Genomic DNA, 72,089 nt, shown 5'->3' on the forward strand with positions numbered 1-72,089 from the left:
TTATAAACTCATAACTTGCATACTTAGTTTTAGCAATTTTCCAAGTGTTTTAGAATAAGTTAACCTGTTGAACGTGGTTGATGATGGGTTAAAGTTTCGCTTCCTCCTTCGTGATTGTGCGGGTAGAACCGTCACTTGCACTTGGTAGGATGGCTAAATTTTAACTGTCATCTGACCTGCGTGTAGGTTTTCCTCATTTTTCCTCGAAATTTCTAAGTATTTAGGATAAGTTAACCTTTGAACGTGGTTGATAGTGGGTTAAAGTTTTGCTTCCTCTTTCGTGATTGTGCGGGTTGAACCGTCACTTGCACTTGGTAGGATGGCTAAACTTTACCCATACCTGACCTGCGTGTAGGTTTTCCTTATCCTTATTTCTAAGTATTATATATATATATATATATATATATATATATATTTTTTTTTAGGATAACCTTTGAACGTGGTAGATGATAGTTTGAAGTTTTGCTTCCTTATTTGTGATTGTGCGGATAAGACCGTCACTTGCACTTACAAAGATGGCTAAACTTTACTTACATCATACCTGCGTGTAGGTTTCCCCTATTTTTAACGTTGTGTTTATGCGGGTTTTGCCGCCTTCCACACGCAATGACTTACTTCTCATTTATGCGGTAAATACCGGCACCAGTGGGGAGTTCATAAGGATAAAGGTAAACACATTATGAAAGGAGAATCATTTCCATTAGAAGTGGCTCTTGGCCTTTTCTTTACAAGTTTTGGAATTGATCTACATATAACATTTGCGTAATTGAGCTCCATTCCATGTTCTTGGGATGGGAGTGCCATCGAGCCTTTCGAGCCGGTATGCGCCCTTTCCCAGAACCTGTTTGATAACGTATGGCCCTTCCCAGATCGGGGCCAACTTTCCTGGGCGTTCTTGGTTCGAAGCCTCGTTGTTACGCAGTATGTAGTCTCCTTCCTTGAAGTTGCAGAGTTTTACCCGCGTGTTGTAGTACTTTTGCATTTGTCGTTTGTAGTTCTCTTCACGCACTGCGGCTAAGTCTCTGCGTTCCTCGGTTAGCATAAGATCCAACCGTCTTTCCGCATCATTGTCTTCTGGCTGACTCAAGACCCTTGGTGAGGGTAGACCAATTTCGACCGGGACCATGGCTTCAGTGCCATAAGTGAGGCTGAACGGGGTTTCTCCCGTACTGGCCTTCTTCAACGTTCTGTTTGCCCAAAGGACGTGCGGAAGCTCGTCCACCCAGCCGGATCTGTGTTTCAAGAGTCTTTTCTTTATGCCTTCAACGATGCTTTTATTTGCTCTTTCCACCTCACCATTTCCTTGCGGGTGTGCCACTGAGGTAAAGGTGTGGGTGATTTGAAGTTCTTTTAGCCATTGTTGTAGCTTTTTGTCAGCAAAGTTGGTGCCGTTATCGCTCACCAAATTCTGTGGAAGTCCAAAACGACAAATTATAAATTCCCAAATAAATTTTTTGATATGCTTTGCGGTTGTTTGGGCTAAAGGTTTTGCTTCTATCCACTTGGTGAAGTAGTCGATGGCTACCACTAGGAACTGAACATTTCCTGCTGCTGTAGGAAATGGGCCTGTCACATCGATGGCCCACTTCTGAAATGGCCATGAAGAAGTGACTGGAACCAGTTCGTTTTTCGGGCGATGCGTGTTAGGTGCGTAAAGCTGGCAAGACCTGCATTTTCTGATGTATGCCAGTGCATCCGTATGCATCCCCGGCCAAAAGTATCCCGCGTTGTTTAGCTTGGCTACAACAGCGCGGGGACCTGCGTGTACCCCACAGATGCCTTCGTGTACTTCCCTTAGGAGGTAGTTGGCATCTTGGTTGTCCACGCATCTCAAGAGTGGGCCAAGAAAGTTACGTCTGTAAAGGATGTCATTGACGAGTTGATAATTCAGTGCTTTACAGCGTAGTTTTCTTGCCTGTGTTTTTGACTCTGGTAGTATTCCAGCTGCAAGGTAATTTATTATTGGTGTCATCCACGTTTCTGTACTGGTTTGGATGACACAAATTTCCTTGTGCGGGACTGATGGCGCTTCGAGGAGTTCAATGCGGATGTCCTTTCCCAGGTGGGTGAAGGCTAGTGATGCAAGCTTGCTTAACGCATCCGCAGATTTGTTTTCGCTGCGCTTGACATGTATGACTTTACAATCACTAAAATCACGCATAAGGGTTTTTGCCTGGGCGAGGTACAGGGCCATGGTGTCGTTCACAGCCGTGTATGTTCCATTTATTTGGTTGGCCACCAGCATGGAATCCACATGGGCTTCCAAGTTTTTCACTCCCATCTTACGCGCAATTCTCAAACCGGCCAAGAATGCTTCATATTCGGCTTCGTTATTCGTACTTGGAAAGTCCAGCCGAATAGCGTAAGTATATTCTTGGCCCGCTGGGTTGGTTAATTTTAACCCTGCGCCTGAACCCTCGTTACTGGCTGCTCCATCAGTATAGAGTCGCCAGACATCATTGACGTCCTGTGCTGGGGAGGGTTGAGCCTCCTCCTGGCACTCTTTCTCCCGCGAAGCGGGGACTTCTGCAATAAAATCGGCCAGGACCTGGCCTTTTATGGCTGGTCTTGGCTTGTACTTAATTGCATATTCTCCCAATTCAATTGCCCATTTGGCTAGACGTCCCGATAATTCGGGTTTGCCTAGAACGTTTGAGAGTTTGAAGTTGGTGAGAATGGTGATTGGGTGGCCCTGGAAATATCGTCTTAACCTACGTGAAGCATGTATAAGTGCTAAGACTAATTTTTCGAGGGTAGAGTACCGGGTTTCTACGTCTGTTAGTACACGGCTAACATAATAGATTGGCATCTGGACGCCCTTTCGTTCTACTAGCAGGACTGCCCCGGTTGCTCTATCTGTTGCGGAAAAGTATAGGATTAACTCCTCTCCCGCTTGTGGTGCTGTAAGTGTTGGGAGTTCGATCAGGCGTGACCGAATCTCCTGAAAAGCTGCTTCCGCTTCTGGTGTCCAGCGGAAGTGCGTTTTCTTCAAGCAGTTTCTCAATGTTGACACGAAAGGAAACGACTTATCTGCATGGTTTGCCAAGAAGCGATTAAGTGCGACTAGTCGTCCATTCAGTGTCTGAGCCTGTTTGATGGTGGTAGGTGATTCCATTTTAACAATGGCTTCAACCTTTTCAGGGTTCGCTCTAAAGCCATCTTTAGTAACAATGACTCCCAAGAACTTCCCTTCTTCCATCCCAAATGAACACTTGCTCGGGTTGAGCTTCATGTTTATCTTTCGAAGCGTGTTGAAAGTTTCTTCAATGTCTTTCAACATCGCCTCAGGCTCGAGGCTTTTGATGACCAAATCATCCATATAGACTTCCAAGTTTCTCCCGATTTGGGCATGAAACTCTTTGTCCATTAGTCGTTGGTACGTGGACCCTGCATTCTTAAGTCCGAATGGCATCATTTTATAACAAAATGTACCATCGGGCGTCCGAAATGCGGTTTTGTCCTGGTCATCAATGGCCATGTGGATTTGGTGGTACCCCTTATACGCATCCAAGAAGCATTTAAGGCGGAATGGTGCCAACGAATCCACTTTGAGATCAATTTCTGGTAACGGATAACAATCTTTGGGGCATGCTTTGTTCAAATCTTTGAAATCTATGCACATGCGCCATTGTTTGTCATTCTTCGGTACCATTACGGGATTTGCAACCCATGTTTGATATCTACTAACGCGTACGATGCCTGCGTCAAGGAGTTCCTTGACTTGGGTTCTACACGCGTTAGTTTGCTCAGGCCCCATCACTCTGCGCTTTTGTACGATCGGCGTAACAGCCGGATCGCATTTGAGTTTATGCTCTGCCTTACTTCGGGGTACACCAGTCATGTCAGCTGGTGCCCACGCAAAGATGTCAGCGTTTTTCTGCAGTAAGCGTTTGAGTAAGGTGCGGGTGGGATCAACGATTGTTGGTCCGATGGTAACGGCCTGGTCGGGGTATTTGCCATTGAAGGCCCATTTTTCTGGTTCAGTGATGGTTGGTTTAGCCTTTTTCGGTTTGGGTTTAGATGAAACAGATGCAATGCATACCTGGGGAATGCCAGAGATCATTGCTACGCCCTCAGCTGTTGGCCATCCCATCATGCCATGGACTGAAGATACCACGGCGTTGAATCTTGCCATCCCGTCTCTTCCGAATAGGATGTCGTACGTATGATGTGGCTTTTTCATTACGACAAAATCCACGTCTTCTGTGCGTGAATGATTCCCATCAGTAAGAGTAACGGGGAAAGATAGGATACCCAGGGGTGTTTCTGTACTTCCGTCAAACCCTTCCATTGAAGCGTAGACCGTTTCCAAGCGTTCTTTGTCTTCATCATCCAGCTTATCAAAGAACTGTCTGTACATCACTGTCGACGAAGCGCCGTTGTCAGCAAGAGTGCGTGAAGTGATGTAGTGCCCCAGCTGGCTTCTGATGACGATGGGGCCTTCTTTGCTGGGGCCTCCTGGCACTCTCGGGAAGCGCACCTCAGCTTCTTTCCACGCGCATGGTTCTGCCACCCGTCTTTTTCTTCCTCTGACCTTGCCATGAACCATGTTGATGCTGATATCGACGGGCTTTCGTCCGTTACCTCTGTACCGGTTGTCATTCCTTCCTCCCTTCCTGATCGATGCCACAAGATGTGCAAGCCTTCCGTCCTTGACAAATGTCTCAATAATATCCTTCAAGGATGTGCACTCTTCAGTACCATGACCCTTTGTCCCGTGGAAATCACAGGATTTGCTTTGATCCGCATTAGGTTTCTGCCGGATCAATGGGGCTTTAGGCCATGGTAATTTTTCCGTGGCAAATATCTCCGTGACGCTCTTCGTGAGTGGCGTCCACCGGTGTTTTCGGTTTGAAGGGTGTGTGTTGTCCCTTCCGCCAACAAGAGGGCGAGAGCTGGATGAGGTGTCAAAGTTTACCCTTGACTGCCAAATACCTAGCCTCCTCTTTTTGTTTTGCCGGGCGATCCGGACATTGTTCTCTCTGGTCCTCTGCGTGTAGAGGTGTGTACTCTGGGGAAGATCTCTTCCCAGTTGCTTTTCCGTCTCGGCAAAGCGCTTTGCCGCCGTCATGATGGCATCCCAAGTTGATGGCATGCCATCCTTACCCGTCAATGTGAGGATAAGTTCTGGGTATTCGGCGCCTTGGATGAAGGCGGCGCGAACCAGATCTTCACTTATGTTGCCGAGACTAAGCTTTTGGAGTTGAAGCGAGTGATGAAGTCTAGTAGAGATTCATCCTCCTCTCTCACGCAGTTAAGGATCGTCTACTGCTCTTCAGTGTACTTCCTCTGTTGGCTGAAATGCTGGCTGAACTTGTTCTGAAAGTCCGCCCAGTCATATATGTGGTGGATCGGTAAACGATCGAACCATGCCCTGGCCGCTCCGACCAGAGTCATCTGGAACATGTAGCACCACGTGGGTTCCGTCCAGTTGCTGACGGTAGCCCCCGCAATGAACCTGTTCAAATGGTCGTCTGGGTCGGATAGACCATCGTAAGTGCCAATGTTGGACATTTGTTTGGCACTTCTCGGGGCGATTGCTTCCGCAATGTCCCTTGCGAACTTTGACTTCCCTGCATTTGTAGCAGTTGGTCTAAAGGTTTTGGAAAAGTCACGCGGGTTTCTCTCCACGATTGGTTTAAAGGCTTCCCCAAAATTCCTTTTTGGTTGGACGTCCGTTTCCTTACGCTTCCCTTTCGCCTTATGGCGAGGGTTCGCGTCGGTGTCGGACTCCAACTCGTCGTCTGAGTACTCGCAGTCACTGCTCATATTGAGGTGTTGGCGAGTACTGGCGAATTCGTCAGCCTGTTGAACTGAACGCAAGCGTTCGTCCAATTCGGCTTGGAATTCTCTTTGCCGTGCTTCGGCCCATGCCTTCACTTGATCTAGTGTTTGGCAAGGAACCTTCGTTCGTTTTTCCAGTTGGGTATCGGAGAACCCCAATGGAATATTTACTCCACTTGCCCCGGCTTGGGTAGTCGGGGTAGTGTTCGTAAGGATTGTATAACCGCCGGTGTTTCCCCCAGTTGCTGGGGTTGTTACCGGGGTTTCTTGGTCGGTTACTGGCCTTTGAACCGGAGTAACGTTAACCATTTCTTCAGAAATTGTGAAAAAACTAAAGTAGTTCTAGCTTTTATACACGGATGGCGCCAATGAAGAAACACTAAGTGACCCGGTACAGATTATAGATAATCTGGGGGTTAAGTAATGTTTCCCACGGATGAGGTCTAACTGAGAAGGCTGTTCTTCAGGAGACCTGCAAAACAAACACCGTAAGCTCGTCACTGAGAAGGGGGGAGTTCCTCCTTGTGACCACCCTCCGGCGTGAGAATCAGACTAGGTTGCTCTGAATATAAGTGTATATTAAGAGATTGCTAGATAACTGGATATCAGATGATCTTACCATTCCAAGATATTGGAGTATTTATAGCCGAAGGTAGGTTTCCTAGAAGGTACAGCCGGCTGAATAGTATTCCTGTTCAACCAACAGTGGACTATGCATAGGCCATACTGGTTGGTGGATAGGTTACGGCCAACAGTAACAAAGTCGGCTGCACTATTCCACCAACTGTAGATTATGCACGTCCTACTTACTGTGGATTGTACGCAGGCCATGCTGGTTGGTGAATAGGTTACGGCCAACAGTAACACTATTCCACCAACTGTAGGCCGCGCATGCTCCTCAGTAAGGGTTGGTGAGTAGGCAGCGGCTAATAGTGACAAACAGTACTAGAGGGTGCTCCTCCTCGCCCTGTTGTCGATGAGCTGTCACCCTGTGATTGGCTCATGGGCTGTTCTGGTCAGATCGTCTGTCCTTTCCATACCTTGGTAGGTATGGTACAAAAGATCTTTCAGAATCAGACTGGCTCATTTAGGCGGGATTGTTCCCGCCTTGCTCATTCCTTCATGTGACTACTGAAGTAGCTAGTGTCTTGTGCGTGTAGCCCTGCTGTCTGCGGGTAGCCTTCCCTGATGGCTTGTATCCGCAACTGCGGGAACAGGCGGGGTACTTCACCATTGGGAGGCTTTCCCTGCGTGTTCAGCTTGTGTACTGCGCGTAAGATCCTATGAGCATGGTGGGTCCTGCGGGAGCAGATGGCCTTTGCGCAGACGTCCCTGTTCAAGGTGAGTCTTGCGGGACCAACTGATCTCTGCTGGGACCTACCTCTTCAATAATATTGGTGACCAATATTTGCCAGGTGGAACTACAACATATTATACTTTTGTTGATGTACTAGTCTAATTCACAGAAGGTATAATAAGAATTCTAACTACAATCCTGAAAGCTAACAAATTGTTGTACCACATTATTAGTACATGCTGAATCTTCTAATTTCCTAAGAATCATCGGCTTTCTGGTCTCGGCCGCCCTCGGCTGTATTTTGGTGGTTTTGTTTTCGCAACATCAACGACGATCATCCAACCATTTATGATCTGTGCTTGCACACAAAAAAGGAATACATAAATGACTAATGTATTAGTTATGATTCAAAAATAATATTATTCTTATCTGACTTATGACATTACCTTGCCATTCATTTCTTTTAGGGCTGCAGCTGCAGCTTCTTCAGTAGTGTACTCAATAAATGCAAAACCTTTTGACCTTTTGGAAATCTTGTCCATTATAATTTTAACTGCAAAATAGCTTCACCAATAAGATAAGCATATACATGAACAATGAATATAACTATGTTTTCATGTTAAGAAAAAAAAATGACATATATACCCTCAAACAATTAACCGACAAACAATTACACCTATGCTAACCATGTAAATCCAACAAGAAATTAAAGATGTAGAACCCATTGCAAGGCCTCCCTGAACATCCAATTTGGATGAAGCGCAGCACTAATCAACATTAGTTCATAAACACTGCCAATGAACAGTAGCTTTTAAAATGAAATGGCAACAATAAACTGAAATCTTTTGTATTTAAAGTTTCTATCTAAAAATTAAGGATGCCAGGTATCTTTGGTACCGCCATGATGCTGCTTTAAAACTAATCAATAAAATTTATATATATTATATCTATCTATCTATAATATAATATATATAAACGAAACATTTAAAAGATCTCTGGTTGGTCCTTAAATTCTCTCAAGCCACCAGATTGTTTTATTTGTAAATGGAGGCTCTTCATGCATTTTGCGCGAATTCACAGTATGAGTCTCACGAACCTGACGGAAACCGATCGAATTCGTGTAGACTCACCACATTTTGTTTTAGTTCCAGTACCGTAATAAACGTAACGAAAACTGACCGAATGCCGATTTTGTTTTTTTAGTTCCAATACTATGACAAAAATGACAGAATTTACGTAGACTTACTGCCTCAACGCTCGAGATCCTAACACTCGAGTTTTTACCAGCTGGCGCCACCCCATTGGTCCAACTCAATTTTTTATAATTTGTTTGTTTTATTTTTGTTTTTAGTTCTGGTATAATAATACACGTAATTGAAACCGACTGAATTCGTGTCGACTTACTGCCTCAACGCGTGATTTTTATCATCGACAGGTAAAAGTAAAACACTAATTATTAGTATATAACAAATAAGAAGTTTGGTGCCACAAGTGCCCTATTGGGCCACTTGGCGGCACTGAATTGGTTCGTAAATTTTGTTTTTGCTTTTTAGTTCAGTCACCGTAATGAATGTAGCGTAAGTCGACCGAACGCTAAATTTTTTTGGTATCATAACAAAATGATGGAAACCGGTCGAATTCCCGTAGACTCACCGCCTCAACGCCCAGGATCGACAACGATTAGGTTTTACCAGCGCTCGAGTTTTACGACCATGCCACCACATTGGTCCACCCCAATTTTAATAATTTTTCTATTTTAATCCTGTACAATAACACACGTCACCAAAATCGACCGACTTCGCGTCGACTTACCGGCTCAACGCTTGGGCTTCACCACCGTCTGAGTTTTACCGACCCGCCCGGTGCAACGCGCTGGGTAAAAAACTAGTTACTATATATAGTAAATGAGAAGTTTGGTGCCGCTAATCCCTTATTGGGCCAAGTGGCGGCACCAAACTTGTCCAGACCATTTTGATTTTCTTTTTAGTATTGGTAGCATAACGAACGTAACGAAAGCTGATCGAATGTCAAATTTTTTTACGTGATGGAAACCGACTGAGTTCGCTTAAACTCATCGCATCAACGTTCATGACTGACAAGGCTCGGGTTTTGACGCCATTTGGTTTTCTTTTTTTTTAGTTCCGGTACTATAACGAATGTAACGAAAACCGATCAGATGCCGATTTTATTTTAGTTCCGGTACCGTAACGTACGTGAAGGAAACCGACCAAATTCGCGTAGAGTCACTGCGTTTTTTTTAGTTCTGGTACCATAACGAAACCGACCAAATTCGCATCCACTAACAGTTTCAACGTCCGAAACGACACCGCTTGAGTTTTACCACCATCCGGATTTTACCGATCTACCCCGACGCAACGCGCCGAGTAAGATCCTAGTTACAAACCAAAAATCCACCTGCGCCACGAAGCGCGTGTGAAAGTACTTGTTCATTTTTATTTTACGGACTTTTAGACAAAAGGTTCCTAAGAATTTAAGGTGTGATAACTACGTACTGTATTGATATATTAAAAAATATCACTATAATGTTATTAGTTACAATAAAACTCCTTTATAGTTTGAATATATGAAAAAAGTTGCTTGTGACCCCAAAAAAAAAAAAGTCACGGGGACTTACCTTTTTCTTTTGCCTTTCATTATTTTAGGTTCGACAATGGCTGTGAGATTAAATTAAATACATTTTTGGTGTGAAAAAGCAAAAGCTCAGTGCCTAACTTTTTAATTGATTCTTCTAGTTGCTTTGTTAAGCTTTTGGATAATAAATAGTAAAGCATGCCTTAAAAGAGATAATAAAGAGTTACCAACCAATGATTGTTGTGTAAGTTTCCAAAAAAAGGTTTATCAAATATAATTGTGGTTTATTTATTTTTAAAACAACGTTTGATACTACTTCTAATACCTTACTGCATTCTTAAGTATTTTATTTAAGTATAATACATGATTGTTTATTGGATTACATCGAAACAGAAGGCAAGCGGGCAACAAGCTGCGCCGCTACCCCTTTTTGAATCGCAAAACCCAATATTTTAAAAACTATATTTGCTGATCTTGGAGTCATAACATTACTATACATGACCCGCTGAACACGGGTAAGTAGCTCCACAGCTTCAGACGCCAGGAAACCAAAAGTGTCAAAAGCAAAAGGAATAAATACATGTTGGTTGTCAAGACACGCCTTTTCATGTTTTGTCACCTTACTTGAAGCAGCTTTTAATGCGGCTTGACCGACCGCGAAACCACTACTCCCTAAGCCCACCAAAGGAGAAACCCCTGTTAAATCCACACACACGTGTTTCCCTCCTATCCATCCAAACACCAAAATGTCAGCCGGTCGAAGAGATGATCTTCCCACCGACGGGTCAGTCAGGAAATTCACAGGTGCTTCTTTCTTAACAGAAATTCCAGCTCGCCTGAATATATCAAAGAGCACATCCCTAACCAGATCGTGTCGGGAGCTCTTTACAGTGCACCGCGTGCTCCCCATATGAGTCTAAACACGCTTTACGACAAACAGGTTATATCTCATCAACCGGAAATAGAGGAATCATAAGGCGATACTTAAGGATACTACGATACTCCACTGGAGACATATGCTGGCCTAACCCATCTATAGGGATAGCAAGAAGAAAATCTTGAGCATGTGGTGCTTGTAGACACTCAAAAATGGTTTTTTGTCTGCTTATCATGTTAAAGTGTGACTCCATGTCATGAACAATTTTACTAAAAAGAGTGCTCGCCAATGCATGCTGGGCTTTAGAGGGGGCGGTCTCTTTGTTAGAGAAACTGCTAAAATCGAAGCTTGGAATCATATCACGAAGACAAGCCAGAGCACAAGAATAATCAGAATCCTTTTTTAAGTATTTGGAAAATAAAAGATAAGAAAACTTTTTTTGTTTCATTCTTGAGTTTTTTTTTAAATAAAAGAAAGAGAATGGAAAGAAAAATTAGGCCTTTTTTTCCTTCAAAACTTTCTAGCCAAATATGGCCTGATTGTGAAAAAAAAGTTTATATGTTACTAATTTACCCATATTTCCTTCTTATCTAACTCAAGAATGAGCACATAATTGTAAAGTTACAATTTTTTTTCTATCTTTTCTTATCCTATCTAACTCAATAATGCAATTGACACTTTCTTTTCTTTTTCTTTTAACTCGAGAATGTCTTTTAAGTATATAATTTATTTTCCTTTCTTCCCTTATCCAATCTTATCATTTCTTTTCCTTGTATTTTAAACCCGAGAATGTAGATTGTCATTGTCTAAATTGATTTTGAAGCTCCAAACCTACTCACTTAGAAACATAATCAAGGTAAAAACCCACGTTTATGGAGGGAAAAAAACACATTGAATCAAGTTTTAAATTCAAGACCATAAAATTTTAAACCTTAATCATCACACTTATACCATTAGACCAGAAGGTTCAATTTCAAAACAAACATTGGTTTATTGATCTCTTTGAAGTTTTTTGTTTACTCGTGACAAGTTATATTGGCTCTAAGGTTTCGAAGCGGCTTCTCGTAATTTCTGTTTGGCAACCTCCACATCAAAATGAATTCCAACTTTGATTAGATTTTCTAGCACGAAATACCCTAATATGAAACAGAAAACATTAGAAATAACACACAATTGCCGAAATATATTTCAGAAATGGGTTATGTTCTTTTTCTGACAAATATTAAATGGTTGAGATATAAAATAAATGTCAATCATTGTTGTAAAAAAAATATTAGCTTTCCACCACCTACCAAACCAACATCCCTTCTTTTCTCTTGAATTTTTGAAAAGAAAATATAATCTATTTAGCTAAAAGATAATATAACTTATCAACAGTTAAAAAATAGTGAGATGGGATATATCACGGTTTGAATCATCTATGTAATAAGAATTTTATGAGAATCTTATGCAGGTCACGGTTTGATTCCACCAAATGCATGCCATTAATAAGAGAGAACACAACTATTTTAGGATTTGAACTCGGGTAAGATGAGTTTTATACGTGTAACAAGCCTTTCAAAGTCTCCAGCAAAAGTTGCATTAAAGTCGTTTAACAGAGTTAAAAGATAGTATTTTTCAATAATAGATTTAAAATGTGAGTTATGTTTTACATGATCTTATTATCTAACAAGGTATTACTAAAATCTTGTAATTTTTTCGATGATGTACTTCTAGATTGGTGTATACTCAAGTGTATAATTCAGTTTTGTTGAATTAACTTGCTTTTGGTTTGTTAAAATAAAATAGCAAGTGTGTGATTTATAGAAGAAAGTTAAGGATTTAAACTTTCAACATTTCTTTATGATGTTTAATTATTAACTTTGTTACCTTGATAAGAAAACTATTTTGACATGTATATCACATCTATGTTAAAAAGATTATTTCAAGTATTTTCCATAGCAATACCTTATATAAAAAATATAAAAACAAGTATTATATCATGTCATATAACAACTTATCGAACATTTATACATGATACGATAATCTCATTTTTGTTATATCATAAAACCTTTACTACCTAAATCATATCGGCCGTTTACACAGACACTTACGACAAACAAGCCATTACTAAACTTGAATCTCCAAGCTCTAGGGTTTCATTCAATGCATATGTATAGGCGTATAGCACAACTGTCACACCCCGACCATGACGGAAACGTTGGGGCGCAACCGATTGTTCATCGCACACGACACTATTAAGTGACAATATTTAATCAACTTTAAATTCATAAAAACACAAAAAGTCACATAACTTGTTCATACAATAACCGAATTCAAATCATAGTAAATAATATAATGTTCGTTTTGCTAATATCCTAATAGCCTCGATAACGTTTTTTCTTCAAGTCCTCGAGTCAACCTAAAGTCAAACCTGTAACATTGCATAAATAGATTTTGTCAACACAAAGGTTGGTGAGCCATTTCATAGTTTTTGAACAATAGATATATAATATGAAATTCCACAACTTGTATACAAAACAATAAATAATAGCAACAATTTAGATAAATGAAATCGTTAATAAGAATACATTAACGACACATTTCTATAAGGGGATGCCAAATATACTCGGATTTTGTAAGAAATCGTTAATAAGAATACATTAACGACACCTTTCTATAAGGGAATGCCAGATATACTCGGATTTATGAATCAACCATCCAAAAGCGGTAAACACATTAGCACTCAAGCATATAAGCATATAATCACCAAATCGAGCATTTATTTAAGTAAAGTATACAATAAAGTTTGTGGTTTACGACTCAAGTATAAATCATTTGGATTTGAATAAGTTTGCAATATCACCCCCAAAATATAAAAGAGTGAAAACGGGGGATGAAAGTACTCACATTTAAGTAATAAACTTGAAAGATTTGATGATTTGGAGATTAACCGGAACGATGAGTTTAACGAACGAAGCCTAAAGGAGAAGAAGTCTTGTATTAGAAAAGTTGTCTTGGAAGTCTTTAAACGAAAATAAATGATAAGAAATGTAAACAATTTAAAGTTTAAGGTTTAAAATGTAAATATTTAAGAAATTATAATAATAGTCCTTTAAAAATGTAAGTTTGCTCGAAACCGGGTTAAAGTATCTAGCCCTTAATTTTACTCAACCTATGTTAAGTAATAAGGTGGGTAAAAATGCAAGAAAGCAAGTCCCTTTATAATATAGATACTAAAACGGGTTTTAACGAGTGTTCGGGTGGTCGGTTCGGGTCTTGGTGACTTGACCAAACCCAAAGTCAACTTTCCCAAAATAATAAATGTACGAGATAACTCAATAAATCTTAAAGAGACTTAACCAAGTATGTAGTTCTATTGTTTTAGAACTAACAACGTCCGTTAAGCGAATGTTCGGTTTAATCGGTCCAAACTTTGTTATAAGATCAAGTTGGATTCAACATACCGAGTACTTTGTGAAAATAATTAAAATCAGTTTATAAAGTATTTTTAAAGAAATATATAAGCTTTAATGGTTAAAAACATACTTGTGTGTCTTAAGCGAGTAAACTTGGTTTAGTTCCGTTTGGTTCGGTTTTTATCTTGGAATAAGGCCAAGAATGGTTACCACATGTCCAAACATCATAGAACTTGTAAAATAATTTATAAATAATAATACCAAAGTTTTACATACAAAAAGTCAACAACAAAGTCTTTAAACGAAAGTTCGGTTTTCGGTTCGGATCTTGTTTCGGGATAAGACCGAGGTTAGATTCTACAAACCCATAACCATGGAACTAATTAAAATGATTTTAGAAACTCAAATCTTACATAAAACATGTTTATACAACTATTTAAACAAACTAGTAAACAAGAGTTCGGCTTACGGTTTGGAGCTATTTACGGATAACCGAGGCTAGTCTCTACAAACCCATAACCATGGAACTCAAAATGTAAAATATAACTAAGATGAGCAGAAGTTAAACAAGTATAACAAGTTTGATAGTTAGATGCGGAAAATATATATAATCAAGGACTACTACGAGTCCTCCATGTAGCTTTGTCTTATGGGCCGGACACTTAACCGACCGAGACCGGAGAAATGCCCACCGAAGGTACAAAGGGTGCTATTATTTATATGTTGTATAACAATCTTCAAGTATAAATAAGTGTTAACAAGTTGATTATAATGTAAGACTATGGTCAGTTTGACTTTGGAAAGTCAAACTGCCAAAAAAATATGAAGAACACCTTTGAATGCTTGAGAATTGAAAGAGAAAGAGATGAATGAGCAAGGATTAATGAATGGGATAGGGGTGTATATATAGGGTGGGTTGAAAGGGTCAAGCATGGGGTGTGATATCAAGGTTTGCATGCAAGAGGGGTCAAGACAAGTCACAAAACAACAAAAAAAAATGGGGCTGCTGCTGGTCAGCACGTCGGTTCGCGTCCGGAAGTTCGTTTTTGATGTATCTTGAGTGTTTTAAGTCCGTTTTCGAATCCGTAAAAGGGGTTTTTTCAAATTAGACAAGCGGGAATGTTTTAGTAACATAAAATCCAATATTTTATATATTTGAAATGTTCGGGATAGAAATCGGGTCGGTTTACAACATAAAAACAAATACAAAATAAATACCATTTGACCCGAAATCGAGGGATGTCACAACAACATATGTGTTCTTGTCCATGTAATTTTCCAAGGGGGTGTCTGTAGGTCGGTTTCAAAGAGGCTAGTGGTTGTTAGGTGCATTGATGAGGCAACGATAGAAGAATTTGAGGCAATGAGGGGTCTAAATACTTGTGGATGATAGTGTCTCAAGTCTCAACCCATACTCAATAATATTCAATTCACCTCTTGTATAAGTAATAGTAATATGTTTTATTATTTATAATGAGTTTAGAAGGCATTTTATATAACAAAGTTAGATTAAGAAACTTATATGACTTTAACATATTAAAATTAGGTTTAATTGTTAAAAAGTAATTTTATTTTTTTAGAAATACTAAGAAATTTCATAAATTACTAGATTGAAGCTGGCACCATCAAGTATAAACCACCAAGAAAAACCACACAAAACAAACATCTCGCCCTACCCTAACCAGTCGAACCCCTTTTAAAAGTTAAAACATTTCCCACGTTAGACTAACTAGCGTCGATCTATTCGCACCCATAAGAAGCTAACTACCTTGATCTCTTCCACGAAGTTGTGACATTCGTCAATTTCGGGTCTTGTTTGTATTCGTTTTTGTATTTGTTTATTATGTAAACCGACCCGATTTGTAAACCGAAGCTTATGTTATAATCAAAATGATGGATTTATGTTACAATATTGTTTCACACTTGTTGGGTCTTGAAAACATCCTATTTTTATTTTAATTTATTTATTTATTATTTATTTATTTATTTATTTTATTTTTTTTTTGTTTTGTGTTTTTGTCTTGATCCATTTTGCATGAAAACTCTTGTGTCTCACACCCATATTTGACCACCAACATTACCCTATATATACACCACCTTTCCTCTTCATTTTCCATTGCTACAACTCCAAAAAAAAAACCCTCTCAAACATCAAAGATTCAAGGTTATCTTCTTAAGTGTTCTTGAAGGATTTTGGTCTTTCATCTTAATTAGTTTATGTAGCCTTATTAATACTTGTTTATGGTTGTGCAACATATATATAATATACACCCCTTATTTACCTTTGGTAGTTACTTCTCCGATTCCGGTCGGTGAGGTTTCGGACCCCGTAAGGCAAGGCTTCATGGAGGACTTCGTGTCCTTGATATATATACATCTATATAACTTGTTCATACATATTAATCTTGCTTATTTTAGTTTGTTGGTCATGTTTACAAGTTCCATGGTTATGGGTTTTTAAGAGTCTACGCTTCGGTTTAACCGTAAATAGCTCTAAACCGTAAACCAAACTTTGTTACTAGTTTTGTTTGTTTAAACATACTTAGTGTTAGATCTAAGTTTCTAAAATCATTTTTACAAATTCTATGGTTATGGGTTTGTAGAATCTTACCTCGGTCTTAACCCGAAACACGATCCGAACCGAAAAACGAACTTTTGTTTAAAGACTTTATTGTTAACTTTTGGTATTTTTTTTATTTGTACATTATTATACAAGTTATTTAGTGTTTGGACATGTGAAAACCATCTATGAACTTGTTGTGAGATGGAAACCGAACCAAACCGATTCTTGCTCGCTTAAGACACACAAGTGTGTTTTTTTTTAGCCATCAAGACTTTTATATTTCTTTAAAAATAGTTACAAATTGATTTTTAAATATTTTCTTAAGTACTTGGAAATGTTGAATCCAACTTGATCTCATAACAAAGTTTGGACCGACAAAACCGAACACTTGCTTAACGTGCGTTGTTAGTTCTAAAACAATGGAACTACATACTTGGTTAAGTCTTATTAAATTTTATTGAGGTATCTCATAACATTCAATATTTTGGAAAGTTGACTTTGGGTTTGACCAATTATCAAGACCCAAACCGACAACCCGAACACTCGATAAAAAAAAACCGTTTTAGTATCTTTATTCCAAAGGGATTTGCATTCTTGCATTTTACCCACCTTATTACTTAACATAGGTTGAGTAAATATTAAGGTTAGATACTTTAACCCGGTTTCGAGCAAACTTACATTTTTAAAGGGTTATTATTATAAATTCTTAAATAGTCACATTTTAAACCTTGAACTTTAATTATTTACATTTCTCAACATTTATTTTGTTTAAAGACCTTCAAGACAACCTTTCTAAATTCAAGACTTCTTTTCTTTTTAGGCATTGTGCGTTCAACTCGTCGTTCCGATAAATCTCCAAATTATCATCTTTCAAGTTTACTACTTGAAGGTGAGTACTTCATACCCCATTTTCCATCTTTTATTTTGGGGGTGACATTTCATACTTATTCAACAAAATGCTTTATATTTGAATCTTAAACCACAAACGTAGTTGTATACTTTACCTAAATAATTGCTCGATTTGGTGTTCTATGCTTATATGCCTATGTGTTTATCGCTTTTGGTTGGTGGAACTATAAAATCCTAGACTATTTGGCACCCCTTTATAGCAAGGTGTCGTTAACGTAATGCAATTAACGATAACTATAAAATCCTAGACTATTTGGCATCCCTTATAGCTAGGTGTCGCTAATGTGTTTAGCAATATCTATTTATCCAAATTACCACTTTTATTTATCGTTTCGTATGCAAGTTTTGTGACTATCTTTATTATATACTAATATGATTAAACTTATGAATTGCTCACCGACCTTTGTGTTGACAAACTTTATTTTATGAAATGTTGCAGGTTTGCATCTTGGTTGATTTATGATTGTGAAGAAAACGACATCAAAGACCTTAGGATATTAGTAAAAATGAACAATATCAATTTGCCATATTTTGTGATATCTTGTTTATGGTTATTTTATGGATAATTGTTATGTGACATTTTCGATGTTGTGAAATGAAATGAGTTTATTAAATACTGTCACTTTAATTAGTGTCATGTGCTTATGGACAATCGTTACACCTCGGCATGTTCCGCCGCCTTTGGTCGGGGTGTGACACAAGTCGCCTAGACGAATCACCAACTTGTCATGTATCATCCTGTTTCGGGCCTTACACAAACTCCAAAAATGATCAATTTTATAGCATAAAAATGTCCGCCTTCTTTGGGAGCAAAAGAGTATTATATACATCCAGCAAATCTCTTATCCGAAATACATAATTGGTGGAACCTTGCACCATTGTGAGATACCATGCCATACGTCTTGTTCGAGGCCATACGAGATGAAAAGATGCTACGTGGTTTCAATACGCTCGCTGCAAAGCACGCATAAACCCGTCTTAACTATCACCTTCCGGTCTGCCACCTAATTATTCCACTCGAACATGTAGAACCATCCCATATGATAAGAAAATATTGGACGGTTTTTATATGATATTTCTGCATAATCTAATGCATATGAAATGACTAATTCTAGAAAATTGGAAAATTAAGATCTACATAAATTGCTGAAGTTAGGGCTGTAAACGAGCCGAGTCGGGTCGAGACAGGCCCTGCTCGAGCTCGACTCGAACTTAACTCGAGCCAGCTCGGCTCGGCTCGATTTCAAACACCGAGCCGTGAAACTGAGCTCGAGCCCGACTCAAGCTAAACTCAAGCCAGCTCGTGGCTCAACGAGCTAACAAATTATTCAAACTTAAGCAAGGAAAAAAGAAGAATTAGGGTTGAAAGCTTGATAAACTATATATATATTATATGAGTCTTAGCGTACGAGCCAACGAGCCAAGCCACGAGCCGAGCCACCCCAGGCTAGAGCTCGACCCGAACAAAACTCGAGCCAGCTCGGCCCGGCTCGATTTTTTATCAAGCTTTTTTCGGACGTGTTTTTTTCGGGTTTTTTTCGAGCGAGCCGCGAGCTTTTTGAACACCCCTAGTTTAAGTTATCATTTTTCTACCAATAAATACCATAATATCTTACCATTAACATTAAATCTTTTGTTTTCCATAACAATTAAAAACAAAAAATACAAACTAATACAACCTACACATTAATCCAAACTTTTCACAATTAAAAACAACCAGAGCCCCGACCCGACCATAATTAATCAAATCAAATCCCAGCTCCCCCATTTTGACCAAGTCAACTTTCCGATCACCCAGCAATCTCCGGCCATCAAATCTTATCCAGCTTCGCCGCCTTCACCACCGGATTCGCCGTCGCAATCATCTCCTTACCCACCGTCTTGAAATCAAACGAACACTCATGCTTCTCCGGGTACCTGTGGACCCCACAATACGTCACCCCACATTTGCACGTAAACCCGGTCAGCCCCACCCGTTTCCGGCAAGACCCACATCGGTTCGGCTGGGCCACGGCGGCGGACGGAGGCGGCAAACCCACGTCGGCCGTGACGGAAGTCGACGGACCCAGAAACACGGAAGGCAGAATCGCAAGGGAATTGGAATTGGAAGGTGACGTCATCGGGTGGTGGTGTTTGTAGCATTTTGAGCAGAGGTTGAGGGTGGTGGGGCTGCCGAAGAAGCCGCAGTTGTTGGCGCAGAGGACGTGGTTGGAGGGTTGTTGCCATTTTTGTTGCTCCTCAGCCATGGTCTCGTTTTCTTTCTTTCCGGTGGGTTATTATTATTGTGAGAAAACGGAGGAGATGGTGAGGTTGGATAAAGGGTGGGGTAGGGTTAGGTTAGGTGGTGGCGGAAATGTAGGGTTAAAGAATAATTGGTGGTGGTGGTGGTGGTAGTGGTTATTGGTTATTGGAATTGGAAGGTTCTAGGAGGTTGCCTTTTTCTTTTCTTTTTGGGATTATTATTAATTATGTTGTTGGCTAATGGACACCTAATAGATATTGATTGATTATTGATTATGTTTCCGAATACTTTGAGTATTTTGGCAAAAGTAACTGATAGCTGGTAGTTGTAGTTGTAGTTGATGGCTGTAGTTGTAGTTGTAGTTATATTACAGTTGCCAATGTAGGTGTTGTATATGTAGATTACAGTTGCCTATGTAAATATTGTATATGTAGATTACAGTTGGTTATGTAGTTGTTTGGGTGGTATATAATTTTTTGGTTGTGTATGATGCACTGTGTAGGTACATGATGTTATGTGTAGGTGGTGTATGCCTAATTTGTAGATTCCTAATAGTTCTGATTTGTTTAGGAAAATATGTTCTTCTGTTGTATACTATAAAGATATTAATAATTTAATTTATCTTTGGTTTAAGTCATTGTTAGCTATGTGGGGAACGCTACAGATCGTATATGTGGTTATCTAGAGATGTAGGTTAGTTTGGATTATAGTTGAACTGCAGTGGTATGCCGATATAGTTTATGTTGCGTTTTAAAAAATACTTGCAAAGAGATAAATACAATTGTGTATAATTTGTGTCGTTTATGTAGGGTATTTTATTAGTTATTGTGTCGTATTTATGTGTCGTATTTATGTAAAAGTTGTTTAGTGAATTAATTTGTTATGTTTTGCCTTAAAACCAGATTTGAAGACATTTGGCATTTGCAAGTATGCCAAACCACAGAGGGGAGGCTTTGGTTAGAAGCACGATTTCACGGGTGGTGAATGGTGATAAAAACATAACGAAACTAAGAACATTTGATACTTTTGTATTCCAATTATATTTAAATTATGTTTTTGTTTAAGCTAAACTACCTAGTCAAGTGTTTGTGGCCCGTTTATAGAACTTGGATAAAGTTAGCACTCTACATTTTGTTTAAAAATTATTTTTTTAATGTGATGGATTCCTAATATTACTGCAAAGTCTGTTTCTATGTGTTATGCTTATTAATGCACCAAAATAATGCATTACTGGTAGGGTGTGTTCTTTTCCTGTAACAAAGTATCTCTATAGTGTAATAAATTATCCTACACTGCAATAAAACATTCATATTACAACAATTTGCAACACCCAATTGCCCTACAATTTGTGTTCGACTGTGTGGGGTATAATCTTTTTTTATTTTATTTATTTGTAAGATATCCTGCTCATATTTCTACATTTTATCCTAAATTTAATAATACCCAAATTATTCTCAGTACTTAAACAAATTAATAGTTCTTGCAATATCATCCTAAACTTTCAAAGTTTGTCCATAAACTTTAACATTATGATCTTTATCTGTTGTTTGATTTGTATACATTTAAGCATATGTAACCAATGAATTCAAGTAAAACTGAAAAATACTACAAAACATGTTATGGCATAAATGTGAAGTCATTAGAAACAAACAATACACAAAACAAAAAAAAAAACATAAGCGCACACACAAAAAAAAAAAAAACCAATTGCAATTGATAGTAACATAAGTTTGAAAAGGTAAAACTATCGTAATTCTGATGGAGAATCAATTTTTTCTCATTTTTTTTCTGTTGCAATTACAGAGTAATGATCGTTTGTATACTGATTGCATTTATGACACAACATTTTTGATTTCTTGCTTCCCTCTGTAGCCTTTTCGCCTGCCAAATCGTGTTCCTTTTGGTGCAACAAATGTGATGGTTTCTTGCTCGGAGTAACCAAGCAAATCTAGAATAACATTTAACTTCTTATATGTTGGTCCATTCAGTATCTTCTTCTGATATACTTTGTCCTTAATCTTTCGCAAATCCTACACGGCATACAATAACCCATATATTGCATATTAGTTAAAATGATCAAAAGTGCTAGACACCATACACAATAAACAAAAACACATACACAATTCACTAGATTAATACTTACATCTGTTAGAAAATAGACTCCACAAATAAATATTTATTCTCACGAATAATAAAACTACCTACTCAATTAACATAACAAATACACGTTTAGAAAAAAGAAACGGTTCTTGTATATACAGAGTTTTTCTGTATAACTGAACATATAAGCATAGCATATGTTATATACCCACACAAAATACAATAACCAGTTACATATCTTCTTATTTAATATGGTCGAAAGTCACAAAGAACATACACAATAAACAAAAATTCCAACACAGTGATTTAAACCTGCATTTGCATAAAACAACCTGCACAAGATGGTATTTAATCTCATAAATAATACAACTAACTACACTAGTTTACAGAACATAACAGAACACGAACACAACTTATATATATCCCTACACAACATAAAGAACTGCCTACAATATATAATATGCAAATAACATCAATGGTGTAAATATAGCATGAACTTGACGATAAAAAATGTATTAAACTACACAATAACAGTTAGTAGGTATCCCACTTGAATCAATATGAAATTGAAGTTGTGACAATATGGAATTGGGTAATAATAACATGATATTGAAGTTGTAACTATATAAAACTCCAATGTTGTTACATGTTTATAGGTGGTATTAAATGATACATAGACAAAAAGGAGTGGTTCGTCCCCATATTGTTAGTTTCTTGGAATCGTTTTGCTGGTAAGTCAGGTGCTTGTATCTAACTTAAATGATGTTAAATAATGATGTGTAGGATAGTAAGAAAAAATTGTATCTACTTTTAAAATGAAGACAATTGGAGGTTGTGTTTCTAATTCAATATTAAATACGGATGTGTGAGGTAGTAAGTACCAATAGTATTTACATGTAAGTTATTAGGTTGTATGGTTTGGTTGGTTTCTTAAACTATTTTATTTTATTCTTTGGGGTAGGTTTTTTTTTGGGGGGGGGGGGGGGAGTAGAGTAGGAGGGTTTTGGGTGTGTCTCAAGTTGTATTTTTTTGTCGTTTAATATCGAGTAACATTGTTACTAGATAAACAAAAATACCGACACTAAATACGTAAGAAGCTACACTAGATACATAAGTAACTGCATATGTTTGTATAAACACATACGTAAGTACCTACACTACGTAAGTACATATTGTGTAGGTGTCAGGCATGCATTTCTGGTGTGTGTAGTGTTGTTATAAGGTGTGAAGGAAAATCAAGAGTTTTAGAATGATACTAACCAATTAATTGTGGCTGTATTTTTAGCTAAGCAACTTTGATATTTTATTAAGAAAAAATTAATGACATACTCAGATACTAAAAGCAATGGGAATTCAATAAAAATAAACCCTAAACGTAACAGAATACACAATAAATATCTAGTAACTGAATCTCGTATAAAAATCGACATTAGGTATTGCAACAACATCCAATTTGTTATACTCAAACCTAATCATAGAAACTAGAAATGGAGCATGTACATATACATATGAATATTATTATCCTATTTGTCCAGAAAGAATGTTTAAAATTGAAGTTGATATTAAAGAATTGAACGAAACATGATTTGCTTATATTGATTCGATGTATCGTCTTGTTGTGAGAATCGCCGCATACTGAATTCATCAAAGTCAAAATCTAAATCGATTTAGAGCAGAATAAAATTAGGCTTAATAGTCAATTGGTGAATTTAATAATCGAATTAGACATTTTTGGTTCACAAAAAATCTGCAGGATATTGAACTAGCGATTGTGTTGATAGAAATCTGGGATTGTGAGGGTCGATGTTTTTTAATTTTGAACGGTTGATGTTGGTGATAAGCAGATAATATTTTTCAAATAAAATAATTTTTGAAACAATTTTACAATTAAAAGTTACCAAATATAAGATTATGATAGATTACCAATATACCCTTGTATATAATTTAAATGGAAAATAAAAAGAAATAATATGATTAGTTGTAGCTACTTCTCGCACTTCTCGCATTAAGAATGCTTCTGAAATGAATCGAATCCTATATATATAGGGTAAGGATCCTAAGAGAACCATTGGCAAATTGAGAACTTTGAGAACCATTTTGGACCACTAAAAAAACCCTCTTAAAAAATATTAAAAAAATTATAAAACAAACAAAACCGAAAATTTTAAAAAAGTAAAAAAACCAAAATTCTTATATTTCATTCCGGTTTCATTAAAAAAAACCGAATTTTTTTTTTCTTTTTAATTCGTATTATACCTATACACATATGTGTACTTTCATTTAATCTCTAGTTACGTAATATACACATATGTACATTATCATTTACCTTAAATTATACATATGTGTATAGGAAAAAACATGTGTGTACATATTATACATATATGTATAATAAAAAAAAACCGATTTTTTTTCTTGTTAATTCGTATTATACCTATACACATATGTATATACTTTTATTTAATCTCTAGTTATGTGATGTACACATATGTACATTATCATTTACCTTAAATTATACATATGTGTATAGGAAAAAAAACATGTGTGTACATATTATAAATATATGTATATGTATAATTTAGCTAAACCGTTTTTTTTTTAGAAACCGGGATGATAAATAAGAACTTTTATTTTTGTGTTTTTTTTTTGTTTTATGATTTTTTTTATTTTTGGGTTTTTTTGTGGTTTAAAATGGTTCTCATAGTTCTCAATTCCCATAAAGTTCTCACATGATCCTGATCCTATATATATATATATATATATATATATATATATATATATATATATATATATATATATATATATCTTCATAGGGTCAAGTTATTCTACAAAGAGAGACAAAAATGAGAAGGATTTATAGCCACACAAAAAAACCCTTCAAAAAAAATTAAAAATAAATAAATAAAAAATCATAACTCAAAATTTAATAAAAAACCAAAAAAAAGTAAAAAAACGTTTCCACCGTCTTCCTCGTTTTTTAGAGAAAAAAATGTTGAATGAAAAAGATTATTGTGTCTTTTTGTTTATCATTGTGTTTTGTGTTCATTTTCGTCAGTGATTGTGTCTTTTTTCCTTGACATTGTGTCTTTTTTTTTATATTGTGTTATATTTTGTTCGGCATTTTGTTATATTTTGCGATTAATTGTGTATTTTTTTAGTTATAATTGTGTCTTTTGTTCATTTTCATTATTGTGTCTTTTGTCTCTCCATTGTGTCTTTTCGGGTTTTTTTTTGAACGAGAATGACGAGGGAAACATTTTGTTTTTTTAATTTTTTATTTATATTTTGAGTTATGATTTTTTTATTAAATTTTTAGAATTTTTTTTAAAGAGTGTTTTGTGTGACCACAAATCTTTTTCACTCTTCTTATTTTTGTCTCCCTTTATACTATAACTTTTCTATAACTTTTCCCTATCTTCATTTAGAACTTTATATTAATCATTCAATTAAGTCCTTTAGGAAATTTAAATGCTTATTTATAAAATAACGTATTATTTCTTAACTTCTTGATATAGTTGAGTCAATCCATGTTATAATGTTAAAAATGTTAAGGCCATCTACATAAAATTGGTGTAAATTATCGCAAAACATGATATAAAATTCTAATTATGCTTTTGAGTTAAATTTTATCTAGAGATGATCATGTCATGCAAAATGTGCATATATATACTTACAGTTATTTTTTCTTTAAAAATACAATAATGGTGAATGCATTTATTTTATTTATTCATTAAAGGTACTTGTAGCACATACAACGAAAACGGGACTAGAACCAGTCACCAGTATCCATCACCGGAGCCCTATTCTGGACACCAAACCGGGAAACAACACAATCAGTAGCAAATATACCCGAACTAGAATACTTCGGTATATCACCCATTACAGGCATAACCGAACTAAGTTTGATCTTGCTCACATAATTCTTACTATATGTTTGTCCTAAAACCCCATCCACTACATCACTTAGATTATAAAACTTAAACCCTAATTCCAAATGCGCAAAACAATCATCATTTGTGATATTATAACCATGAACTCTTGATTCTTCCGCACCAATAGGAACCACAGTAGCCGTAATCCTGAAACTATTTTGTACTTCAATGGCAATGCCATTAGTCGGGCTTGTTCGAGTGATCACTAGAGATGAACTACGATAACTCCAATTTTTCCCATCAAGGGATAGAGGTGTGTCATCAAAGGATATAAAGAGATGATCTTGGCTATCGTCCCATGTTGATGTTTTCGTTGCCCCCACAAGAAGTTTGTGATCGTCGAACAATATTCCAATGGATTGCACCCATGTAAAGTCACGCGTGAGTTTAGGGTTTCTTTTCCCGATGAGGTGAGCGTTGATGTGGAGGTTCGGGTCGGATAGTAGGCAGAAATCTTCATCTTTACGGCCATGAAAGTAGAATGTGATGCCGTCTCCGCCTACAAATCGAGGGTCTTGACACACTGCTCCGGGTTTATTGCAATCTTCAAGATTTAAGTAAATGGATTAGTTACTGAAATAATAATGAGAAATGATATTTTTCGTGTGTATTTATATATAGATAGCACAATGTAAAGGACAATGATAAAACTTAATCAAATAATAATAATAATAATGAAAAAAACGTCAATAACTATCATAATATTCAAATAAGAGATAGACAAATAGCAAAAGAAATTAAAGATTAATGATAAATCAAATAAATATATAAATATAATGATAACTATAATAGATAATAAGTTTAAATAACAATTTATAGTTAAATAATGGGGAAACAACTTACTACAAACAGGCTTGCAGGAAACACAATCCACGTAGCATTTTTTTGGGCAGTCGACGGGGCAAAACTGCCATTGACCGAAACACTCCGGGAACAAATGAGAATGGCATCGCACCTTTCTCGGTTTGACCGGTTTCACAGGTGGTGGAGCTGGTTTTACGGGCGGAACAGGTTTCCCAGGCGCTAGAGGCGGTATTGCGAACAATGTTTGTTGTGCAACGACTTGAGATTCGATGGCCCAAGATATGAGAACCAAGGGAAACCAAAGAAGCAATGAACTCACTATATTCATGGCAAAAACTAGCTTTTCTTGTTATGTGTATAAGGGATGGTGCATTTGGTTTATGGTTTTGTGGACACTTTTATAGTCAAACAATGGTTCTTCAAAAGGGGAGGATATGAATAAAGTGACGGATTTTCATGTGTAAAATATCATAAAAGAACACTCAAGGTTTGTAACGGTTCTTGATCATATGCAATCATTACATAGGGATATGGTGCTTACATGTGTTTATTATCATGTTCTGACGTAGGGCTATCAATTTATAACACGAACCTGTTAGCACGACACGGTATTATACGGGCTCTAACAGGTTTGGGTTTGAGCTTAACAAGTTTTGTGTGTTAAACAGGTCGACTTATTTAACACATGTTAAAATTCGTGTACTAGCAAGTTAAAAACATGTTAACATGTTAGTAGCATGTGAAGATTTTTAATTTAAAAAAGATAAATAAATATACACTCCTAACGTCCTAATCCTAAAGGCATACTTATATACGATATTTCACGTATTTCCGTCAGAACCCCCTATTATATTTTCAATGGATGTTATGATTTGCATCTATGGTTTTTTGTTTAAAGTATGTTATGGATTTGTGGTTTTTTGTTTCATATATGTTAAGGATTGTGGGTTTTTTTTTTGTTTCAAATATGTTATAGATTATGTGTTAATTAAGACTTTTATGCTTGTTTTGAAAATTTTTGTTTCATTACGCATGTATTATGTAATGTATGTTTAATTAGACACCTTAACATGTCTTAACAGGTTAACCTGCTACTAAACAAGTTCGTGTTTTGAAAAAATAACACGATTAGTTATCGTGTCGTGTTCGTGTTTAGTACCACAAGTCATTATGTTTTATCGTGTCGTGTCCAACATGTTATGACAATTCTATGAGATTGAAATTCATGTGTACTATTTGTTAAAAGAAACGAGGTAAAGAATGACAAGATACTATTATAATTTCACGGACATGTCTCCCAAAACGTAATTCGATTGTTAAAAAAACTACGTTTGTACCTGCCGCATAATGGCCGTGCATTCAATTGGCATATGTTAAGTTCGTTAGGATATCGATATATCAATACTGGAAAACAACAACACACTCATATAACTTATAATAAAAAAAAGTATTGCTTAGCATCAATGCCGCACGAAGTCAATTGGTATTGGTTAGCTTAATTCGTTAGGCTACTGGCACTAAACTCAAAAATTAAATTGGTAAACACCCAGAATACTCATAGCTTATAATACAAAGAAATAAAATATTTCAAACAACGTTTATTCTATTAGTAAAACTTGGGCGTTGCGCAGAAATTCAACTCGAATTGGGCCTGCTTCCGTTACATTCATTACGGGACTAGAACTATAACAAAAAAATTGCATATTTGAAGCAAAAAATGAGGAATTAGAATTAGATGACGTGGCACGTGTTGGCGTCGCCACACAGCCCAATAAGTGTTTTGCGGCACCAAGCTCCATTATTTAGCTATATATAATATATATTGAGTTACTTAATTTAAACAATTTCGAACAACAAAGAGAACTCGATCCTTGAAAAGGAACGGGCTCTATCGTGGAACAACACATAGTGCCTACGTATGTGAGTTCTTGACAAAACCTTGAACACACAAGAAACAAATAATCATATTTTAGTTTTGGATTGTCATGTATAACAGTTTATTAAACATGCCATCCTCGAATTAGCATGTTTAACTCATTTAATTAAACATATTGACCCATCAACACGTTTACGACTTGTTAAATTCACTTATGACTTGACTAATCCGTTTACAACTTGATTAGAATTTATAACATATTTATATCAGGGTAACTCATGACTGGTTGCTTTCATGTGTAAGATGCCATTACTAGCATTGTAAAAAAGAACATTCAAGCTTTTGTAACGGTTCACAGTCACATGCAAAGTCACATGCAAATCATTACATATAGTAACAAATGCGATAAGCACTCATATGAGTAAGATATATGGCTTTATTTCATGGCAAAAGTTTGTCACATAAACTTTATTTCATGATAAAAGTTGGAGAATTAAAATGAATTAATAATTAATTTTAAATATATATAAACGAAACATCCATATTTTCTCTCAAGCTATCAGATTGCTTTATTTACAAATGATGGTTTTTCATGCATTTGACCCGAATTCACGGGTATGGGTCTTACCAAACCCAGATAGACATTAAACGGGTTATATCATCTCATTATATTAAAATTTTATCTCACCAAATATTTGATATAAAAATCCTATAAAATAGGGATATACTAAAAATTATTATCCGATTTTTTTTAAAGATATTATTTATGATTATGAAACAATTTTATAGTAAAAAAATAAGCGGGTCATGTATCTCATCAAACACAGATAGCTTTTAAACGGGTTATAGCATCTCATTAATTTCTGAAACCCTTTCATCATTAAACCCTAAGGATATTATTATTTTCCTTACAATAAATAAAATTAAAATACAATAAAAAAAATTATAAATATTAGAAACGTAAAATGTAAAGCAAACCCCGTAATCAAACCCTAATTTAATTTCTCAATATAGATTTAGTTACCTTAGTGATCATTTTTTCTTTTAAGTTTAACTTAAATGAAAAGTTTCATAAAATTTTCCAAATTATAACAAATGAACATAAACGAATAAATATAAAAATTAAGTAGATAATTCACTCAACATTTCATTAAAAAATTAGCATAACCCAACATATATTAATCAAAATAGGTTCAAGTATATTATTAACTTTTTACAATAAATAACTAAAATCCAAAAAAAATACATTCATAATATTAGAAACAAAAATATTATAAATAAAAAATTTAAACAATCCCTGTAATACGGAAAATAAAAACTAGTTTATTATATATATGGGTTATGGGTAAGAGCGGCCACGATAAGAGATAAGAGATAATTAAGAGGTGCTTTTGGGTATTTTCCACATCATCCATTTTTACCTATTGGGGGTTTGTTTTTTGTCATGCATTTTTCTGTTGTCTTTTTCTTAAAAAAACAACTAAAAACACTACTTTTTGCATGTGGTGGGCCAAGTAGGAGAGGGTCGGGTCATGAATAAAAAAAATGTTATTTTGTATTTGTTAACATTTACTGATTTAATTTTAAAAACAAGGATTTGATGTTTAATGGGGTTGCTGACGTGTACAATAATGGTTGGTAATAAAGTGTGACACATGAGTAAAATAGTATGCATGAACCTTCAATAATATAAAGTCCTTTAATTCAGTTCAGCCTTTCAGATAAAGAGTTTTGTATACATGGTTCAATAACTGAAGTCTGATCTTAAACAAGCTGGAGAATGGAAGACCATAAATGCGAGGAAACCGCAATCCAACCTTGCTGTGAAGGGTGTATCATGTCCCAAAAGAACGAGCTGCTATGGTTTCCACAAACACTATATTTCAACATCTTTGTTCTCGCATCGATGTTACCACATTGATATTGTTTGCTGGCCCCTTGGCAGCATGGTTTTAGTAAACTCTCCACCTTTGAATTCCCTGTAACAAAATCATCATATTTTAAATAATTTTAACTTAATTTCCAAGATTTTATATTAGCATTTGTTTTCATTGAAGATTCATAGTGATGGTATATTGTAATTTATGCAAAAAAAAAAAAATGTACCAGTAGAAATGTTTTGTTGTAGGATTGATGAGAAAGCTTTGTAGACATCTAGCATTGCAATGAGTGACTGATCAGCACTCTCATTGTTTAGCTTTTTAACGCTTTCCACCAGCATTTGGTTATGGAACTCTGCAAGCGAGTTCACGGTTTTGCTACAGTTCTGATACGCTGCAGATGCCGTGAACTGAGGCAAGCACCCGAGTGGTACCATTGAAGTGATCCCAATCTTCTGAACTCCCAACTCGCGTATACGCTTGATGTTATAAACTAGCTGCTTGATTATTGATTTAGCTAAATCTGGGATGTCCTACAAAATATTTTTACACATAAAAAAATATGATAATATTTTCCAATTATATAATTCATTATGTAGAGAAAGTCACCTGGAAAGTGTTATTTGATTTGATGTAATTAGCTGCATAGTCATTGCCTGCGACCGATATGATTGCCACGGATGATGAGCTAAGTTGCAGGTCATGTTTCTGTTGAACATATTGTTGAAAATAATCAATTTGTGTAGTCATGTTCGGTTGGTTCACGAATGTGTCGAAGACGCCCGTCCCTCCATATGCAAAATTCATACCATATCTAATTGATTTCTTCTCACCAGATTTCCATCCTCTATATGTTATTGGAGATTTTGTACCCAGTATTCCAGCTTCATTAATTCAAACCAAAGAAACAGTTATTATTATATATTCATATCATGTAACTTTTATGTTTAAGTTAGGACAAACAACGCACCGATGTAATCTGTGAACACGCGGCCATCAGAAAACCTGCCAGAAGGACTACCAGGAAAGGTGATACCATACGGCGGCTGCCATGAACCACCAGCTGATTTTGGCAAGTTTCCCGTGTCGACATAGGAGTCTCCAAACACGAACAACTTCAAGTTATGTTTTTGGTGATGTTGTCTAGTGCTGACAGGCGAGTTCTCATTGGAGATGACAGCGGTTATGGTGGTTAAGAAACAAAAGAGAACTAGACTTGTTTGTAAATTCATTGCAATATGAGAAGTGGAGATGACCAGTTAATTAATGTTTGTGTATGTTTTGATTTTAAACTTGGTCTTGGCTGTGGTGGTTGTTGACTATTGACTCACCTGAGTAGTAGTTTTTGACTTTTTGTGTTCATAATATTGGTGACCAATATTTGCCAGGTGGAACTACAACATATTATACTTTTGTTGATGTACTAGTCTAATTCACAGAAGGTATAAAAAGAATTCTAACTACAATCCTGAAAGCTAACAAATTGTTGTACCACATTATTAATACATGCTGAATCTTCTAATTTCCTAAGAATCATCGGCTTTCTGGTCTCGGCCGCCCTCGGCTGTATTTTGGTGGTTTTGTTTTCGCAACATCAACGACGATCATCCAACCATTTATGATCTGTGCTTGAACACAAAAAAGGAATACATAAATGACTAATGTATTAGTTATGATTCAAAAATAATATTATTCTTATCTGACTTATGACATTACCTTGCCATTCATTTCTTTTAGGGCTGCAGCTGCAGCTTCTTCAGTAGTGTACTCAATAAATGCAAAACCTTTTGACCTTTTGGAAATCTTGTCCATTATAATTTTAACTGCAAAATAGCTTCACCAATAAGATAAGCATATACATGAACAATGAATATAACTATGTTTTCATGTTAAGAAAAAAAAATGACATGTATACCCTCAACAAGCTCTCCAAAACCTTCAAATGATTCACGTAAGGTTTTCTCGGATGTATAAAACGACAAACCTACCAATAAAACTCTCAAAACATTAAACAAAATATGCCAACCAATATTGTCCACTTAAAACAGATACAAATAAGTTCAACATATGTAGCATACCTGTTACAAAAAGCTTCTTTGTTTTAATATTGGTTGGTTGATTTAATGAGGAATCCCCGGAATTACTAGAATTGTTAAGATTGGTACCTAAAAAACCTTTAAAAGGTTACAAATAACTTACTAAAATCGTAAAATAAATAAATAAATAAATAAATAAAATTCTCATTTGGTTGACATATATTATGGTACCTCCGTAATCTGTATCGTCTGAATTGACATTCTTGTCCGGCATAACAGATATAACATCGGGAACACCTGCACCGGGCTTCCAATTTAAACAAAAGATACAGGCTAGGGCTGTAAAGGAGCCGAGCCAATCCAGGTTGGGCTTGAGCTCTAGCTATCTCAAACTTAAATAAGCCGGCTCAGCTCGTTTATTTTAACAAGCTGAAAAGACAAGCTCGAGCCAGCTCGTTAGTTTTTTTTTTTTTTTTTAACAAATATTGGCATATAATTATATAAATAACAAAAAAAACATTTTTTAACATACACAATACAAATATTATAAACCAGAGAATTTACAACATTATATGGATTATTTTACAATATGTATATAATAATATAATTATTATATTAAAATTTGGAGAGCCAATCAAGTGAGCCAATGAGCCAGTTATTAAGTGAGCCAAGCTTTTTAAACAGTTCTGTTAAAAACAAATATTGTAAAACCTTAAAATTACATATTGCAAAGATTTAAAAATAAATTACCGGCTAATTCCTTTGCACACTCATCATCTAGTTCACAACAGAACCCATAATCGGGTTGTAATGAAACGTGATATATGCACATTTGTGCATCCTTCTCGCTGTTTAAATAAAATCAAAATATTAATCAATATAAATTTATTTTATTTTAGTATACAATCAAATCACATACTTCCCCAAAACCTTGGCTACAATCTCAGTGTAATAATCAACCAATTGTGCCCTGTTGATGACTCGGGATTCTGGCATTTCAACACGAACAAGCCAATGCTTCGTGCTTCTAGTAAATAATGGAGAGAAGATACTATTATTTGAGCCCGATTCAGCAATCGGGTCACTGTAATTGTAATCCTTTTGTGCAGAACTGAAACCTGGATTGGGCTTGACTGATAATACTTCTGGCAAGCCTATGATGATTCATACAAAATAAAATATAATAATAATAATAATAAATAAATAAATAAAGCATTATCAGTTAAGGAAACAGAAAAACAATAGTTATTTCTCCTAGTTTTGTTTAAATGGAATTAGGTAAGAAAGTACGTGCGAGTTCTTGAGAGGCTTCTTCGTCTAGATCGCAGCAGAACCTGAATTCTGTATCACAAGATGCATCGTATATGCAGCCTTGAGCATCCTTCTTGCTGTTTGATTCAAACCAAAAGAAAGTCAAACAAAGGTCAAAACTTTATCATACAACACAAAATTTATTCAAAGTAACAAAACATAAAGCACAAATCCACAAATGGCTTGGGGCAGTTTTGAGCTCAAACTGAACCAAAAGCCAAAGGGCATTTAAAAACTGTTAGGTTTCGTTTTTTTTTTTTTTTCAGTTCTCATTATGAGTCGGTTCAGTCCTGGTTCGGTTTCTTGGTTTTTGGTTTTCACTATGAGTTTGGTTCGTTTCGGTCTCGGTTTCTTCGGTTTTGCCATTTGGGATTGAAATTTTCTTTTGTTAATTAACTATTAACAAATTATTACACATATGAGCTTAAAATTGTTAGGCTACCCTATGTATTTATTATTTATAAATTATATTAACATTAAACAATAAATATTACAATCCATAATATTCAATAACAAAAGTCTGTTATTTCAGTTTTTACGGGGTTCAGTTCGATTCTAAAGTCCTGTAAATTTTGTCTTTTCGGTTTCCGGTAAACCTAAAACCAAAACTGTCGTTTTGGGTTGAGTTCGGTTATTTCAGTTTGTTTACGCCGGTTATTTCGGTTAGAGTTAGTTATTTCAGGTTCTTGCACACCCTACAAGCCACGAATCCAACAATTTTACTGTACTCAGTAGAGGTGCACAAACCGATTTAAAACTCTAAACCGGTTTGGATTGAAATCGGTTCGGTTTGGTCAACAAAAGTCAAAACCGGTTTATGATCGGTTTCGGTTGGGGTTGAAACCGGTTTCTTGACCAGCTTACGATTGGTTTTGGTTAGGGTTTTGACCGTTTTTTCTCCGGGTTTGGTTCATTTAACCCGCTTTTGGTTGAGAAAATTACAAACCAGTTCTGAACCTACGGCTTTAGTCGGCTCCAAACCGGTTTCTACAACATCGGTTTCAAACTGATTCGGTTTCGGTTTGATTTTGGGGTCGGTCTGGTTAACCGGTTTATTTGCCTACCTCTAGTACTCAGTTTCTCCATTGCCAATATCAAGAAAGAAAGTGTATAATAAGCTAAATGATTCAACTTTATTGTCAAAATCGGTTTTTTACAAAAAAATAATAAAGTTTCATGAGCATATCTCATCTGGGAAATATAATAATAATAATAATCACATGAATTTCAAAACCCTAATTCAAACAGACTCACCTGCCCAAAACCCTGGTCAAAATGTGCACATAATAATCAACAACATCTGGTCTCGAACCCGCCTGTTGCGGCGGTGGAGCCTTAACGACCACAACCCAATGGCGTTGACCGTTTGTTTCGTGTAACGATGGAACAGTGAGAGGTGAACTTGACTTGGATATACAGCAGGTAATGTTGGTTTTGGGGTTGAGTCTGAGTGATTCGAAGCTAATTTGGAGGGAATAGGATGGTTGGAATGAAGGGGTTATTGGTGATTTTGGAGGGAGTGTGCAGAGGGATGAAGAAGATAGAGCAGGCGCCATGGATGATAATGATGCCATCACTGAGCCGGGATTCGAACACGAGACCCGCAAAAGAAAACCCTATAGGGCCTATATCATCTCCCTGCTCAAACGAAAGAAAGGAAAGGAAATGAACGTTGTGTTTCCAAGTTTTATTAAAGGAATGAAAGGAAAAGAAACAAGGAAATGTGTGTTTCTGAGTTTCATCACTGCATTCTCGGGTTTAAAATACAAAGAAAAGAAATGATAAGATTGGATAGAGGAAGAAAGAAAAAGAAATTATATATTTAAAAGACATTCTCGAGTTAAAATAAAAGAATAGAAAAGAAAATGTTAATTACATTCTTGAGTTAGATAGGAAAAAACTTGTAACTTTACAATCATGTCCTTATAATTGAGTTAGATAGGAAGGAAAAAAATATGGTAAATTAGTAATATTATACATGACTATAAACTTTTATTCCGAATCAGGCCATATTTTGCAGGAAAATTTTGAAGGAAAAAAACCTTAACTTTTCTTTTCATTCTCTTTCTTTTCATTTACACTGCAATCTTGAGTTTTTTATTTAAGGGTTTGGAAAAGAAAAGATAAGAAAAGTTTTCTTTTTTCATTCTTGAGTTTTTTCATTAAAAGAAAAGAAAGAGAATGGAAAGAAAAGTTTGGGTTTTTTTCCTCCAAAACTTTCCAGCCAAATATGGCCTAATTCAGAAGGAAAGTTTATAGTCACGTATAATATTACTAATTTATCATATTTTTTACTTACTATCTAACTCAATAATAAGGACATGATTGTAAAGTTACAATTTTTTCCTATCTTTTCCTTCCTATCTAACTCAAGAATGTAATTAACACTTTCTATCCTATTCTTTTATTTTACTCAAGAATGTCTTTTAAATATATAATTCTTTTTCCTTTCTTCCCCTATCCAATCTTATCATTTCTTTTCCTTGTATTTTAAACCCGGGAATAATGAAAAAACTCAAGAATGAAAAAAGAAAAATTTTCTTATCTTTTCTTTTCCAAACCCTTAAATAAAAAACTCAAGAATACAGTGTTAAGGAAAGGAAAGGAAAAGAAAGATAAGACAGATAAAGGGTAAAATGGGTGGGTTTGGTTTCTTTCCAAATTGGAAAGAATTGAATAAAAGGGAAAGGAAAGGAAAGGAAAGGAGAGGAGTTATAAAAAGTGAAAATGAAAGAAAGGAAAGGAAAAGAGATGAATTCCTTTCCTTTCTCTCCTTTATTTAACTCAGGAACACAACAAAGGGTTCAATCCGCAGGACACCCCGATATTCGAATTTTTGGATCATGTAATTTACTAAGATGAAAATTCAATCCGTGGGACATTTTCATTTATGCATACGATTGCGTTTCTATGACGATGGTTAAGTTAATCATGAATATCACCAAAATGGGGGAGGATTTTTGGTTATTTTAGTGTTATTGGATTAACTTATCGATCGAGGAAATACCGTTAAAGATTAAACGAGTTAGGTGATGCGGGAGTGTGGTCTCGTTTAACAATAATGTTTTTTGGGCTTTGTTATTCGTTTTATACTTGGGTTTAAGTAATTATCTACTTGGGCTTAAATGCAATGTTAAATGGGCTTTTAGTTAATCTATTTGGGCTCAAAAGGGAATTCGATTATATTAATCGATATTTATCATTCCCTGGATGTTGTGACTTGATTGAATACACAGACCAGAGAGACGGTTTACTTCTTCTCTGGTTCTTCATCTTATACACAGATTCTTCAAAATCGAATTCCATCAACATAAATCTATGTCTTATCCGATAAATCATTGCGTGTAACCCGCAAATAGGTTTATCTGAAAGTGATTCACGATTCAGAGATTAATCGACAATTGATCAAGAAACCAAGATTGAAATCAATATTACAGGTCTGCATCATTAATCGAATTCATCATCCAGGTACGCAAATTTATACAACACGTTGTAGCTAAACACCATAATAGCAGACGACGTTGCGAACGCCAAAGCAGTGTTCTTTAATGACACTATGACTTATATGCTTAACACAAGCTATGAAGAAATGGTCATAAAATGTTCGTGCGTGGACCAAAGGATCGTTCCAAAAGAATCTTTGCCATTCGAGGAGTACTTTGCCAGCTAGAGCTAAACCTGAATAATAAAGACGAAAGCGTGGCAAAAAGACAACCGATGGCACACCAGGTACCAAAAAAATTAACCGACAAACAATTACACCTATGCTAACCATGTAAATCCATCAAGAAATTAAAGATGTAGAACCCATTGCAAGGCCTCCCTGAACATCCAAGTTGGAAGAAGCGCAGCACTAATCAACATTAGTTCATAAACACTGCAATGAACAGTAGCTTTTAAAATGAAATGGCAACAATAAACTGAAATCTTTTGTATTTAAAGTTTCTATCTAAAAATTAAGGATGCCAGGTATCGCCAGGTATCTTTGGTACCGCCATGATGCTGCTTTAAAACTAATCAATAAAATTTATATATATTATATCTATCTATCTATAATATAATATATATAAACGAAACATTTAAAAGATCTCTGGTTGGTCCTTAAATTCTCTCAAGCCACCAGATTGTTTTATTTGTAAATGGAGGCTCTTCATGCATTTTGCGCGAATTCACAGTATGAGTCTCACGAACCTGACGGAAACCGATCGAATTCGTGTAGACTCACCACATTTTGTTTTAGTTCCAGTACCGTAATAAACGTAACGAAAACTGACCGAATGCCGATTTTGTTTTTTTAGTTCCAATACTATGACAAAAATGACAGAATTTACGTAGACTTACTGCCTCAACGCTCGAGATCCTAACACTCGAGTTTTTACCAGCTGGCGCCACCCCATTGGTCCAACTCAATTTTTTATAATTTGTTTGTTTTATTTTTGTTTTTAGTTCTGGTACAATAATACACGTAATTGAAACCGACTGAATTCGTGTCGACTTACTGCCTCAACGCGTGATTTTTATCATCGACAGGTAAAAGTAAAACACTAATTATTAGTATATAACAAATAAGAAGTTTGGTGCCACAAGTGCCCTATTGGGCCACTTGGCGGCACTGAATTGGTTCGTAAATTTTGTTTTTGCTTTTTAGTTCAGTCACCGTAATGAATGTAGCGTAAGTCCACCGAACGCTAATTTTTTTTGGTATCATAACAAAATGATGGAAACCGGTCGAATTCCCGTAGACTCACCGCCTCAACGCCCAGGATCGACAACGATTAGGTTTTACCAGCGCTCGAGTTTTACGACCATGCCACCACATTGGTCCACCCCAATTTTAATAATTTTTCTATTTTAATCCTGTACAATAACACACGTCACCAAAATCGACCGACTTCGCGTCGACTTACCGGCTCAACGCTTGGGCTTCACCACCGTCTGAGTTTTACCGACCCGCCCGGTGCAACGCGCTGGGTAAAAAACTAGTTACTATATATAGTAAATGAGAAGTTTGGTGCCGCTAATCCCTTATTGGGCCAAGTGGCGGCACCAAACTTGTCCAGACCATTTTGATTTTCTTTTTAGTATTGGTAGCATAACGAACGTAACGAAAGCTAATCGAATGTCAAATTTTTTTACGTGATGGAAACCGACTGAGTTCGCTTAAACTCATCGCATCAACGTTCATGACTGACATGGCTCGGGTTTTGACGCCATTTGGTTTTTTTTTTGTTTTAGTTCCGGTACTATAACGAATGTAACGAAAACCGATCAGATGCCGATTTTATTTTAGTTCCGGTACCGTAACGTACGTGAAGGAAACCGACCAAATTCGCGTAGAGTCACTGCGTTTTTTTTAGTTCTGGTACCATAACGAAACCGACCAAATTCGCATCCACTAACAGTTTCAACGTCCGAAACGACACCGCTTGAGTTTTACCACCATCCGGATTTTACCGATCTACCCCGACGCAACGCGCCGAGTAAGATCCTAGTTACAAACCAAAAATCCACCTGCGCCACGAAGCGCGTGTGAAAGTACTAGTTCATTTTTATTTTACGGACTTTTAGACAAAAGGTTCCTAAGAATTTAAGGTGTGATAACTACGTACTGTATTGATATATTAAAAAATATCACTATAATGTTATTAGTTACAATAAAACTCCTTTATAGTTTGAATATATGAAAAAAGTTGCTTGTGACCCAAAAAAAAAAAGTCACGGGGACTTACCTTTTTCTTTTGCCTTTCATTATTTTAGGTTCGACAATGGCTGTGAGATTAAATTAAATACATTTTTGGTGTGAAAAAGCAAAAGCTCAGTGCCTAACTTTTTAATTGATTCTTCTAGTTGCTTTGTTAAGCTTTTGGATAATAAATAGTAAAGCATGCCTTAAAAGAGATAATAAAGAGTTACCAACCAATGATTGTTGTGTAAGTTTCCAAAAAAAAGGTTTATCAAATATAATTGTGGTTTATTTATTTTTAAAGCAACGTTTGATACTACTTCTAATACCTTACTGCATTCTTAAGTATTTTATTTAAGTATAATACATGATTGTTTATTGGATTACATCGAAACAGAAGGCAAGCGGGCAACAAGCTGCACCGCTACCCCTTTTTGAATCGCAAAACTCAATCTTTTAAAAACTATATTTGCTGATCTTGGAGTCATAACATTACTATACATGACCCGCTGAACACGGGTAAGTAGCTCCACAGCTTCAGACGCGAGGAAACCAAAAGTGTCAAAAGCAAAAGGAATAAATACATGTTGGTTGTCAAGACACGCCTTTTCATGTTTTGCCACCTTACTTGAAGCAGCTTTTAATGCGGAACGATGAAAGTACTCACATTCAAGTAATAAACTTGAAAGATTTGATGATTTGGAGATTAACCGGAACGATGAGTTTAACGAACGAAGCCTAAAGGAGAAGAAGTCTTGTATTAGAAAAGTTGTCTTGGAAGTCTTTAAACGAAAATAAATGATAAGAAATGTAAACAATTTAAAGTTTAAGGTTTAAAATGTAAATATTTAAGAAATTATAATAATAGTCCTTTAAAAATGTAAGTTTGCTCAAAACCGGGTTAAAGTATATAGCCCTTAATTTTACTCAACCTATGTTAAGTAATAAGGTGGGTAAAAATGCAAGAAAGCAAGTCCCTTTATAATATAGATACTAAAACGGGTTTTAACGAGTGTTCGGGTGGTCGGTTCGGGTCTTGGTGACTTGACCAAACCCAAAGTCAACTTTCCCAAAATAATAAATGTACGAGATAACTCAATAAATCTTAAAGAGACTTAACCAAGTATGTAGTTCTATTGTTTTAGAACTAACAACGTCCGTTAAGCGAGTGTTCGGTTTAATCGGTCCAAACTTTGTTATAAGATCAAGTTGGATTCAACATACCGAGTACTTTGTGAAAATAATTAAAATCAGTTTATAAAGTATTTTTAAAGAAATATATAAGCTTTAATGGTTAAAAACACACTTGTGTGTCTTAAGCGAGTAAACTTGGTTTAGTTCGGTTTGGTTCGGTTTTTATCTTGGAATAAGGCCAAGAATGGTTACCACATGTCCAAACATCATAGAACTTGTAAAATAATTTATAAATAATAATACCAAAGTTTTACATACAAAAAGTCAACAACAAAGTCTTTAAACGAAAGTTCGGTTTTCGGTTCGGATCTTGTTTCGGGATAAGACCGAGGTTAGATTCTACAAACCCATAACCATGGAACTAATTAAAATGATTTTAGAAACTCAAATCTTACATAAAACATGTTTATACAACTATTTAAACAAACTAGTAAACAAGAGTTCGGCTTACGGTTTGGAGCTATTTACGGATAACCGAGGCTAGTCTCTACAAACCCATAACCATGGAACTCAAAATGTAAAATATAACTAAGATGAGCAGAAGTTAAACAAGTATAACAAGTTTGATAGTTAGATGCGGAAAATATATATAATCAAGGACTACTACGAGTCCTCCATGTAGCTTTGTCTTATGGGCCGGACACTTAACCGACCGAGACCGGAGAAATGCCCACCGAAGGTACAAAGGGTGCTATTATTTATATGTTGTATAACAATCTTCAAGTATAAATAAGTGTTAACAAGTTGATTATAATGTAAGACTATGGTCAGTTTGACTTTGGAAAGTCAAACTGCCAAAAAAATATGAAGAACACCTTTGAATGCTTGAGAATTGAAAGAGAAAGAGATGAATGAGCAAGGATTAATGAATGGGATAGGGGTGTATATATAGGGTGGGTTGAAAGGGTCAAGCATGGGGTGTGATATCAAGGTTTGCATGCAAGAGGGGTCAAGACAAGTCACAAAACAACAAAAAAAAATGGGGCTGCTGCTGGTCAGCACGTCGGTTCGCGTCCGGAAGTTCGTTTTTGATGTATCTTGAGTGTTTTAAGTCCGTTTTCGAATCCGTAAAAGGGGTTTTTTCAAATTAGACAAGCGGGAATGTTTTAGTAACATAAAATCCAATATTTTATATATTTGAAATGTTCGGGATAGAAATCGGGTCGGTTTACAACATAAAAACAAATACAAAATAAATACCATTTGACCCGAAATCGAGGGATGTCACAACAACATATGTGTTCTTGTCCATGTAATTTTCCAAGGGGGTGTCTGTAGGTCGGTTTCAAAGAGGCTAGTGGTTGTTAGGTGCATTGATGAGGCAACGATAGAAGAATTTGAGGCAATGAGGGGTCTAAATACTTGTGGATGATAGTGTCTCAAGTCTCAACCCATACTCAATAATATTCAATTCACCTCTTGTATAAGTAATAGTAATATGTTTTATTATTTATAATGAGTTTAGAAGGCATTTTATATAACAAAGTTAGATTAAGAAACTTATATGACTTTAACATATTAAAATTAGGTTTAATTGTTAAAAAGTAATTTTATTTTTTTAGAAATACTAAGAAATTTCATAAATTACTAGATTGAAGCTGGCACCATCAAGTATAAACCACCAAGAAAAACCACACAAAACAAACATCTCGCCCTACCCTAACCAGTCGAACCCCTTTTAAAAGTTAAAACATTTCCCACGTTAGACTAACTAGCGTCGATCTATTCGCACCCATAAGAAGCTAACTACCTTGATCTCTTCCACGAAGTTGTGACATTCGTCAATTTCGGGTCTTGTTTGTATTCGTTTTTGTATTTGTTTATTATGTAAACCGACCCGATTTGTAAACCGAAGCTTATGTTATAATCAAAATGATGGATTTATGTTACAATATTGTTTCACACTTGTTGGGTCTTGAAAACATCCTATTTTTATTTTAATTAATTTATTTATTATTTATTTATTTATTTATTTTATTTTTTTTTTTGTTTTGTGTTTTTGTCTTGATCCATTTTGCATGAAAACTCTTGTGTCTCACACCCATATTTGACCACCAACATTACCCTATATATACACCACCTTTCCTCTTCATTTTCCATTGCTACAACTCCAAAAAAAAAACCCTCTCAAACATCAAAGATTCAAGGTTATCTTCTTAAGTGTTCTTGAAGGATTTTGGTCTTTCATCTTAATTAGTTTATGTAGCCTTATTAATACTTGTTTATGGTTGTGCAACATATATATAATATACACCCCTTATTTACCTTTGGTAGTTACTTCTCCGATTCCGGTCGGTGAGGTTTCGGACCCCGTAAGGCAAGGCTTCATGGAGGACTTCGTGTCCTTGATATATATACATCTATATAACTTGTTCATACATATTAATCTTGCTTATTTTAGTTTGTTGGTCATGTTTACAAGTTCCATGGTTATGGGTTTTTAAGAGTCTATGCTTCGGTTTAACCGTAAATAGCTCTAAACCGTAAACCGAACTTTGTTACTAGTTTTGTTTGTTTAAACATAGTTAGTGTTAGATCTAAGTTTCTAAAATCATTTTTACAAATTCTATGGTTATGGGTTTGTAGAATCTTACCTCGGTCTTAACCCGAAACACGATCCGAACCGAAAACCGAACTTTTGTTTAAAGACTTTATTGTTAACTTTTGGTATTTTTTTTATTTGTACATTATTATACAAGTTATTTAGTGTTTGGACATGTGAAAACCATCTATGAACTTGTTGTGAGATGGAAACCGAACCAAACCGATTCTTGCTCGCTTAAGACACACAAGTGTGTTTTTTTTAGCCATCAAGACTTGTATATTTCTTTAAAAATAGTTACAAATTGATTTTTAAATATTTTCTTAAGTACTTGGAAATGTTGAATCCAACTTGATCTCATAACAAAGTTTGGACCGACAAAACCGAACACTCGCTTAACGTGCGTTGTTAGTTCTAAAACAATGGAACTACATACTTGGTTAAGTCTTATTAAATTTTATTAAGGTATCTCATAACATTCAATATTTTGGAAAGTTGACTTTGGGTTTGACCAATTATCAAGACCCAAACCGACAACCCGAACACTCGATAAAAAAAACCGTTTTAGTATCTTTATTCCAAAGGGATTTGCATTCTTGCATTTTACCCACCTTATTACTTAACATAGGTTGAGTAAATATTAAGGTTAGATACTTTAACCCGGTTTCGAGCAAACTTACATTTTTAAAGGGTTATTATTATAAATTCTTAAATAGTCACATTTTAAACCTTGAACTTTAATTATTTACATTTCTCAACATTTATTTTGTTTAAAGACCTTCAAGACAACCTTTCTAAATTCAAGACTTCTTTTCTTTGTAGGCATTGTGCGTTAAACTCGTCGTTCCGATAAATCTCCAAATTATCATCTTTCAAGTTTACTACTTGAAGGTGAGTACTTCATACCCCATTTTCCATCTTTTATTTTGGGGGTGACATTTCATACTTATTCAACAAAATGCTTTATATTTGAATCTTAAACCACAAACGTAGTTGTATACTTTACCTAAATAATTGCTCGATTTGGTGTTCTATGCTTATATGCCTATGTGTTTATCGCTTTTGGTTGGTGGAACTATAAAATCCTAGACTATTTGGCATCCCTTTATAGCAAGGTGTCGTTAACGTAATGCAATTAACGATAACTATAAAATCCTAGACTATTTGGCATCCCTTATAGCTAGGTGTCGCTAATGTGTTTAGCAATATCTATTTATCCAAATTACCACTTTTATTTATCGTTTCGTATGCAAGTTTTGTGACTATCTTTATTATATACTAATATGATTAAACTTATGAATTGCTCACCGACCTTTGTGTTGACAAACTTTATTTTATGAAATGTTGCAGGTTTGCATCTTGGTTGATTTATGATTGTGAAGAAAACGACATCAAAGACCTTAGGATATTAGTAAAAATGAACAATATCAATTTGCCATATTTTGTGATATCTTGTTTATAGTTATTTTATGGATAATTGTTATGTGACATTTTCGATGTTGTGAAATGAAATGAGTTTATTAAATACTGTCACTTTAATTAGTGTCATGTGCTTATGGACAATCGTTACACCTCGGCATGTTCCGCCGCATTTGGTCGGGGTGTGACACAAGTCGCCTAGACGAATCACCAACTTGTCATGTATCATCCTGTTTCGGGCCTTACACAAACTCCAAAAATGATCAATTTTATAGCATAAAAATGTCCGCCTTCTTTGGGAGCAAAAGAGTATTATATACATCCAGCAAATCTCTTATCCGAAATACATAATTGGTGGAACCTTGCACCATTGTGAGATACCATGCCATACGTCTTGTTCGAGGCCATACGAGATGAAAAGATGCTACGTGGTTTCAATACGCTCGCTGCAAAGCACGCATAAACCCGTCTTAACTATCACCTTCCGGTCTGCCACTTAATTATTCCACTCGAACATGTAGAACCATCCCATATGATAAGAAAATATTGGACGGTTTTTATATGATATTTCTGCATAATCTAATGCATATGAAATGACTAATTCTAGAAAATTGGATAATTAAGATCTACATAAATTGCTGAAGTTAGGGCTGTAAACGAGCCGAGTCGGGTCGAGACAGGCCCTGCTCGAGCTCGACTCGAACTTCACTCGAGCCAGCTCGGCTCGGCTCGATTTCAAACACCGAGCCGTGAAACTGAGCTCGAGCCCGACTCAAGCTAAACTCAAGCCAGCTCGTGGCTCAACGAGCTAACAAATTATTCAAACTTAAGCAAGGAAAAAAGAAGAATTAGGGTTGAAAGTTTGATAAACTATATATATATTATATGAGTCTTAGCGTACGAGCCAACGAGCCGAGCCTACGAGCCAAGCCACGAGCCGAGCCACCCCAGGCTAGAGCTCGACCCGAACAAAACTCGAGCCAGCTCGGCCCGGCTCGATTTTTTATCAAGCTTTTTTCGGACGAGTTTTTTTCGGGTTTTTTTCGAGCGAGTTTCGAACGAGCCGCGAGCTTTTTGAACACCCCTAGTTGAAGTTATCATTTTTCTACCAATAAATACCATAATATCTTACCATTAACATTAAATCTTTTGTTTTCCATAACAATTAAAAACAAAAAATACAAACTAATACAACCTACACATTAATCCAAACTTTTCACAATTAAAAACAACCAGAGCCCCGACCCGACCATAATTAATCAAATCAAATCCCAGCTCCCCCATTTTGACCAAGTCAACTTTCCGATCACCCAGCAATCTCCGGCCATCAAATCTTATCCAGCTTCGCCGCCTTCACCACCGGATTCGCCGTCGCAATCATCTCCTTACCCACCGTCTTGAAATCAAACGAACACTCATGCTTCTCCGGGTACCTGTGGACCCCACAATACGTCACCCCACATTTGCACGTAAACCCGGTCAGCCCCACCCGTTTCCGGCAAGACCCACATCGGTTCGGCTGGGCCACGGCGGCGGACGGAGGCGGCAAACCCACGTCGGCCGTGACGGAAGTCGACGGACCCAGAAACACGGAAGGCGGAATCGCAAGGGAATTGGAATTGGAAGGTGACGTCATCGGGTGGTGGTGTTTGTAGCATTTGGAGCAGAGGTTGAGGGTGGTGGGGCTGCCGAAGAAGCCGCAGTTGTTGGCGCAGAGGACGTGGTTGGAGGGTTGTTGCCATTTTTGTTGCTCCTCAGCCATGGTCTCGTTTTCTTTCTTTCCGGTGGGTTATTATTATTGTGAGAAAACGGAGGAGATGGTGAGGTGGGATAAAGGGTGGGGTTGGGTTAGGTTAGGTGGTGGCGGAAATGTAGGGTTAAAGAATAATTGGTGGTGGTGGTGGTAGTGGTTATTGGTTATTGGAATTGGAAGGTTCTAGGAGGTTGCCTTTTTCTTTTCTTTTTGGGATTATTATTAATTATGTTGTTGGTTAATGGACACCTAATAGATATTGATTGATTATTGATTATGTTTCCGAATACTTTGAGTATTTTGGCAAAAGTAACTGGTAGCTGGTAGTTGTAGTTGTAGTTGATGGCTGTAGTTGTAGTTGTAGTTATATTACAGTTGCCAATGTAGGTGTTGTATATGTAGATTACAGTTGCCTATGTAAATATTGTATATGTAGATTACAGTTGGTTATGTAGTTGTTTGGGTGGTATATAATTTTTTGGTTGTGTATGATGCACTGTGTAGGTACATGATGCTATGTGTAGGTGCTGTATGCCTGATTTGTAGATTCCTAATAGTTCTGATTTGTGTAGGAAAATATGTTCTTCTGTTGTATACTATAAAGATATTAATAATTTAATTTATCTTTGGTTTAAGTCATTGTTAGCTATGTGGGGAACGCTACAGTTCGTATATGTGGTTATCTAGAGATGTAGGTTAGTTTGGATTATAGTTGAACTGCAGTGGTATGCCGATATAGTTTATGTTGCGTTTTTAAAAAATACTTGCAAAGAGATAAATACAATTGTGTATAATTTGTGTCGTTTATGTAGGGTATTTTATCAGTTATTGTGTCGTATTTATGTGTCGTATTTATGTAAAAGTTGTTTAGTGAATTAATTTGTTATGTTTTGCCTTAAAACCAGATTTGAAGACATTTGGCATTTGCAAGTATGCCAAACCACAGAGGGGAGGCTTTGGTTAGAAACACGATTTCACGGGTGGTGAATGGTGATAAAAACATAACGAAACTAAGAACATTTGATACTTTTGTATTCCAATTATATTTAAATTATGTTTTTGTTTAAGCTAAACTACCTAGTCAAGTGTTTGTGGCCCGTTTATAGAACTTGGATAAAGTTAGCACTCTACATTTTGTTTAAAAATTATTTTTTTAATGTGATAGATTCCTAATATTACTGCAAAGTCTGTTTCTATGTGTTATGCTTATTAATGCACCAAAATAATGCATTACTGGTAGGGTGTGTTCTTTTCCTGTAACAAAGTATCTCTATAGTGTAATAAATTATCCTACACTGCAATAAAACATTCATATTACGACAATTTGCAACACCCAATTGCCCTACAATTTGTGTTCGACTGTGTGGGGTATAATCTTTTTTTATTTTATTTATTTGTAAGATATCCTACTCATATTTCTACATTTTATCCTAAATTTAATAATACCCAAATTATTCTCAGTACTTAAACAAATTAATAGTTCTTGCAATATCATCCTAAACTTTCAAAGTTTGTCCATAAACTTTAACATTATGATCTTTATCTGTTGTTTGATTTGTATACATTTAAGCATATGTAACCAATGAATTCAAGTAAAACTGAAAAATACTACAAAACATGTTATGGCATAAATGTGAAGTCATTAGAAACAAACAATACACAAAACAAAACAAAAAAAAACATAAGCGCACACACAAAAAAAAAAAAACCAATTGCAATTGATAGTAACATAAGTTTGAAAAGGTAAAACTATCGTAATTCTGATGGAGAATCAATTTTTTCTCTTTTTTTTTCTGTTGCAATTATAGAGTAATGATCGTTTGTATACTGATTGCATTTATGACACAACATTTTTGATTTCTTGCTTCCCTCTGTAGCCTTTTCGCCTGCCAAATCGTGTTCCTTTTGGTGCAACAAATGTGATGGTTTCTTGCTCAGAGTAACCAAGCAAATCTAGAATAACATTTAACATCTTATATGTTGGTCCATTCAGTATCTTCTTCTGATATACTTTGTCCTTAATCTTTCGCAAATCCTACACGGCATACAATAACCCATATATTGCATATTAGTTAAAATGATCAAAAGTGCTAGACACCATACACAATAAACAAAAACACATACACAATTCACTAGATTAATACTTACATCTGTTAGAAAATAGACTCCACAAATAAATATTTATTCTCACGAATAATAAAACTACCTACTCAAATAACATAACAAATACACGTTTAGAAAAAAGAAACGGTTCTTGTATATACAGAGTTTTTCTGTATAACTGAACATATAAGCATAGCATATGTTATATACCCACACAAAATACAATAACCAGTTACATATCTTCTTATTTAATATGGTCGAAAGTCACAAAGAACATACACAATAAACAAAAATTCCTACACAATGATTTAAACCTGCATTTGCATAAAACAACCTGCACAAGATGGTATTTAATCTCATAAATAATACAACTAACTACACTAGTTTACAGAACATAACAGAACACGAACACAACTTATATATATCCCTACACAACATAAAGAACTGCCTACAATATATAATATGCAAATAACATCAATGGTGTAAATATAGCATGAACTTGACGATAAAAAATGTATTAAACTACACAATAACAGTTAGTAGGTATCCCACTTGAATCAATATGAAATTGAAGTTGTGACAATATGGAATTGGGTAATAATAACATGATATTGAAGTTGTAACTATATAAAACTCCAATGTTGTTACATGTTTATAGGTGGTATTAAATGATACAGAGACAAAAAGGAGTGGTTCATCCCCATATTGTTAGTTTCTTGGAATCGTTTTGCTGGTAAGTCAGGTGCTTGTATCTAACTTAAATGATGTTAAATAATGATGTGTAGGATAGTAAGAAAAAATTGTATCTACTGTTAAAATGAAGACAATTGGAGGTTGTGTTTCTAATTCAATATTAAATACGGATGTGTGAGGTAGTAAGTACCAATAGTATTTACATGTAAGTTATTAGGTTGTATGGTTTGGTTGGTTTCTTAAACTATTTTATTTTATTTTTTGGGGTAGGTTTTTTTTTTTTTTTTTGGGGGGGGGGGGGGGGGGAGAGTAGAGTAGGAGGGTTTTGGGTGTGTCTCAAGTTGTATTTTTTTGTCGTTTAATATCGAGTAACATTGTTACTAGATAAACAAAAATACCGACACTAAATACGTAAGAAGCTACACTAGATACATAAGTAACTGCATATGTTTGTATAAACACATACGTAAGTACCTACACTACGTAAGTACATATTGTGTAGGTGTCAGGCATGCATTTCTGGTGTGTGTAGTGTTGTTATAAGGTGTGAAGGAAAATCAAGAGTTTTAGAATGATACTAACCAATTAATTGTGGCTATATTTTTAGCTAAGCAACTTTGATATTTTATTAAGAAAAAATTAATGACATACTCAGATACTAAAAGCAATGGGAATTCAATAAAAATAAACCCTAAACGTAATAGAATACACACTAAATATCTAGTAACTGAATCTCGTATAAAAATCGACATTAGGTATTGCAACAACATCCAATTTGTTATACTCAAACCTAATCATAGAAACTAGAAATGGAGCATGTACATATACATATGAATATTATTATCCTATTTGTCCAGAAAGAATGTTTAAAATTGAAGTTGATATTAAAGAATTGAACGAAACATGATTTGCTTATATTGATTCGATGTATCGTCTTGTTGTGAGAATCGCCGCATACTGAATTCATCAAAATCAAAATCTAAATCGATTTAGAGCAGAATAAAATTAGGCTTAATAGTCAATTGGTGAATTTAATAATCGAATTAGACATTTTTGGTTCACAAAAAATCTGCAGGATATTGAACAAGCGATTGTGTTGATAGAAATCTGGGATTGTGAGGGTCGATGTTTTTTAATTTTGAACGGTTGATGTTGGTGATAAGCAGATAATATTTTTCAAATAAAATAATTTTTGAAACAATTTTACAATTAAAAGTTACCAAATATAAGATTATGATAGATTACCAATATACCCTTGTATATAATTTAAATGGAAAATAAAAAGAAATAATATGATTAGTTGTAGCTACTTCTCGCACTTCTCGCATTAAGAATGCTTCTGAAATGAACCGAATCCTATATATATAGGGTAAGGATCCTAAGAGAACCATTGGCAAATTGAGAACTCTGAGAACCATTTTGGACCACTAAAAAAACCCTCTTAAAAAATATTAAAAAAATTATAAAACAAACAAAACCGAAAATTTTAAAAAAGTAAAAAAACCAAAATTCTTATATTTCATTCCGGTTTCATTAAAAAAACCGAAATTTTTTTTTCTTTTTAATTCGTATTATACCTATACACATATGTGTACTTTCATTTAATCTCTAGTTACGTAATATACACATATGTACATTATCATTTACCTTAAATTATACATATGTGTATAGGAAAAAAACATGTGTGTACATATTATACATATATGTATAATAAAAAAAACCGATTTTTTTTCTTGTTAATTCGTATTATACCTATACACATATGTATATACTTTTATTTAATCTCTAGTTATGTGATGTACACATATGTACATTATCATTTACCTTAAATTATACATATGTCTATAGGAAAAAAAACATGTGTGTACATATTATAAATATATGTATATGTATAATTTAGCTAAACCGTTTTTTTTAGAAACTGGGATGATAAATAAGAACTTTTATTTTTGTGTTTTTTTTTGTTTTATGATTTTTTTTATTTTTGGGTTTTTTTGTGGTTTAAAATGGTTCTCATAGTTCTCAATTCCCATAAAGTTCTCACATGATCCTGATCCTATATATATATATATATATATATATATATATATATATATATATATATATATATATCTTCATAGGGTCAAGTTATTCTACAAAGAGAGACAAAAATGAGAAGGATTTATAGCCACACAAAAAAACCCTTCAAAAAAAATTAAAAATAAATAAATAAAAAATCATAACTCAAAATTTAATAAAAAACCAAAAAAAAGTAAAAAAATGTTTCCACCGTCTTCCTCGTTTTTTAGAGAAAAAAATGTTGAATGAAAAAGATTATTGTGTCTTTTTGTTTATCATTGTGTTTTGTGTTCATTTTCGTCAATGATTGTGTCTTTTTTCCTTGACATTGTGTCTTTTTTTTATATTGTGATATATTTTGTTCGGCATTTTGTTATATTTTGCGATTAATTGTGTATTTTTTTAGTTATAATTGTGTCTTTTGTTCATTTTCATTATTGTGTCTTTTGTCTCTCCATTGTGTTTTTTCGGGTTTTTTTTTGCACGAGAATGACGAGGGAAACATTTTTGTTTTTTTAATTTTTTATTTATATTTTGAGTTATGATTTTTTTATTAAATTTTTAGAATTTTTTTTAAAGAGTGTTTTGTGTGACCACAAATCTTTTTCACTTTTCTTATTTTTGTCTCCCTTTATACTATAACTTTTCCCTATCTTCATTTAGAACTTTATATTAATCATTCAATTAAGTCCTTTAGGAAATTTAAATGCTTATTTATAAAATAACGTATTATTTCTTAACTTCTTGATTTACTTGAGTCAATCCATGTTATAATGTTAAAAATGTTAAGGCCATCTACATAAATTGGTGTAAATTATCGCAAAACATGATATAAAATTCTAATTATGCTTTTGAGTTAAATTTTATCTAGAGATGATCATGTCATGCAAAATGTGCATATATATACTTACAGTTATTTTTTCTTTAAAAATACAATAATGGTGAATGCATTTATTTTATTTATTCATTAAAGGTACTTGTAGCACATACAACGAAAACGGGACTAGAACCAGTCACCAGTATCCATCACCGGAGCCCTATTCTGGACACCAAACCGGGAAACAACACAATCAGTAGCAAATATACCCGAACTAGAATACTTCGGTATATCACCCATTACAGGCATAACCGAACTAAGTTTGATCTTGCTCACATAATTCTTACTATATGTTTGTCCTAAAACCCCATCCACTACATCACTTAGATTATAAAACTTAAACCCTAATTCCAAATGCGCAAAACAATCATCATTTGTGATATTATAACCATGAACTCTTGATTCTTCCGCACCAATAGGAACCACAGTAGCCGTAATCCTGAAACTATTTTGTACTTCAATGGCAATGCCATTAGTCGGGCTTGTTCGAGTGATCACTAGAGATGAACTACGATAACTCCAATTTTTCCCATCAAGGGATAGAGGTGTGTCATCAAAGGATATAAAGAGATGATCTTGGCTATCGTCCCATGTTGATGTTTTCGTTGCCCCCACAAGAAGTTTGTGATCGTCGAACAATATTCCAATGGATTGCACCCATGTAAAGTCACGCGTGAGTTTAGGGTTTCTTTTCCCGATGAGGTGAGCGTTGATGTGGAGGTTCGGGTCGGATAGTAGGCAGAAATCTTCATCTTTACGGCCATGAAAGTAGAATGTGACGCCGTCTCCGCCTACAAATCGAGGGTCTTGACACACTGCTCCGGGTTTATTGCAATCTTCAAGATTTAAATAAATGGATTAGTTACTGAAATAATAATGAGAAATGATATTTTTCGTGTGTATTTATATATAGATAGCACAATGTAAAGGACAATGATAAAACTTAATCAAATAATAATAATAATAATGAAAAAAACGTCAATAACTATCATAATATTCAAATAAGAGATAGACAAATAGCAAAAGAAATTAAAGATTAATGATAAATCAAATAAATATATAAATATAATGATAACTATAATAGATAATAAGTTTAAATAACAATTTATAGTTAAATAATGGGGAAACAACTTACTACAAACAGGCTTGCAGGAAACACAATCCACGTAGCATTTTTTTGGGCAGTCGACGGGACAAAACTGCCATTGACCGAAACACTCCGGGAACAAATGAGAATGGCATCGCACCTTTCTCGGTTTGACCGTTTCGCAGGTGGTGGAGCTGGTTTTACGGGCGGAACAGGTTTCCCAGGCGCTAGAGGCGGTATTGCGAACAATGTTTGTTGTGCAACGACTTGAGATTCGATGGCCCAAGATATGAGAACCAAGGGAAACCAAAGAAGCAATGAACTCACTATATTCATGGCAAAAACTAGCTTTTCTTGTTATGTGTATAAGGGATGGTGCATTTGGTTTATGGTTTTGTGGACACTTTTATAATCAAACAATGGTTCTTCAAAAGGGGAGGATATGAATAAAGTGACGGATTTTCATGTGTAAAATATCATAAAAGAACACTCAAGGTTTGTAACGGTTCTTGATCATATGCAATCATTACATAGGGATATGGTGCTTACATGTGTTTATTATCATGTTCTGACGTAGGGCTATCAATTTATAACACGAACCTGTTAGCACGACACGGTATTATACGGGCTCTAACAGGTTTGGGTTTGAGCTTAACAAGTTTTGTGTGTTAAACAGGTCGACTTATTTAACACATATTAAAATTCGTGTACTAGCAAGTTAAAAACATGTTAACATGTTAGTAGCATGTGAAGATTTTTAATTTAAAAAAGATAAATAAATATACACTCCTAACGTCCTAATCCTAAAGGCATACTTATATACAATATTTCACGTATTTCCGTCAGAACCCCTTATTATATTTTCAATGGATGTTATGATTTGCATCTATGGTTTTTGTTTAAAGTATGTTATGGATTTGTGGTTTTTTGTTTCATATATGTTAAGGATTGTGGGTTTTTTTTTGTTTCAAATATGTTATGGATTATGTGTTAATTAAGACTTTTATGCTTGTTTTGAAAATTTTTGTTTCATTACGCATGTATTATGTATTGTATGTTTAATTAGACACCTCAACATGTCTTAACAGGTTAACCTGCTACTAAACAAGTTCGTGTTTTGAAAAAATAACGCGATTAGTTATCGTGTCGTGTTCGTGTTTAGTACCACAAGTCATTATGTTTTATCGTGTCGTGTCCAACATGTTATGACAATTCTATGAGATTGAAATTCATGTGTACTATTTGTTAAAAGAAACGAGGTAAAGAATGACAAGATACTATTATAATTTCACGGACATGTCTCCCAAAACGTAATTCGATTGTTAAAAAAACTACGTTTGTACCTGCCTCATAATGGCCGTGCATTCAATTGGCATATGTTAAGTTCGTTAGGATATCGATATATCAATGCTGGAAAACAACAACACACTCATATAACTTATAATAAAAAAAAGTATTGCTTAGCATCAATGCCGCACGAAGTCAATTGGTATTGGTTAGCTTAATTCGTTAGGCTACTGGCACTAAACTCAAAAATTAAATTGGTAAACACCCAGAATACTCATAGCTTATAATACAAAGAAATAAAATATTTCAAACAACGTTTATTCTATTAGTAAAACTTGGGCGTTGCGCAGAAATTCAACTCGAATTGGGCCTGCTTCCGTTACATTCATTACGGGACTAGAACTATAACAAAAAAATTGCATATTTGAAGCAAAAAATGAGGAATTAGAATTAGATGACGTGGCACGTGTTGGCGTCGCCACACAGCCCAATAAGTGTTTTGCGGCACCAAGCTCCATTATTTAGCTATATATAATATATATTGAGTTACTTAATTTAAACAATTTCGAACAACAAAGAGAACTCGATCCTTGAAAAAGAACGGGCTCTATCGTGGAACAACACATAGTGCCTACGTATGTGAGTTCTTGACAAAACCTTGAACACACAAGAAACAAATAATCATATTTTAGTATTGGATTGTCATGTATAACAGTTTATTAAACATGCCATCCTCGAATTAGCATGTTTAACTCATTTAATTAAACATATTGACCCATCAACACGTTTACAACTTGTTAAATTCACTTATGACTTGACTAACCCGTTTACAACTTGATTAGAATTTATAACATATTTATATCAGGGTAACTCATGACTGGTTGCTTTCATGTGTAAGATGCCATTACTAGCATTGTAAAAAAGAACATTCAAGCTTTTGTAACGGTTCACAGTCACATGCAAAGTCACATGCAAATCATTACATATAGTAACAAATGCGATAAGCACTCATATGAGTAAGATATATGGCTTTATTTCATGGCAAAAGTTTGTCACATAAACTTTATTTCATGATAAAAGTTGGAGAATTAAATGAATTAATAATTAATTTTAAATATATATAAACGAAACATCCATATTTTCTCTCAAGCTATCAGATTGCTTTATTTACAAATGATGGTTTTTCATGCATTTGACCCGAATTCACGGGTATGGGTCTTACCAAACCCAGATAGACATTAAACGGGTTATATCGTCTCATTATATTAAAATTTTATCTCACCAAATATTTGATATAAAAATCCTATAAAATAGGGATATACTAAAAATTATTATCCGATTTTTTTTAAAGATATTATTTATGATTATGAAACAATTTTATAGTAAAAAAAATAAGCGGGTCATGTATCTCATCAAACACAGATAGCTTTTAAACGGGTTATAGCATCTCATTAATTTCTGAAACCCTTTCATCATTAAAACCTAAGTATATTATTATTTTCCTTACAATAAATAAAATTAAAATACAATAAAAAAAATTATAAATATTAGAAACGTAAAATGTAAAGCAAACCCCGTAATCAAACCCTAATTTAATTTCTCAATATAGATTTAGTTACCTTAGTGATCATTTTTTCTTTTAAGTTTAACTTAAATGAAAAGTTTCATAAAATTATCCAAATTATAACAAATGAACATAAACGAATAAATATAAAAATTAAGTAGATAATTCACTCAACATTTCAATAAAAAATTAGCATAACCCAACATATATTAATCAAAATAGGTTCAAGTATATTATTAACTTTTTACAATAAATAACTAAAATCCAAAAAAATACATTCATAATATTAGAAACAAAAATATTATAAATAAAAAATTTAAACAATCTCTGTAATACGGAAAATAAAAACTAGTTTATTATATATATGGGTTATGGGTAAGAGCAGCCACAATAAGAGATAAGAGATAATTAAGAGGTGCTTTTGGGTATTTTCCACATCATCCATTTTTACCTATTGGGGGTTTGTTTTTTGTCATGCATTTTTCTGTTGTCTTTTTCTTAAAAAAACAACTAAAAACACTACTTTTTGCATGTGGTGGGCCAAGTAGGAGAGGGTCGGGTCATGAATAAAAAAAATGTTATTTTGTATTTGTTAACATTTACTGATTTAATTTTAAAAACAAGGATTTGATGTTTAATGGGGTTGCTGACGGGTACAATAATGGTTGGTAATAAAGTGTGACACATGAGTAAAATAGTATGCATGAACCTTCAATAATATAAAGTCCTTTAATTCAGTTCAGCCTTTCAGATAAAGAGTTTTGTATACATGGTTCAATAACTGAAGTCTGATCTTAAACAAGCTGGAGAATGGAAGACCATAAATGCGAGGAAACCGCAATCCAACCTTGCTGTGAAGGGTGTATCATGTCCCAAAAGAACGAGCTGCTATGGTTTCCACAAACACTATATTTCAACATCTTTGTTCTCGCATCGATGTTACCACATTGATATTGTTTGCTGGCCCCTTGGCAGCATGGTTATAGTAAACTCTCCACCTTTGAATTCCCTGTAACAAAATCATCATATTTTAAATAATTTTAACTTAATTTCCAAGATTTTATATTAGCATTTGTTTTCATTGAAGATTCATAGTGATGGTATATTGTAATTTATGCAAAAAAAAAAAAAAAATGTACCAGTAGAAATGTTTTGTTGTAGGATTGATGAGAAAGCTTTGTAGACATCTAGCATTGCAATGAGTGACTGATCAGCACTCTCATTGTTTAGCTTTTTAACGCTTTCCAGCAGCATTTGGTTATGGAACTCTGCAAGCGAGTTCACGGTTTTCCTACAGTTCTGATACGCTGCAGATGCCGTGAACTGAGGCAAGCACCCGAGTGGTACCATTGAAGTGATCCCAATCTTCTGAACTCCCAACTCGCGTATACGCTTGATGTTATAAACTAGCTGCTTGATTATTGATTTAGCTAAATCTGGGATGTCCTACAAAATATTTTTACACATAAAAAAATATGATAATATTTTCCAATTATATAATTCATTATGTAGAGAAAGTCACCTGGATAGTGTTATTTGATTTGATGTAATTAGGTGCATAGTCATTGCCTGCGACCGATATGATTGCCACGGATGATGAGCTAAGTTGCAGGTCATGTTTCTGTTGAACATATTTTTGAAAATAATTAATTTGGTTGTCAAGACACGCCTTTTCATGTTTTGCCACCTTACTTGAAGCAGCTTTTAATGCGGAACGATGAAAGTACTCACATTCAAGTAATAAACTTGAAAGATTTGATGATTTGGAGATTAACCGGAACGATGAGTTTAACGAACGAAGCCTAAAGGAGAAGAAGTCTTGTATTAGAAAAGTTGTCTTGGAAGTCTTTAAACGAAAATAAATGATAAGAAATGTAAACAATTTAAAGTTTAAGGTTTAAAATGTAAATATTTAAGAAATTATAATAATAGTCCTTTAAAAATGTAAGTTTGCTCGAAACCGGGTTAAAGTATCTAGCCCTTAATTTTACTCAACCTATGTTAAGTAATAAGGTGGGTAAAAATGCAAGAAAGCAAGTCCCTTTATAATATAGATACTAAAACGGGTTTTAACGAGTGTTCGGGTGGTCGGTTCGGGTCTTGGTGACTTGACCAAACCCAAAGTCAACTTTCCCAAAATAATAAATGTACGAGATAACTCAATAAATCTTAAAGAGACTTAACCAAGTATGTAGTTCTATTGTTTTAGAACTAACAACGTCCGTTAAGCGAGTGTTCGGTTTAATCGGTCCAAACTTTGTTATAAGATCAAGTTGGATTCAACATACCGAGTACTTTGTGAAAATAATTAAAATCAGTTTATAAAGTATTTTTAAAGAAATATATAAGCTTTAATGGTTAAAAACACACTTGTGTGTCTTAAGCGAGTAAACTTGGTTTAGTTCGGTTTGGTTCGGTTTTTATCTTGGAATAAGGCCAAGAATGGTTACCACATGTCCAAACATCATAGAACTTGTAAAATAATTTATAAATAATAATACCAAAGTTTTACATACAAAAAGTCAACAACAAAGTCTTTAAACGAAAGTTCGGTTTTCGGTTCGGATCTTGTTTCGGGATAAGACCGAGGTTAGATTCTACAAACCCATAACCATGGAACTAATTAAAATGATTTTAGAAACTCAAATCTTACATAAAACATGTTTATACAACTATTTAAACAAACTAGTAAACAAGAGTTCGGCTTACGGTTTGGAGCTATTTACGGATAACCGAGGCTAGTCTCTACAAACCCATAACCATGGAACTCAAAATGTAAAATATAACTAAGATGAGCAGAAGTTAAACAAGTATAACAAGTTTGATAGTTAGATGCGGAAAATATATATAATCAAGGACTACTACGAGTCCTCCATGTAGCTTTGTCTTATGGGCCGGACACTTAACCGACCGAGACCGGAGAAATGCCCACCGAAGGTACAAAGGGTGCTATTATTTATATGTTGTATAACAATCTTCAAGTATAAATAAGTGTTAACAAGTTGATTATAATGTAAGACTATGGTCAGTTTGACTTTGGAAAGTCAAACTGCCAAAAAAATATGAAGAACACCTTTGAATGCTTGAGAATTGAAAGAGAAAGAGATGAATGAGCAATGATTAATGAATGGGATAGGGGTGTATATATAGGGTGGGTTGAAAGGGTCAAGCATGGGGTGTGATATCAAGGTTTGCATGCAAGAGGGGTCAAGACAAGTCACAAAACAACAAAAAAAAATGGGGCTGCTGCTGGTCAGCACGTCGGTTCGCGTCCGGAAGTTCGTTTTTGATGTATCTTGAGTGTTTTAAGTCCGTTTTCGAATCCGTAAAAGGGGTTTTTTCAAATTAGACAAGCGGGAATGTTTTAGTAACATAAAATCCAATATTTTATATATTTGAAATGTTCGGGATAGAAATCGGGTCGGTTTACAACATAAAAACAAATACAAAATAAATACCATTTGACCCGAAATCGAGGGATGTCACAACAACATATGTGTTCTTGTCCATGTAATTTTCCAAGGGGGTGTCTGTAGGTCGGTTTCAAAGAGGCTAGTGGTTGTTAGGTGCATTGATGAGGCAACGATAGAAGAATTTGAGGCAATGAGGGGTCTAAATACTTGTGGATGATAGTGTCTCAAGTCTCAACCCATACTCAATAATATTCAATTCACCTCTTGTATAAGTAATAGTAATATGTTTTATTATTTATAATGAGTTTAGAAGGCATTTTATATAACAAAGTTAGATTAAGAAACTTATATGACTTTAACATATTAAAATTAGGTTTAATTGTTAAAAAGTAATTTTATTTTTTTAGAAATACTAAGAAATTTCATAAATTACTAGATTGAAGCTGGCACCATCAAGTATAAACCACCAAGAAAAACCACACAAAACAAACATCTCGCCCTACCCTAACCAGTCGAACCCCTTTTAAAAGTTAAAACATTTCCCACGTTAGACTAACTAGCGTCGATCTATTCGCACCCATAAGAAGCTAACTACCTTGATCTCTTCCACGAAGTTGTGACATTCGTCAATTTCGGGTCTTGTTTGTATTCGTTTTTGTATTTGTTTATTATGTAAACCGACCCGATTTGTAAACCGAAGCTTATGTTATAATCAAAATGATGGATTTATGTTACAATATTGTTTCACACTTGTTGGGTCTTGAAAACATCCTATTTTTATTTTAATTTATTTATTTATTATTTATTTATTTATTTATTTTATTTTTTTTTTGTTTTGTGTTTTTGTCTTGATCCATTTTGCATGAAAACTCTTGTGTCTCACACCCATATTTGACCACCAACATTACCCTATATATACACCACCTTTCCTCTTCATTTTCCATTGCTACAACTCCAAAAAAAAAACCCTCTCAAACATCAAAGATTCAAGGTTATCTTCTTAAGTGTTCTTGAAGGATTTTGGTCTTTCATCTTAATTAGTTTATGTAGCCTTATTAATACTTGTTTATGGTTGTGCAACATATATATAATATACACCCCTTATTTACCTTTGGTAGTTACTTCTCCGATTCCGGTCGGTGAGGTTTCGGACCCCGTAAGGCAAGGCTTCATGGAGGACTTCGTGTCCTTGATATATATACATCTATATAACTTGTTCATACATATTAATCTTGCTTATTTTAGTTTGTTGGTCATGTTTACAAGTTCCATGGTTATGGGTTTTTAAGAGTCTATGCTTCGGTTTAACCGTAAATAGCTCTAAACCGTAAACCGAACTTTGTTACTAGTTTTGTTTGTTTAAACATAGTTAGTGTTAGATCTAAGTTTCTAAAATCATTTTTACAAATTCTATGGTTATGGGTTTGTAGAATCTTACCTCGGTCTTAACCCGAAACACGATCCGAACCGAAAACCGAACTTTTGTTTAAAGACTTTATTGTTAACTTTTGGTATTTTTTTTATTTGTACATTATTATACAAGTTATTTAGTGTTTGGACACGTGAAAACCATCTATGAACTTGTTGTGAGATGGAAACCGAACCAAACCGATTCTTGCTCGCTTAAGACACACAAGTGTGTTTTTTTTAGCCATCAAGACTTGTATATTTCTTTAAAAATAGTTACAAATTGATTTTTAAATATTTTCTTAAGTACTTGGAAATGTTGAATCCAACTTGATCTCATAACAAAGTTTGGACCGACAAAACCGAACACTCGCTTAACGTGCGTTGTTAGTTCTAAAACAATGGAACTACATACTTGGTTAAGTCTTATTAAATTTTATTGAGGTATCTCATAACATTCAATATTTTGGAAAGTTGACTTTGGGTTTGACCAATTATCAAGACCCAAACCGACAACCCGAACACTCGATAAAAAAAACCGTTTTAGTATCTTTATTCCAAAGGGATTTGCATTCTTGCATTTTACCCACCTTATTACTTAACATAGGTTGAGTAAATATTAAGGTTAGATACTTTAACCCGGTTTCGAGCAAACTTACATTTTTAAAGGGTTATTATTATAAATTCTTAAATAGTCACATTTTAAACCTTGAACTTTAATTATTTACATTTCTCAATATTTATTTTGTTTAAAGACCTTCAAGACAACCTTTCTAAATTCAAGACTTCTTTTCTTTTTAGGCATTGTGCGTTAAACTCGTCGTTCCGATAAATCTCCAAATTATCATCTTTCAAGTTTACTACTTGAAGGTGAGTACTTCATACCCCATTTTCCATCTTTTATTTTGGGGGTGACATTTCATACTTATTCAACAAAATGCTTTATATTTGAATCTTAAACCACAAACGTAGTTGTATACTTTACCTAAATAATTGCTCGATTTGGTGTTCTATGCTTATATGCCTATGTGTTTATCGCTTTTGGTTGGTGGAACTATAAAATCCTAGACTATTTGGCATCCCTTTATAGCAAGGTGTCGTTAACGCAATGCAATTAACGATAACTATAAAATCCTAGACTATTTGGCATCCCTTATAGCTAGGTGTCGCTAATGTGTTTAGCAATATCTATTTATCCAAATTACCACTTTTATTTATCGTTTCGTATGCAAGTTTTGTGACTATCTTTATTATATACTAATATGATTAAACTTATGAATTGCTCACCGACCTTTGTGTTGACAAACTTTATTTTATGAAATGTTGCAGGTTTGCATCTTGGTTGATTTATGATTGTGAAGAAAACGACATCAAAGACCTTAGGATATTAGTAAAAATGAACAATATCAATTTGCCATATTTTGTGATATCTTGTTTATAGTTATTTTATGGATAATTGTTATGTGACATTTTCGATGTTGTGAAATGAAATGAGTTTATTAAATACTGTCACTTTAATTAGTGTCATGTGCTTATGGACAATCGTTACACCTCGGCATGTTCCGCCGCATTTGGTCGGGGTGTGACACAAGTCGCCTAGACGAATCACCAACTTGTCATGTATCATCCTGTTTCGGGCCTTACACAAACTCCAAAAATGATCAATTTTATAGCATAAAAATGTCCGCCTTCTTTGGGAGCAAAAGAGTATTATATACATCCAGCAAATCTCTTATCCGAAATACATAATTGGTGGAACCTTGCACCATTGTGAGATACCATGCCATACGTCTTGTTCGAGGCCATACGAGATGAAAAGATGCTACGTGGTTTCAATACGCTCGCTGCAAAGCACGCATAAACCCGTCTTAACTATCACCTTCCGGTCTGCCACCTAATTATTCCACTCGAACATGTAGAACCATCCCATATGATAAGAAAATATTGGACGGTTTTTATATGATATTTCTGCATAATCTAATGCATATGAAATGACTAATTCTAGAAAATTGGATAATTAAGATCTACATAAATTGCTGAAGTTAGGGCTGTAAACGAGCCGAGTCGGGTCGAGACAGGCCCTGCTCGAGCTCGACTCGAACTTCACTCGAGCCAGCTCGGCTCGGCTCGATTTCAAACACCGAGCCGTGAAACTGAGCTCGAGCCCGACTCAAGCTAAACTCAAGCCAGCTCGTGGCTCAACGAGCTAACAAATTATTCAAACTTAAGCAAGGAAAAAAGAAGAATTAGGGTTGAAAGTTTGATAAACTATATATATATTATATGAGTCTTAGCGTACGAGCCAACGAGCCGAGCCTACGAGCCAAGCCACGAGCCGAGCCACCCCAGGCTAGAGCTCGACCCGAACAAAACTCGAGCCAGCTCGGCCCGGCTCGATTTTTTATCAAGCTTTTTTCGGACGAGTTTTTTTCGGGTTTTTTTCGAGCGAGTTTCGAACGAGCCGCGAGCTTTTTGAACACCCCTAGTCGAAGTTATCATTTTTCTACCAATAAATACCATAATATCTTACCATTAACATTAAATCTTTTGTTTTCCATAACAATTAAAAACAAAAAATACAAACTAATACAACCTACACATTAATCCAAAATTTTCACAATTAAAAACAACCAGAGCCCCGACCCGACCATAATTAATCAAATCAAATCCCAGCTCCCCCATTTTGACCAAGTCAAATTTCCGATCACCCAGCAATCTCCGGCCATCAAATCTTATCCAGCTTCGCCGCCTTCACCACCGGATTCGCCGTCGCAATCATCTCCTTACCCACCGTCTTGAAATCAAACGAACACTCATGCTTCTCCGGGTACCTGTGGACCCCACAATACGTCACCCCACATTTGCACGTAAACCCGGTCAGCCCCACCCGTTTCCGGCAAGACCCACATCGGTTCGGCTGGGCCACGGCGGCGGACGGAGGCGGCAAACCCACGTCGGCCGTGACGGAAGTCGACGGACCCAGAAACACGGAAGGCGGAATCGCAAGGGAATTGGAATTGGAAGGTGACGTCATCGGGTGGTGGTGTTTGTAGCATTTGGAGCAGAGGTTGAGGGTGGTGGGGCTGCCGAAGAAGCCGCAGTTGTTGGCGCAGAGGACGTGGTTGGAGGGTTGTTGCCATTTTTGTTGCTCCTCAGCCATGGTCTCGTTTTCTTTCTTTCCGGTGGGTTATTATTATTGTGAGAAAACGGAGGAGATGGTGAGGTGGGATAAAGGGTGGGGTTGGGTTAGGTTAGGTGGTGGCGGAAATGTAGGGTTAAAGAATAATTGGTGGTGGTGGTGGTAGTGGTTATTTAAATTATGTTTTTGTTTAAGCTAAACTACCTAGTCAAGTGTTTGTGGCCCGTTTATAGAACTTGGATAAAGTTAGCACTCTACATTTTGTTTAAAAATTATTTTTTTAATGTGATGGATTCCTAATATTACTGCAAAGTCTGTTTCTATGTGTTATGCTTATTAATGCACCAAAATAATGCATTACTGGTAGGGTGTGTTCTTTTCCTGTAACAAAGTATCTCTATAGTGTAATAAATTATCCTACACTGCAATAAAACATTCATATTACGACAATTTGCAACACCCAATTGCCCTACAATTTGTGTTCGACTGTGTGGGGTATAATCTTTTTTTATTTTATTTATTTGTAAGATATCCTACTCATATTTCTACATTTTATCCTAAATTTAATAATACCCAAATTATTCTCAGTACTTAAACAAATTAATAGTTCTTGCAATATCATCCTAAACTTTCAAAGTTTGTCCATAAACTTTAACATTATGATCTTTATCTGTTGTTTGATTTGTATACATTTAAGCATATGTAACCAATGAATTCAAGTAAAACTGAAAAATACTACAAAACATGTTATGGCATAAATGTGAAGTCATTAGAAACAAACAATACACAAAACAAAACAAAAAAAAACATAAGCGCACACACAAAAAAAAAAAAAACCAATTGCAATTGATAGTAACACAGTTTGAAAAGGTAAAACTATCGTAATTCTGATGGAGAATCAATTTTTTCTCTTTTTTTTTCTGTTGCAATTACAGAGTAATGATCGTTGTATACTGATTGCATTTATGACACAACATTTTTGATTTCTTGCTTCCCTCTGTAGCCTTTTCGCCTGCCAAATCGTGTTCCTTTTGGTGCAACAAATGTGATGGTTTCTTGCTCAGAGTAACCAAGCAAATCTAGAATAACATTTAACTTCTTATATGTTGGTCCATTCAGTATCTTCTTCTGATATACTTTGTCCTTAATCTTTCGCAAATCCTACACGGCATACAATAACCCATATATTGCATATTAGTTAAAATGATCAAAAGTGCTAGACACCATACACAATAAACAAAAACACATACACAATTCACTAGATTAATACTTACATCTGTTAGAAAATAGACTCCACAAATAAATATTTATTCTCACGAATAATAAAACTACCTACTCAAATAACATAACAAATACACGTTTAGAAAAAAGAAACGGTTCTTGTATATACAGAGTTTTTCTGTATAACTGAACATATAAGCATAGCATATGTTATATACCCACACAAAATACAATAACCAGTTACATATCTTCTTATTTAATATGGTCGAAAGTCACAAAGAACATACACAATAAACAAAAATTCCTACACAATGATTTAAACCTGCATTTGCATAAAACAACCTGCACAAGATGGTATTTAATCTCATAAATAATACAACTAACTACACTAGTTTACAGAACATAACAGAACACGAACACAACTTATATATATCCCTACACAACATAAAGAACTGCCTACAATATATAATATGCAAATAACATCAATGGTGTAAATATAGCATGAACTTGACGATAAAAAATGTATTAAACTACACAATAACAGTTAGTAGGTATCCCACTTGAATCAATATGAAATTGAAGTTGTGACAATATGGAATTGGGTAATAATAACATGATATTGAAGTTGTAACTATATAAAACTCCAATGTTGTTACATGTTTATAGGTGGTATTAAATGATACAGAGACAAAAAGGAGTGGTTCATCCCCATATTGTTAGTTTCTTGGAATCGTTTTGCTGGTAAGTCAGGTGCTTGTATCTAACTTAAATGATGTTAAATAATGATGTGTAGGATAGTAAGAAAAAATTGTATCTACTGTTAAAATGAAGACAATTGGAGGTTGTGTTTCTAATTCAATATTAAATACGGATGTGTGAGGTAGTAAGTACCAATAGTATTTACATGTAAGTTATTAGGTTGTATGGTTTGGTTGGTTTCTTAAACTATTTTATTTTATTTTTTGGGGTAGGTTTTTTTTTTTTTTTTTGGGGGGGGGGAGAGTAGAGTAGGAGGGTTTTGGGTGTGTCTCAAGTTGTATTTTTTTGTCGTTTAATATCGAGTAACATTGTTACTAGATAAAAAAAAATACCGACACTAAATACGTAAGAAGCTACACAAGATACATAAGTAACTGCATATGTTTGTATAAAAACATACGTAAGTACCTACACTACGTAAGTACATACTGTGTAGGTGTCAGGCATGCATTTCTGGTGTGTGTAGTGTTGTTATAAGGTGTGAAGGAAAATCAAGAGTTTTAGAATGATACTAACCAATTAATTGTGGCTGTATTTTTAGCTAAGCAACTTTGATATTTTATTAAGAAAAAATTAATGACATACTCAGATACTAAAAGCAATGGGAATTCAATAAAAATAAACCCTAAACGTAATAGAATACACACTAAATATCTAGTAACTGAATCTCGTATAAAAATCGACATTAGGTATTGCAACAACATCCAATTTGTTATACTCAAAACTAATCATAGAAACTAGAAATGGAGCATGTACATATACATATGAATATTATTATCCTATTTGTCCAGAAAGAATGTTTAAAATTGAAGTTGATATTAAAGAATTGAACGAAACATGATTTGCTTATATTGATTCGATGTATCGTCTTGTTGTGAGAATCGCCGCATACTGAATTCATCAAAATCAAAATCTAAATCGATTTAGAGCAGAATAAAATTAGGCTTAATAGTCAATTGGTGAATTTAATAATCGAATTAGACATTTTTGGTTCACAAAAAATCTGCAGGATATTGAACTAGCGATTGTGTTGATAGAAATCTGGGATTGTGAGGGTCGATGTTTTTTTAATTTTGAACGGTTGATGTTGGTGATAAGCAGATAATATTTTTCAAATAAAATAATTTTTGAAACAATTTTACAATTAAAAGTTACCAAATATAAGATTATGATAGATTACCAATATACCCTTGTATTTAATTTAAATGGAAAATAAAAAGAAATAATATGATTAGTTGTAGCTACTTCTCGCACTTCTCGCATTAAGAATGCTTCTGAAATGAACCGAATCCTATATATATAGGGTAAGGATCCTAAGAGAACCATTGGCAAATTGAGAACTTTGAGAACCATTTTGGACCACTAAAAAAACCCTCTTAAAAAATATTAAAAAAATTATAAAACAAACAAAACCGAAAATTTTAAAAAAGTAAAAAAACCAAAATTCTTATATTTCATTCCGGTTTCATTAAAAAAACCGAAATTTTTTTTTCTTTTTAATTCGTATTATACCTATACACATATGTGTACTTTCATTTAATCTCTAGTTACGTAATATACACATATGTACATTATCATTTACCTTAAATTATACATATGTGTATAGGAAAAAACATGTGTGTACATATTATACATATATGTATAATAAAAAAAACCGATTTTTTTTCTTGTTAATTCGTATTATACCTATACACATATGTATATACTTTTATTTAATCTCTAGTTATGTGATGTACACATATGTACATTATCATTTACCTTAAATTATACATATGTGTATAGGAAAAAAAACATGTGTGTACATATTATAAATATATGTATATGTATAATTTAGCTAAACCGTTTTTTTTAGAAACCGGGATGATAAATAAGAACTTTTATTTTTGTGTTTTTTTTTTGTTTTATGATTTTTTTTATTTATGGGTTTTTTTATGGTTTAAAATGGTTCTCATAGTTCTCAATTCCCATAAAGTTTTCACATGATCCTGATCCTATATATATATATATATATATATATATATCTTCATAGGGTCAAGTTATTCTACAAAGAGAGACAAAAATGAGAAGGATTTATAGCCACACAAAAAAACCCTTAAAAAAATTAAAAATAAATAAATAAAAAATTATAACTCAAAATTTAATAAAAAAGTAAAAAAACGTTTCCACCGTCTTCCTCGTTTTTTAGAGAAAAAAATGTTGAATGAAAAAGATTATTGTGTCTTTTTGTTTATCATTGTGTTTTGTGTTCATTTTCGTCAGTGATTGTGTCTTTTTTCCTTGACATTGTGTCTTTTTTTTTATATTGTGTTATATTTTGTTCGGCATTTTGTTATATTTTGCGATTAATTGTGTATTTTTTTAGTTATAATTGTGTCTTTTGTTCATTTTCATTATTGTGTCTTTTGTCTCTCCATTGTGTCTTTTCGGGTTTTTTTTTTTTTGAACGAGAATGACGAGGGAAACATTTTGTTTTTTTAATTTTTTATTTATATTTTGAGTTATGATTTTTTTATTAAATTTTTAGAATTTTTTTTAAAGAGTGTTTTGTGTGACCACAAATCTTTTTCACTCTTCTTATTTTTGTCTCCCTTTATACTATAACTTTTCCCTATCTTCATTTAGAACTTTATATTAATCATTCAATTAAGTCCTTTAGGAAATTTAAATGCTTATTTATAAAATAACGTATTATTTCTTAACTTCTTGATATACTTGAGTCAATCCATGTTATAATGTTAAAAATGTTAAGGCCATCTATTACATAAAATTGGTGTAAATTATCGCAAAACATGATATAAAATTCTAATTATGCTTTTGAGTTAAATTTTATCTAGAGATGATCATGTCATGCAAAATGTGCATATATATACTTACAGTTATTTTTTCTTTAAAAATACAATAATGGTGAATGCATTTATTTTATTTATTCATTAATGGTACTTGTAGCACATACAACGAAAACGGGACTAGAACCAGTCACCAGTATCCATCACCGGAGCCCTATTCTGGACACCAAACCGGGAAACAACACAATCAGTAGCAAATATACCCGAACTAGAATACCTCGGTATATCACCCATTACAGGCATAACCGAACTAACTTTGATCTTGCTCACATAATTTTTACTATATGTTTGTCCTAAAACCCCATCCACTACATCACTTAGATTATAAAACTTAAACCCTAATTCCAAATGCGCAAAACAATCATCATTTGTGATATTATAACCATGAACTCTTGATTCTTCCGCACCAATAGGAACCACAGTAGCCGTAATCCTGAAACTATTTTGTACTTCAATGGCAATGCCATTAGTCGGGCTTGTTCGAGTGATCACTAGAGATGAACTACGATAACTCCAATTTTTCCCATCAAGGGATAGAGGTGTGTCATCAAAGGATATAAAGAGATGATCTTGGCTATCGTCCCATGTTGATGTTTTCGTTGCCCCCACAAGAAGTTTGTGATCGTCGAACAATATTCCAATGGATTGCACCCATGTAAAGTCACGCGTGAGTTTAGGGTTTCTTTTCCCGATGAGGTGAGCGTTGATGTGGAGGTTCGGGTCGGATAGTAGGCAGAAATCTTCATCTTTACGGCCATGAAAGTAGAATGTGACGCCGTCTCCGCCTACAAATCGAGGGTCTTGACACACTGCTCCGGGTTTATTGCAATCTTCAAGATTTAAGTAAATGGATTAGTTACTGAAATAATAATGAGAAATGATATTTTTCATGTGTATTTATATATAGATAGCACAATGTAAAGGACAATGATAAAACTTAATCAAATAATAATAATAATAATAATGAAAAAAACGTCAATAACTATCATAATATTCAAATAAGAGATAGACAAATAGCAAAAGAAATTAAAGATTAATGATAAATCAAATAAATATATAAATATAATGATAACTATAATAGATAATAAGTTTAAATAACAATTTATAGTTAAATAATGGGGAAACAACTTACTACAAACAGGCTTGCAGGAAACACAATCCACGTAGCATTTTTTTGGGCAGTCGACGGGACAAAACTGCCATTGACCGAAACACTCCGGGAACAAATGAGAATGGCATCGCACCTTTCTCGGTTTGACCGGTTTCGCAGGTGGTGGAGCTGGTTTTACGGGCGGAACAGGTTTCCCAGGCGCTAGAGGCGGTATTGCGAACAATGTTTGTTGTGCAACGACTTGAGATTCGATGGCCCAAGATATGAGAACCAAGGGAAACCAAAGAAGCAATGAACTCACTATATTCATGGCAAAAACTAGCTTTTCTTGTTATGTGTATAAGGGATGGTGCATTTGGTTTATGGTTTTGTGGACACTTTTATAGTCAAACAATGGTTCTTCAAAAGGGGAGGATATGAATAAAGTGACGGATTTTCATGTGTAAAATATCATAAAAGAACACTCAAGGTTTGTAACGGTTCTTGATCATATGCAATCATTACATAGGGATATGGTGCTTACATGTGTTTATTATCATGTTCTGACGTAGGGCTATCAATTTATAACACGAACCTGTTAGCACGACACGGTATTATACGGGCTCTAACAGGTTTGGGTTTGAGCTTAACAAGTTTTGTGTGTTAAACAGGTCGACTTATTTAACACATATTAAAATTCGTGTACTAGCAAGTTAAAAACATGTTAACATGTTAGTAGCATGTGAAGATTTTTAATTTAAAAAAGATAAATAAATATACACTCCTAACGTCCTAATCCTAAAGGCATACTTATATACGATATTTCACGTATTTCCGTCAGAACCCCCTATTATATTTTCAATGGATGTTATGATTTGCATCTATGGTTTTTTGTTTAAAGTATGTTATGGATTTGTGGTTTTTTGTTTCATATATGTTAAGGATTGTGGGTTTTTTTTTTGTTTCAAATATGTTATAGATTATGTGTTAATTAAGACTTTTATGCTTGTTTTGAAAATTTTTGTTTCATTACGCATGTATTATGTATTGTATGTTTAATTAGACACCTTAACATGTCTTAACAGGTTAACATGCTACTAAACAAGTTCGTGTTTTGAAAAAATAACACGATTAGTTATCGTGTCGTGTTCGTGTTTAGTACCACAAGTCATTATGTTTTATCGTGTCGTGTCCAACATGTTATGACAATTCTATGAGATTGAAATTCATGTGTACTATTTGTTAAAAGAAACGAGGTAAAGAATGACAAGATACTATTATAATTTCACGGACATGTCTCCCAAAACGTAATTCGATTGTTAAAAAAACTACGTTTGTACCTGCCGCATAATGGCCGTGCATTCAATTGGCATATGTTAAGTTCGTTAGGATATCGATATATCAATGCTGGAAAACAACAACACACTCATATAACTTATAATAAAAAAAAGTATTGCTTAGCATCAATGCCGCACGAAGTCAATTGGTATTGGTTAGCTTAATTCGTTAGGCTACTGGCACTAAACTCAAAAATTAAATTGGTAAACACCCAGAATACTCATAGCCCAAAGAAATAAAATATTTCAAACAACGTTTATTCTATTAGTAAAACTTGGGCGTTGCGCAGAAATTCAACTCGAATTGGGCCTGCTTCTGTTACATTCATTACGGGACTAGAACTATAACAAAAAAATTGCATATTTGAAGCAAAAAATGAGGAATTAGAATTAGATGACGTGGCACGTGTTGGCGTCGCCACACAGCCCAATAAGTGTTTTGCGGCACCAAGCTCCATTATTTAGCTATATATAATATATATTGAGTTACTTAATTTAAACAATTTCGAACAACAAAGAGAACTCGATCCTTGAAAAGGAACGGGCTCTATCGTGGAACAACACATAGTGCCTACGTATGTGAGTTCTTGACAAAACCTTGAACACACAAGAAACAAATAATCATATTTTAGTTTTGGATTGTCATGTATAACAGTTTATTAAACATGCCATCCTCGAATTAGCATGTTTAACTCATTTAATTAAACATATTGACCCATCAACACGTTTACGACCTGTTAAATTCACTTATGACTTGACTAACTCGTTTACAACTTGATTAGAATTTATAACATATTTATATCAGGGTAACTCATGACTGGTTGCTTTCATGTGTAAGATGCCATTACTAGCATTGTAAAAAAGAACATTCAAGCTTTTGTAACGGTTCACAGTCACATGCAAATCATTACATATAGTAACAAATGCGATAAGCACTCATATGAGTAAGATATATGGCTTTATTTCATGGCAAAAATTTGTCACATAAACTTTATTTCATGATAAAAGTTGGAGAATTA

The 72,089-nt window shown here is 34.6% G+C and overlaps 8 protein-coding genes and 1 pseudogene across 8 annotated transcripts; all 9 read right to left on the minus strand.

Annotated features, from left to right (window-relative positions):
• Nucleotides 1-19,226: 19,226 nt before the first annotated feature.
• On the minus strand, nt 19,227-19,676 carry LOC143599212 (zinc finger A20 and AN1 domain-containing stress-associated protein 5-like). Its single transcript, XM_077077215.1, has one exon. The coding sequence runs from the start codon at nt 19,664-19,666 to the stop codon at nt 19,232-19,234; it is 435 nt and encodes a 144-aa protein (XP_076933330.1). The 5' UTR covers nt 19,667-19,676; the 3' UTR covers nt 19,227-19,231.
• A 5,470-nt stretch (nt 19,677-25,146) lies between these two features.
• On the minus strand, nt 25,147-26,948 carry LOC143599215 (uncharacterized). The gene is made up of 3 exons (XM_077077217.1): nt 26,535-26,948; nt 25,571-26,235; nt 25,147-25,170 (listed from the first exon to the last, which is right to left on the minus strand). The coding sequence occupies exons 1-3, from the start codon at nt 26,821-26,823 to the stop codon at nt 25,147-25,149; spliced, it is 978 nt and encodes a 325-aa protein (XP_076933332.1). The 5' UTR covers nt 26,824-26,948.
• A 3,187-nt stretch (nt 26,949-30,135) lies between these two features.
• Nucleotides 30,136-31,483, minus strand: LOC143599213 (GDSL esterase/lipase At5g03610-like). Its single transcript, XM_077077216.1, has 4 exons — nt 31,222-31,483; nt 30,861-31,135; nt 30,478-30,784; nt 30,136-30,350 (listed from the first exon to the last, which is right to left on the minus strand). Exons 1-4 carry the CDS (start codon nt 31,481-31,483, stop codon nt 30,136-30,138), a joined length of 1,059 nt encoding a protein of 352 aa, XP_076933331.1.
• Nucleotides 31,484-31,772: 289 nt separating this feature from the next.
• LOC143599216 (organelle RRM domain-containing protein 1, chloroplastic-like) lies at nt 31,773-35,172 on the minus strand. Its single transcript, XM_077077218.1, has 9 exons — nt 34,853-35,172; nt 33,578-33,675; nt 33,207-33,441; nt 33,038-33,135; nt 32,519-32,584; nt 32,330-32,416; nt 32,167-32,235; nt 31,968-32,074; nt 31,773-31,874 (listed from the first exon to the last, which is right to left on the minus strand). The coding sequence occupies exons 1-9, from the start codon at nt 35,170-35,172 to the stop codon at nt 31,785-31,787; spliced, it is 1,170 nt and encodes a 389-aa protein (XP_076933333.1). The 3' UTR covers nt 31,773-31,784.
• A 10,591-nt stretch (nt 35,173-45,763) lies between these two features.
• On the minus strand, nt 45,764-46,198 carry LOC143599217 (zinc finger A20 and AN1 domain-containing stress-associated protein 5-like). Its single transcript, XM_077077219.1, has one exon. The coding sequence runs from the start codon at nt 46,196-46,198 to the stop codon at nt 45,764-45,766; it is 435 nt and encodes a 144-aa protein (XP_076933334.1).
• A 5,848-nt stretch (nt 46,199-52,046) lies between these two features.
• LOC143599218 (uncharacterized) lies at nt 52,047-56,338 on the minus strand. Its single transcript, XM_077077220.1, has 3 exons — nt 56,310-56,338; nt 53,056-53,333; nt 52,047-52,756 (listed from the first exon to the last, which is right to left on the minus strand). Exons 1-3 carry the CDS (start codon nt 56,336-56,338, stop codon nt 52,047-52,049), a joined length of 1,017 nt encoding a protein of 338 aa, XP_076933335.1.
• A 314-nt stretch (nt 56,339-56,652) lies between these two features.
• LOC143599219 (GDSL esterase/lipase At5g03610-like) lies at nt 56,653-59,368 on the minus strand (annotated as a pseudogene).
• A 4,035-nt stretch (nt 59,369-63,403) lies between these two features.
• LOC143599220 (zinc finger A20 and AN1 domain-containing stress-associated protein 5-like) lies at nt 63,404-63,838 on the minus strand. The gene has a single exon (XM_077077221.1). It carries the CDS (start codon nt 63,836-63,838, stop codon nt 63,404-63,406), a length of 435 nt encoding a protein of 144 aa, XP_076933336.1.
• Nucleotides 63,839-68,763: 4,925 nt separating this feature from the next.
• Nucleotides 68,764-70,192, minus strand: LOC143599221 (uncharacterized). The gene is made up of 2 exons (XM_077077222.1): nt 69,776-70,192; nt 68,764-69,473 (listed from the first exon to the last, which is right to left on the minus strand). The coding sequence occupies exons 1-2, from the start codon at nt 70,062-70,064 to the stop codon at nt 68,764-68,766; spliced, it is 999 nt and encodes a 332-aa protein (XP_076933337.1). The 5' UTR covers nt 70,065-70,192.
• Nucleotides 70,193-72,089: the final 1,897 nt, after the last annotated feature.

Source organism: Bidens hawaiensis, unplaced genomic scaffold (assembly GCF_021521415.1).
Source record: "Bidens hawaiensis isolate Kalapana, Puna unplaced genomic scaffold, B.hawaiensis_p1.1 tig00051616_1, whole genome shotgun sequence".
NCBI classification, from domain to species: domain Eukaryota; kingdom Viridiplantae; phylum Streptophyta; class Magnoliopsida; order Asterales; family Asteraceae; genus Bidens; species Bidens hawaiensis.

Excerpts from the sequence above, each read along its gene's own strand:
- LOC143599212 (XM_077077215.1), bottom strand. The coding sequence starts at position 19,666 with ATGGCTGAGGAGCAACAAAAATGGCAACAACCCTCCAACCACGTCCTC.
- LOC143599215 (XM_077077217.1), bottom strand. The coding sequence starts at position 26,823 with ATGAATATAGTGAGTTCATTGCTTCTTTGGTTTCCCTTGGTTCTCATA. Across the intron at positions 26,236-26,534 it reads TTCCTGCAAGCCTGTTTGTA|ATTGCAATAAACCCGGAGCA; the intron begins GTAAGTTGTTTC and ends TAAATCTTGAAG. Across the intron at positions 25,171-25,570 it reads GTGTTGTTTCCCGGTTTGGT|GGAAAAGTTATAGAAAAGTT; the intron begins GTCCAGAATAGG and ends AAATGAAGATAG.
- LOC143599213 (XM_077077216.1), bottom strand. The coding sequence starts at position 31,483 with ATGAATTTACAAACAAGTCTAGTTCTCTTTTGTTTCTTAACCACCATA. Across the intron at positions 30,785-30,860 it reads AATCAAATAACACTTTCCAG|GACATCCCAGATTTAGCTAA; the intron begins GTGACTTTCTCT and ends AATATTTTGTAG. Across the intron at positions 30,351-30,477 it reads ACAACAAAACATTTCTACTG|GGAATTCAAAGGTGGAGAGT; the intron begins GTACATTTTTTT and ends ATTTTGTTACAG.
- LOC143599216 (XM_077077218.1), bottom strand. The coding sequence starts at position 35,172 with ATGGCATCATTATCATCCATGGCGCCTGCTCTATCTTCTTCATCCCTC. Across the intron at positions 32,417-32,518 it reads AGACGATACAGATTACGGAG|GTACCAATCTTAACAATTCT; the intron begins GTACCATAATAT and ends AAGGTTTTTTAG. Across the intron at positions 32,236-32,329 it reads AAAGAAGCTTTTTGTAACAG|GTTTGTCGTTTTATACATCC; the intron begins GTATGCTACATA and ends TTTTATTGGTAG.
- LOC143599217 (XM_077077219.1), bottom strand. The coding sequence starts at position 46,198 with ATGGCTGAGGAGCAACAAAAATGGCAACAACCCTCCAACCACGTCCTC.
- LOC143599218 (XM_077077220.1), bottom strand. The coding sequence starts at position 56,338 with ATGCATGACAAAAAACAAACCCCCAATAG. Across the intron at positions 53,334-56,309 it reads AAAAAACAAACCCCCAATAG|TGAGTTCATTGCTTCTTTGG; the intron begins GTAAAAATGGAT and ends CCATGAATATAG. Across the intron at positions 52,757-53,055 it reads TTCCTGCAAGCCTGTTTGTA|ATTGCAATAAACCCGGAGCA; the intron begins GTAAGTTGTTTC and ends TAAATCTTGAAG.
- LOC143599220 (XM_077077221.1), bottom strand. The coding sequence starts at position 63,838 with ATGGCTGAGGAGCAACAAAAATGGCAACAACCCTCCAACCACGTCCTC.
- LOC143599221 (XM_077077222.1), bottom strand. The coding sequence starts at position 70,064 with ATGAATATAGTGAGTTCATTGCTTCTTTGGTTTCCCTTGGTTCTCATA. Across the intron at positions 69,474-69,775 it reads TTCCTGCAAGCCTGTTTGTA|ATTGCAATAAACCCGGAGCA; the intron begins GTAAGTTGTTTC and ends TAAATCTTGAAG.